Source organism: Zosterops lateralis (genome assembly GCF_965231275.1).
Source record: "Zosterops lateralis genome assembly, contig: HAP1_HAP1_SCAFFOLD_51, whole genome shotgun sequence".
NCBI lineage: Eukaryota > Metazoa > Chordata > Aves > Passeriformes > Zosteropidae > Zosterops > Zosterops lateralis.
The window spans coordinates 793006-865094 of record NW_028154613.1 but is presented as its reverse complement, the minus strand read 5'-3'; the positions used below and the strand labels follow the sequence as shown (position 1 = coordinate 865094).

Here is a 72089-nt window from a genome sequence, read left to right as displayed (position 1 = left end):
CTGCAAGGGAGAGGAAAGCAAAGCAAAACAAAAACCCTGAAAGCATGGATGGAAAAGTAAGGATTTTTCTATCAAGAAATCACTCAGAAATCTCTTTATTATTTCTTTCATTCATAGCATCAAGTTCAGGGTTTGAAATACTTTCATATTTAGAGTAAATATTTGTAGGGTAAGGAACACAGAACTATTTTAAAAAGAAAAAAAAAAAAGAGTAAGAATTAAATTGTGGCAACTTTTCCATTAAAAATGAATATTTCACTAAATACCTAATTAATGCCAGGAACATGCAATACCTATTTCTGTAGTGCTTCACTTCAGAATGTCACTGTAAAAACAGTGTAAATGGTGTTTCTGGAGAGAGAAATCAAAATTATCTTGAAATTAAGTATTTACACTAGAAATTCTCTCACTGACTCACTTTGACTTCTACCAAATGAAGTCAAAGGAAAAATGTACTATAAAATCCCAAAGAGACAGTACTGAATAATAAGGTTGGTCCCTTGATAGCATTTCTCTTTTATTTCTGTCTTTCTCATAGGAATGTTGATCACCCTCAGGGATGTGAGGGCTGGAGCAGGGTCTGGGGCAGGTGCTGACTTTTGCATCCCAACTGAAACCTGTTGCACATTTTGCAGCTCTAGAGAACAGTGTGCCTACCAGAATTACTTAGAAGAGCACTGTAATGATTTCCCTCTAGTGATGAAATATGTCAACTACAGATTATTCTACATATTTTGAGTGCTGGCATAGTACAAGTAGTTGTTTCTTCCTTCTTTTGAACAGACACTTTTGGAGAGGAAGAAAAGGCAATCAGAAGTTTATTGCTGTCTGGAACACTATGAAGTCAAAGTGAAAATAACAGCACTCTCTACTATGAAAGAAAAAACCCCAGCAACCAACCAAACCAACAAATGAAGCAAAAAAAAAACACCCAAAAAAACCCCAAAACCACCCAAACAAAAAACCAGCCAAAACAATTAGAAACAAAATTTTGCACTAAAAGTGCCTCTACATTTAGTTTGGTATTCTGCATAGAAAATGGCTACCTCTTAAATTGAATATCAGTGTATTTTTTGGTTGGAACAAGTAACTCTTTCATCAGTTGTTTTCTCTTAGTACTTGGAAAATACCTTATCTTCTCTGAGCCTGAGACACTACTTTAACAGTTATCATTTCAATGACAGGGCTTGAAAATTATAGCAGAAATAGGAATGAATTCCTCTATTTTTGCTAAGCCAATGAAGAAATTATTTAACTAACATGGGCACAAAATGCTTTAACCAACCTTTTATTATTTTCTAAAGAGCTGTCACTTTCGGCATCAGAAGTCTGTATTATTCCTCCTGAAAAATTATAAAATTATTGCCCATAGCCAAATGAATTTGACAGTGGGAAAAGGGTTTTGGAGATACTAAGTTTGACATTATTTGTAAAAATAACTAGATATTTACAAAGGAAAACTAATTAAAAATGCCCCGAAGGGCATCAGAACACCAGTAAAGTCTGTGTGGACACAGAATGCCTGTGGGAGGCTGACATGGAGAGAACCCAGCCACACCTTCACTGGTGTCTCACACCAGATTAGAGAGCAGGTAATTTACACCTAGCTCGAGGTGTCTCTTACATGGATTTTCTTGGCCACAAGAAGATGTGAGCAGAGGGGAACAAGGTTAGAATTAAAAAAAGTTGAGAATTTTGAGATAGGGATGACTTTCATCACAGTGATAAAAGAAAGATGGTACAGTTGGGCAAGAGTCACTGAGTACTGTCACTGGACAGGGAAAGGATCAGAGGACTTTTGGGGACTGCAGGTCCAACAGTGCTGCAGTAACCTCCCAAGGATATGAAGCTATGGAAGAGCCTGCATGGGTGGTTGTGGAGCTAAAACAGCCAAAGGTTGGGAAGTTTATTTTTACCTGTAGTTCTCCCTGGCCTTGATGCAGGACCTAGACTCACTGACTTCTTTAGGTCTTGTACTGCCTTATGGCTGCACAAATTATCTTTCTTGTGGTTAAATCACAGTTTGCTGCCTGAGGATGAGGTGGTGGCATTGGCATCACAGAGTTTTTCATGTAAATAGTCAATCAAAAATGAAACTTAAGGAAATGGGGCCTCTCTAATCCTGGTTAACTTGACAAATGCAGAGAACTGACTGATTATGTGATTAGATACCAAATTTTTTAATGAGTTAAGTCATGAATTGGTCACAATTTATTAAAATTGAAACACTGGATAGGCAACCTGGCTTGCACAAATGGCTTGTATCTTGATTAAAACCACTTCCTTATATGTTATCCTTAATTTTGCAGGAAACGCTTGATGCAAAATGCTAAAGTGAGGTGAACAGTGGCAAATTTCTGGTTGATCCTGACTTGTACAGTCACTCACCTCTGACAAACCCTGCCCTGTGTCTTTGTCCATCAGATGACCTAAGATATGAGGACAAGGTGGGGCAGAAAGAATAATATACTTTCAAACTGTCATTGGGGACATGCCAAACACAGTTTTGGAGGGTTACATTGCCATAATGTGCAGCTTTGGTAAGGGAGGTCCATGCCCAATGTCTCCAGCTTCTTGGAGGGGGGATGCCCCCCACTGCCTCTAGCCATCTGGGCTGTGGATGCACAGATGAAATTTGGTGTGTGTGGGACCACCAATCATAGTTTAGGCATCCTGGTATTGATGATCCCCAGTTTTTCAAGATTCAATTGGGCAAAGCCAGCAGCAGCTAAGTCTGACCTCGGGGCTGTGAGCAGGAGGTTGGGCTGAGACCTCCTGAATGGTGCTGTGAGCCTGTGGCCAGGTGCTGGGCTGCTCTGCAACTACCTCCAGATAACATTGTTTCTATACCTTATCTTCCACTCTCTTATCCATTCCTTCTTGCTTTCTTGATCGCCTTTTTCATTTCCCTCTCACATCCCTTTTCCCACCTCCCCCTATCTCCACTTAGATAAACAGTCTGCCCCAAATCAGTTTTTCCTCACTGCTCCCAGTTTTGCTGCATCCCACTTCAACTTTGCAATTGGTGACATCCTCAGCCTTGGAGGGCATTACCAAAGTAGATCCCCAGGTCTTGGGAGGTACAATGTGCCCAAAAGTCCCTAGCACAACCTTCAGCTGTCATGTCTGCCCCTTGCTCACACACCTTCTCCTCAGCTCCCTGTGAAACCTAGTTTCTCCCCCTGTCATCTGTCACCACCAGCAATTTCTCCATGTCCTGCTGAGAGAGGTGGCATCAGCTCAGGCCGGGGACCAGCTGTCCACCTGCAGTCATTAGAAATCCTCTCATTTCTTCCCTCCAGCTTACTCCTTAAGATTTCTGCCTCTCTCTCTGCCCCCATCTTCCTCTCCACACATTATACTCTAATTATTTAATGTGGTTTTATTTACGGAATATTCAGCATGTGCAGGAAGACAGTGTTAACAAATATTTAAAGAGGTGGAGGATAGAAGGACATTATAGTTGCTTGATACTCTGCATATCCTGTGTACTGTGGTCATCACAATTGCGAAAAAACCCCACCATCCTGTTAATTTTAAATTTCAGTCTCAGTGGTCATGAGATATCTATGTGAACATGCAAAAATCCAAAGCTGGAAGGCTGCAGAATCTGAAAAATAATCGGCATCACTTTAGCAAGACCTGAAAATCGCTAAATATGTGAACAAGTTTCTCTGAGGATTTTAATTATATTTAAAGAGCAATTCTTCTTTTGCACATGAAAACAAGAATGGTGTCTTCTGTGTCAGTAAATTTGCATCTAGGCTATATTTGCACTCAGTGCCATGGTTTAGTTGAGGTGTGAGAGCATGGGTTGGACTTGTTGATATTGAAGTTCTCTTCCAACCTAGTAATTCTTTGATTATATTTGAAATCAATTATGCATATTTTAAAAATTAAAATAAATTATTTTTGTTTTTTAGAGTTGCTATCATCCCAATACTGATGTAAAAAAACCCATCTATAATTAGATCTTTTACCTTCCCTCTAATGAGTTCACGTCTCCAAAAGTTAATTTTGTATATATTGCAAATACAAAATTTAAGGGCATCTATCTTTTTTTCAGCAGCACATTAACTATGTATCTTTTCAGTTTTATTTGCAGTGACTAGGCATCTTCGTCTTAAAAAATCCCTACTATGGGCAAGACCCATAAACTAACGTGCTCACAGCAAATTATTTTTCCACTGCAAGTGCACTTGGGATGAGAATCAGTGTTATTTTTAATCAGGAAGCCAGTCAAAAACCTTCAAGCCACTTCACAGTTTTCAGTATAGTTTAAATGGCTTAAAAAGAATAGGATACAATTGTTGGTGCTGAAAAATGGAAACCTTTGCTCCTGCGGGAACTTAATTAATGAAGATTAAAAAAAAAATAAAACAAAACAACAAAACCCTCCTAATTTGACAGCTCTCTGGCAGGCTTTGCAGGGCTGACTATGTAAAAACTCTTTGACCTCGTAAACTCATCAGATTCAAAACACATCTGAGAGACAGGGTAGGTACCAAGCTTCATTCTCACACTTGCTTAAAACCTATCTGTTCAAACTTACATCTCCAAGTACATAGAAACCTTTATTAAAAAAAAAAATTGAAGTAGATTTTGGCCAAATTAACTTTTTTACTGAATGGTATCCAAAATACCCATTTTGTGTCAGTATCTTTCTGTAACTACATCTATGTAGTTTAGTTTTCATTTAGATGAAATCATCTATGCATGATTTCAGTTCCTTTAAGGCAAGAATTGTTCTCCTATAGACATTTTGACTTAAGGCATGCAGTAGCCTTCCTTAAACCAGGAAAGTAGGATCAACTCCTAAGTACTTTGTAGCTTTACATTTCAGCAGTGAGATGTCAAAGCAGCTTTGCTTGGCACATCGATTAACTCCTGTGTCAGGGAACAACAAGAACAGACCACAAAAGCTTTAGATAAATACAAGAAGAAAGCTGTTTAATGTGTTCAGTGGATATTTATTTACCTGTGTCAGGGTACTACAAGGCAAGACATACACAACTGTTAAGATCAGCAGCTCTGATAGATAAGTAGCGTGTCACTGCATGTCACAGAATCAGAGATGTTTTGGAGAAGGGTGAACACATCTCATTTATTTTGGAGGAGAGTCTAAAACTGAAATGCTGAAATGTCCCAAAAGCATTAATCATCAGCAAAGGTTTAGGATCCAAAGTGCTTCTCATCTAAACTCATTCTTGCTAATTAAGCTAAGAAAGGGGGCAGAATCCATGAGGCAAGCACCTAATGCTCTTGTGGCAAAAGAAAGGAGTTATTAATTTTCTGCTAGTAATACACAAAGGAATATGTTTCTGTGCTCCAAACTATCAAATCAATCATGTACAAAAAGAGGCCAACAATTCTTTTTCTTTGGGATTTATTCTCTTCTGAGGCTGTCATCCAGGCCTTGGCAGGAACTCAGAGTGAACTAGGACAACCCATCACCTCCCAGGGACATAGATGAGAAAAATACCATCCAACTTTCTTTCCAGTATGGCAGCAGATACTGCAGCAGTTCAGTCACACAAATGGCCCATTTGTAAGCTGCTGATCAATATGAGTTAATGGCAATTATGGGAGAGTGTTTCCTCTAAAACCCAGGGGGAGAACAGTCTGTACCTGCAGATGAAAAATATTTATAGTAAGAGCAATAAAAATACATGGGTTTTGTAGGAAGAATGAGTTGCCCTTATACTGATACCTAATTTTCATACACATAAAGAATTTTTGTATACATTTTTTACCATATCAGAAGTTGACACTGTACATGAAACCAAGCAGTGAGGTTGCTGACATTTGCAGAAGACAGTTTTTTTATGTTTGTTCCACATTATATATGTCCTAGAGAAGGTACAGCGTCACCCCTGCATTTCTTGCTTTCAAGTGTTTGAGTCTTTGCAGCAGCTTCTAATGCTGCTTCATGTAAACAATATGTATTCTTAGAATTTATCTGTATGTTTTGCATTCTTGTTCTCTGAGAGAGAACTTGACTGATGGTCATATTGACCAATGGAGTCAGGAGATTGTAACTTCTTTGGGCCAATCTTGGCTCTCTGTACAAAATGTATATAAGCCTTTGGAGTCAGATAATAAAGAGCCTTCCATGTTTCACCCTGCTACTGCCTGCTGTCCTCTGTGAGGGTCCACACCACGTCGCAACGTGTTGCCCCTCTAAGGGCAGGGGTAACAGTACAGAACAGCACCATTGTGCAGTTTCCTTCAGGTTTCTGCAGAAAATCTCTCTTGCAGCTTCGGAAAGTACTTATTTTACAACATTGCTGTGGCCTTTGCTATTGCAGCTGACGATCTACTGATTAATTTTAAATTAGTAGAATTTTAAAGCAAGAAGTTCTTCTCCTGTTAAACATGGCAGTTAATAATATGGTATGTGATGACAAATATGTAAGGGTAATTTTGGGTGAAAGATAACAACTTTCCCTCTGATGATAAAAATTATTTTTTCTTTGCATTCTAATTGAATAATTTCCAGTGGCATCTTGTGCATAAGAATCCTCCAGTGTTTCTCTGCCCTTGTTTACTAGTTTCTTCAGGAAAAAGACGATCCTGTTTTGCATCTCTGGGAAGTCCCTAACTGTTCCTTATAAACAGTCTGCAAATATTTCACTTACAACACACTTCCCTTTCATTTATTTCCATTTACCATTTGTTGGATATTGGCAGTGCTGGATGTGGGTGTGGGATGTGTTAGCTTCAGACTACTTTCATAAGAGTAGTCTGTCTCTCCCATGACTTCTCAGGTCCAAAAGCAGTTTGCAATATCAAGATACAGTGGAAGCTGAAAGGGTGGGTGTGCATGCATTGGCTTCCTCTAACAAACACTCTGTTGTGCAAGTATAGCAAAAGGTCTCTGGGTTTAAAATTCTTGGCAACCTGTGCAGCTAAATACACACTGAGAACAGCTGTTCAGGAGAGACTGACTAATTGTTGTGGCTGGTGCCTGCAAAGCAGAGGAGAAATGGGATATGGAGATGGGTATGATAACCTGAGCTCTGTGTGGGCAAGTCCCACTCATTTCCAGATTTTGTTGTGGGGCTGTGTATCCCGGTGAGTGCAAAGATGTGCTGGGTAGTTTTCCATATGTTTCTCTGACACAGTTCTCTTGCACTGACCTTGTGCTCTCCTGTGGGTGCTTTACCTGTAAATATGAGTTAAGAAAATGGGAGTCTAGACACTGAGGTCAAAGGTAGCATGAACAAGAGAGAAAAGTCAGCAGTGAAACTATGACAGGTTGTAGCAGTGGCGATTTGAGTCACAGACATTCAGGTTGTCCAGCCCACAGATTTAGGAAAGACTGTAGATTGTCCTCCCTGCACTGTGCAAAAGTGACAGGTCTCACACAGGGTCAGCACGGGCTTTTGGGCAAAGCTGGAGCAAAGCTTGCAAAGAAGCAAGAGTATGGAGCTGTACCCAGAGTGGTAGCCTCCAAGGATCCTGGAGCCAGGGGCAGCATGAACAGAAGCAAGAGACCAAACACTTCACTTTCCTGCACACTCCCTTTTCCCTCTGCCTCCTTTATCACAGATAAAGGCAAGTGGCTGCTGGCTGCATAGCTTCATTGTGGAAACCAATAGCAGTAAAAGTTGGGGGTGAAAAAAATGTGTTTGTGAAAATACTCCAATTAGTAAATACTTTAGGAAAGTATTTACTAATTTAAAAGATGGATGATCGTATTTCAGGAAATTAGCAGGGGAGTCTACAAGACCTAAAAGCTACTACGATTTCCTTTAATAGTCTTAACATTTTCTCCTTGCTGGCTAAGAATTGCATTAAGAACTATTGCAGAGCTTGTATATTCAGTATACGGTAATTTAAACTAGTATACACTTTCTTTTGAATTTTGTGATGATACAGTACAATATTTTGCAGCTACACTAGAAAAAAGGTGCATTTTTTGAACTAATAGGCTACTTCTGCAGTACCAGCAAAATGGAGAAAGATTAAAAGTTGTTAACTCTCAATAGTTACTATGGTTTCATGCGTATGTTCTTTATGGTTATTGTGCAATGTAACACAATTTTATTATTATGCTTGCAGTACACAACATGTAGTCGATATAGCTATCACAAATGCCTCCGTGTTATTCAGGATCAGTGCCTGCAGGCTGACCTGTCAGGATGAACTCTGGGCAAGTCAGCAGTTAAATATCTGGGAACATCTATCCAGTCAGCAGTAGTTCAATCAAATCAGTAGGACTTTTGCCATGTCCTGCTGATTCTTTGGTAATACCCATAGGCTCTGAAAGACATTTCATCAGTTCTGAGAAACCATGAGGCATATCCAACCCAACGGCTCATTCCTCTGCCTGCTGTAGCCCCTTCATTGCTATGTTAATCTAACAAAAAATTGTGTTGAATCTGTTTCCTGGTCACACACAAAGACTTTGAGTTATTTGGCTTCAGCCAGAGTTAATATTATCCTCTTAGGGGCTGTGTGAATTTGGTATGAGTCATAGTTTGCTGACATATGGCATTGGAAAGAAAATCACTAAGCATCTAGCCAGATTTGCTGGTTATCAGGGAAAGTTTGTAAACCTGTGAGCATTGTTTGGAAGTTATCTTCCCATTTTATACTATGTCACTGTAGCTATGTAAAAAGAGATGCATGATGTACACAAAGTACTATGAAATCCTATACCTGCTCTTTGTAAAGATCAGCTGAACAAGTTAAGTTATGAATAGAGAAAAGAATTTTGATATTGTTCAGGAAAAAAACTCAAGAAACTGCATTTCCAGCTACCTTTCATCTATTTTTCATTCAGGGTAAAATGCCTGTCACTGCAACACTGCAATGTAGTGGGAAGCACAAAACATTTTTGAAGCAAAGACATAATTCACAGGACTGTTTTTTATGTGGTGATCAATCCCCCTCAAAATGGAGGATCAGCAGATCTGAGGCAGCAGACATCACTGTGTAGGGTTGATGTGATCCCTTCTGCTGTCATTAAACTCAAGCCTTCTTCTGAATGTCATAAATCCTAAAAAAACAACCAAAGGGAAGAGGTTTTCCCATTTCCAGAGAAGTGAGCTTAGGCTTTCTGTACTTCTATATGAAGTAAGAAGCCTTGCTTTACTTTTTTAGGAATTGTCATTTGTTTTGCCAAATTTTCATTGTCCTATGTGCCCTCCAAGACACTCATGTTCCATGGCCAACACATGTGACTAGGAACTCTCAGTGGAACCACAACAGTGAAGATTAAACAATTAAATTATACTTTCAGTTATAAATAATCCTCATCTTGTCTACCAAGAGTTCTTATGGAAAAAAGAAATACTTAAATTACCTAATCTAGTTTTCCTACTTCGTCTTCTTGTCCTTCAATTTGATTAGAAATAGGTTATAAACTTCTCTTTCCCTTTAGTTTATAGGCTTTTACTTGCAACACTGCATTTTAAAAACAGATCCACATAAATCTTCAATTTCTAGAGTCAAGTGATTTATCCAAGATTCTCAGTTTATGAGTTTGTAGGCTTTGTGACTGTGATGAAAATCAGAGCACATTGACATGTAATTCAAAGCCTAAAGAGATATATAAGTAAAACAAAAGGATTAGAAATGTTTTTCAAGAGCCCTGATCCATGATTAGTGAATAGGCAGTGTTTGGTTGCGATACAACAAAACAATCACATCATAAAAACTGTGGTTGATAAAGCTCCATTTTCCTAAAAGTGTAATGTTTTTTCAAAGTCTTAAATTCTGGGGTTGTTAAATCTAGAAATGTCCTTTGAAATGTAACATTTATTCCTTACGAAGAATCTTCTTTTTTGGAGTTTTCATTGAAACATCTGAAGACAAGAAGAGTTCTTTTATGCATCACGTCTCTAAGAGTCATCAGGGACCCAAGGATGACAGAAAGACATATAGGGACACAAAGATTGTTGGAATAGGTAAGGTTGGACCTAAGAATTCTACTGACACTTTCAAAGTCTCAGGAGAGCAGATAATGAGAGATCCATTTACATTTATTAAAAATATTACTGAATTACTGGTCTTCTAGAGTAGATAGAAAATAGAAACACTTAGTTTTTATATTTCACAGTTCTTCAGTAAGTTCTGAAGTGCTAATCAGAGGTAATAACTTTAGAAGTAATAATGTAAATATTAATAATTTTAATACCTACCAAGAATATTATTTACAGAAGCCTGAAACTAAGTTGTCACAGGCCACAGAAGTTCAGGTAGTAGCAGAAAGACAAATAGTTGTATCACTGAAATAATTAAAAAGCATTTATTTTTATATATGAGTGAGCATGTCAGGTCCTGAGTATTGCCACTGGTCACCCAGGCAAGGAATGCTGGCACTTAGCAGTTCTGCATGGAAGTAATAACAGGGCAAGTCAGAGCAGATGACAGAGAAAAGTGGGGAAAACAGTTACTCAGGGTGTGTGTTAGTCTGTTTCAAATTTTACACTGAAAATGTTCACAGCCTTCAGCATCCATCTTCATCTAATGGATGAAGACTTCATTAACACATACATCATACGTACTGCTGCTGCTCATGAAGGATAATAAATGCTGAATATGGCAGGACCTGTTTCCAGTAAAGCAATAAATTGTATTTTTTGTTGATCACTCTATTGCAGACTGGCACCAGGAAGACCAAAAAGACAGAAGCTGGCAGAATAGGATAAAAATTTAATGAGATAAAACCTCTAATTCTTTACTTTCAAGTCCCTCTAACACCTGTATTTGTACATCTTGACCTAGCTTGAGTGGGGACCTTGGACATGGTGACCTCCAGAGGTCCCTTCCAACCTCAACTGTCATCTCAGAGCTTTTTACTTCAGGGACAAGGGTCAGGCACTTCTACCTCCAGTGAAGCCCTTGGAAGAGCTAAGTTGGGGTGCTCCTTCCATTGGCTCACCAGGGCTCCCCCACTGTAGTGTGGGGTGCCTATTTTCTGGGTCTCCATCTTTAGTACACTGGACCCACATGACACATAGACCCCGAGGTTCAAACCCACTTCCAGCACTTCTTGCTCCTCTATTCAGCTGTGTAGGCCTGTGTAGAATCCTTGTTGCCTGCCCTGGGACCAGACATACCACGAGAGCACCAGGGATTTCAGCCATGCCAAACATTGCCCAGATTTTCTGACCACCTCCTGAAGGCACACGCCCTGTGCTAATCCAGCTGGTGTCTGGTGAAGAGCACGGTGCTCTGGGGGCTTGGAGGCTCCAGCTCTCCCCTCATGTCCCCCCAACAGCTCTCCACAGTTTGCCCCAGGCATCTTGCCTGAGGGGGCTTGAAAGCTGGGGAATTGCTGAGGAGATCCATCTGGGTGTCCTCCACAGCTCTCTGGGCTTTTATCTGCTCCTCTTTTCTCAGCACCAGAAAAGCTCCAGCACTTTGCATGTCTCTCTTGGCAGGACATGACATTGGGCACCATTGAGCCAGACCTGCAGGAGCAAAGAACAGCAGCATGAGGCAGGTGCCACAGGCAGGCCTGGAGGAGCCCATCAATGCCCCCTCTCCCTGGAAGATGTCAAGGACTCGGCCTGTGTGCCCTTCTGCCTCCACGGGCTCTGCTCTGCCTGCATCCAGCACTGGGCCAGACAGAGTGCGATGTGCTCGCTCTGCAGGCAGCTGTTCCAGCTGCTCGTGTGCTCGGTGCCAGCAGATGGCCACTCTAAAGAGTACACGGTCCCCTCACATGACCCCTGCCACAGCACCAGGCCCAGAGGGGAGCCCCAGTGCCCAGCTGGAAGCTGCACTGGCAGAGCACATTGGCAGAGTGCTGCAGCCAGCTTGGCGTTTTGCTGGCTCCCGCCCTCAATAAACACTCAAATGCCTTCCAAGAGTTGTTTTTTGTTTTATTTTCAACACCAGAGACCTACCTATTCTAGGCAATGCTTTCCAACACAGTGAGCTGCCCCAGGGTGTGTATTTTGCAAATGGAGAGCGAGCATTAGGAGCAGAAAGGTTGCACTCCTCCCTGCCACCAGTAGACACATATTAGGGCAGAGCACAGTACATAGGTCTGACTAAACTTATCTGGCTCCTTGAATTCCTGGAAGATGTCATCCCCATAACTGTGGGTGCTCTGGGGCCCTCTGCATCCAAAAAGATATAGCATTCCATTGGGTTCTTCACTTCTTAGCTTAGCTCCACTTTGGGGAATGGACTATTCTTGCAATATATTTTATATTGTGTCTAAATAGCTGTGGACACAGAAAGCCATGGAGCTAAAACTGCCACTAAGACAAGAATCAGATTTATTCAGATATTGTAGAAATACTATGGCATTTTAATTCTATCCTTAGAATCACTCTGAAATGAATGTGTAGTCCAAAGCAGCCACAGTACAACCTCTCTTTCTGCCACCACTCACCATAAGTCAGAAGATGACTATAATGCTTTTTACAGCTTGAAGGAATGACCCAAAGCCACATTTAGATTTTGTTGTGACAGACCAGGAGAGACAAAGAGCATGTCTCCAGCATCTTACTGCAACTGGCTCTTTTCTGATGTCATTTTCTGACACTTGTTTTATAGCTGTTCAGCACTTTTGTTGCCCTCCAGTTCACAGAAAGGCTATTCCCTGTTGCTTGCTCTAAATGCTGTAGGAAAGGGTGAGATGCTGGAGAAAGGCTATTTACAAAGCTCCAGGGGATCTTCTGCTGCCCAGCAGGACATCTACATGGATATGACCCAGCAGCATGGGGCATGGTCACCCAGAGGTGCTTGGGTGCCCCAAGGCATTTGGTCTGTGCAAAGCAGACAAGTGCAATCATCACTTTTTTATTTATTGGAAAAGTTTACCTGGATTTTCATGAGAATAAAAGGGCAGATTTCTGCTGCACAAACTGTCTGCAGGCAAGTCCAAATCCCTACTTCAAATCTGAGGTTGCTGGAGCTGATAGAAGGTCTTGGTACTTTACATCAGGCAGAGGAAAAGCAGTGACATATTTTTTCCTCAGCCTTGGCCCCAAAAATGGGCAAACTATCTTGACTGAAGCTTTTGGAGTACGGGGGAAAATCAACTGATAACAGATGCTCATTGTGTAAAATTTAATTCCAAGTTGTTAAGCAACTGTAAGCACAACTTTTTCAGCTTTTATAGCTGGCGCTATTACTTTGTATTCATCAAACAATAATTGCTAATTCTGTTTGCCTTCTGTTCTCTCTGTATGCTTTTTGTTCTATTCCAATTTCTAACAACACACAATGCCATCAAATTTGAAGTGCAGCAGCTGGAGACAAAGAGAGTGTCGTTAATGGAACGATTTTCATACAAATACCATGCTCAGGAGCTAATTGGGAAGTTCACTTACCTGAAAGATGGAAAACTGCTTGGCAAACAAATGTCTTCACCAGACATATCTCCCTGCTCACAATAGTTTGACTTCCTCATCTGTCACTTACGAGAAGAGATAGACTATACTGAAGAAAAGCATTAAATCAAAGTGACTGAGGTCCATAACTCCTGCTCATGGGCAACCCACAGATCCTTCTCCAGGCTCCTTTTTCACAATACCTCAGAGTCCCCAGGTGCTGCTGGCCTCTGGCACTGCCAGCAATGCTACATGTGAAGGAAGATGGGGAGGAAGAAGAAGCGCTATCGGCCCAGGGCGACTGCCTACTTGGCTGGCTGTGCTTGTGACTTTTGTTGGACCACAGCTGTAAAGGGCTTTTTTGTCCAGTGCTAATACTTCTGAGACACCTGCTGACTCACTTACAGAGCTAATGTTTTACAAAGAGAAGCCAGAGCCTACCAAAATCAGCTTCATGAACAGGAGATATAAATATTGTGACTGGAAAATGCCATGATGCCCTGAGTCCACCCCACGGCTTTTCTGACTAAACTACCTGTCCTACACTGTGGCTGGGCTGCATCTGATACTGGAGAATCTCAGAGAGGTTTTAGAGATAATGATTGGTGTCTGAGAAGGTCTGGACAGCCAGGGAATTACAGACAACTAAAACCAGTTTCCCTGCTGAATAGGAGCTAATCTGTTTACACTTGGCAAGTTTGCATAAAAATGAGTAGCTCCTGTGAAGGTAAATATCATATATGATATTTATATCATATATGATATATGTGTTATATAAGAATACTCTTATATAACACATTTTTCTATGCAAACTCCAGGCACAATTATAGTAAAATTCAAATTTTAACAGAAGCATAAAAAATATGTGCCATATGAACATACAGTTGCATGTGCTCATGCAGTTGCCTCTGTTGAGTAGCAGTGTATGTGGAAATATTTGTAGAATCCATTAAATAGGACAAAAATTAATATATATTTGTTTAGCATTGCACACTATCGTGACACTCTTCCCAGTAATGTATTTGTTATTTGGCTTCTCAGGGCTGCACTGGAAATGCAGCCCCAGGAAATTAAAGATGTGAATTGAAAAGTCAAGAATTAAACCTCATTTAAAAACATAACACAGACGCTCCTACCCAGAATTTCAGTTTCCTTAATACAATCTGCTTTAGTTCTCCTTGGAAATTAAATAAATTAAATTAGGGCCACTTTAGGATTTTTTTTTTTAAATTCTGAATGAGCATATCCAGATAAAAGTGTAAAGAAATTAAACTAATACACCTTAAAAGACTCATTCACATGCATTTTCTTGAGGTTGCTTGAAGCAACCTTACCTGATTCACATGTGGAACTCAGGGAAGATTTTAAAGACTGACACCTACAGCTCCTTTCTTATCATTTATTTTTCTCTGTGTGTTTTTGCCCACAGTCAGCAGATGTTAAATGAGTGCCCATTTCTCAACTCACTGACTTAATTAAAACTGCAATAATTTGCCACTGAGGTACTGATTTTGGGAAAGTGTGATATAAGGCTGGATACCTAGCAGGGAAAATGTTGCTTAATATGTAATATCATGGGGTTTTTTCTTCCCTCAAAGACACAAAAATGAGGTGTTGTTTTATATTCACAGTGTATATATACTCGTGTATATATACACTTGAGTAATTTCACAGGCAAAGAAATGAAGGAACAAAATGCCAAAAAGGTCTCCCCAACAACAGAAGTGTTTTCTAGTTGGTGAATAAAGTAGAGGGAAGCAAAGGCTTAAGAGGGGATGGAGCTTCAGTGTCCAACATGGCAGTGAGCGGCTTAGCCACTGGACTGTCCAGAGAATCATAGGGAGGATTGCTGGAGTCCAGGGCATCCCCTTGGATGACCTGGGATCCGAGGAAAGGAGCTTGAACCCTGGACAGGAGGGTGTGGAGCCAGTCCACAGGGGTTGGAGACCTTGGCACAGAGCCCAGGAAGACACTGGCTTTGATTTTAGTCCATGGGAGAGGCTTCCAACACTGAGAGAGGAATTACAAACCACAAAAGTGTGAAAACAATAATTTAGCACATCACAAGATGAAAAATTTAGTAGTTTTGGGGTTCTTAGAATAGAGGTAAGTGGAGGGACAAAATGGAGGAATTAGGGTGGTTCCTTGAGTTCCTCTCCTTCTTCCTCTTCCTCCATCTTCTGAGGTGATGATGACAAAAAGTAGTCTGAGACGATTGGGTCAAAGTAGAAATGACCCTTCTAGTATAGGCACTAGGCATTGGTATGAAATTGTAAATAACCAACATGTAGTTATCTGTATAAAAGCAAAGCGACACTCCATCAGCAGTCAGTCGCCTGGTGTCCCAGTCACTGTTCAGATCTTGGCTGGTGTGGAGAAAAATTTTGAGATATCAAATAATAAACAACACGAGAAACCTGAAAACGAGACCTTGAAGACTCCGCTTTTTTCCTTGTGACGCGACTCGGGGCTTTTAGAGGGCCAAGGACTTTTAATCATTTAATCACCTGAATCACCCAAACTGAGAGAGGATGGTGATGTGCCACCCAGAATTTTGTGACAACGTACTAGGGAGCACCTTCTGGGACTTCCTCATACAGTGCTGATGGGAAGCACCAAGCCAATTACCAAGCACACAGACCTCTAGCTTGTTTTCAGGGATCAATATGTGAGAATTTTGCAAAACAGGTCATGTCATGGTGGGTATTTGCAGCTTCTGGGTCACAAGATAAGGAGCTCAGTGTAGAAGGAGGTTTTGCAGGGGGTGACTGTAAGGTAATTTTGTGATTAAGCTTATTCTTGGGTAGCTGATCCTGGTCATACCCCATGCAAGTGAGGACATGCTGGGGAAACACACAGAAAGGGAAAATTGAATAATGAATTTTTAAAAAAATCTGCATGCTTTGCATGAATGTTCTTTGAGGTATGGGTTTGTCTTTGACACCACAGCAGGTCAGTTACCCATGTGTCTGTCACCTTTACCATTTTTCTTACCAACTCCTCGGATTATGGAAGAAAATATTTATATTTTGTACTATGAGGCTACAGACTACCATTGTCAATCCTGTTTTTCAATGAGACATCAAAACTCTCTCCTTAACAGCTATTTATCATGAACTGCAGAAAAGAAGTTGAAATTTGTTGTCTGTGAATGTTGAGTGAAAATACCATGTTCACATCAAGCATTCACAAGCTCATTTTTAAACGTTAAAACACACTATATTCAGCATAAAATACAGTTTACATTAGAAACTTCAGTTTTCATTACTTGGAAACAAAAGCGATGGGCCCTGAAATTATGACAGCATAGAGCCGCAGCTATAGGGCCATAAATGAAGTGCTACAGGGAGCACTGGTCTGTGGGATGGTTTCTGAAAACTGATGAACTGCAAAAGTTGATGAGGACAGAGGATGCTATCTTGTTAAAAAGGTCTAATAATTAAAACAGATATGGAAATAACCACTGTGGGTTTGCCTCACACTCTGAGGGTCCAGCCTGGCAGAAAAGTGCCTGTAATTAATTTCAGTGAGACTGCTTCTCGAAGGTGTTTTGTAAACCAAAAGGTTTAATAAAGAAAAAATAACAAAATAACAAACTTTGCAGAAAACAAATAATAAGTTGTGCATAGGCACCTGAGAAACCTCAGACACCCTGCTAACACACCTTGAAAAGCCTAGAGTTCCCTTTTGTGCTCTTTCTTAAATTCTTAATATTTTAGGAGGGATAACCTGGCTTAGAGCCAATAGAGAGGGATAGAGGGTTTGAAGAACAGTGACAAGATCCAATAGATGCTTCTTTCTTGGCCCTCAGCCAACCCTTGTCAGAAGGGTAGGGAACAATCTGGGCTCTTTACCTTAAGGGGTGAGCCTTAAACTTTCCCTGTATGGAAAACACTTGCTGGGTGTGAGAAATGCTTTACTACAAACTACCTTTCTTTGCACTTTCCTTTTTGTTCTAAGGCTTTCAAGCCAAATGTTCTGGCAGTGCAAAGCTGCAATTCTTTGGTGTCTAGGAAGGTGGTGCTAAACTACAAATTATGGAAAAAGCTGAGGGAGCTGCATACCCTGCAGCTAAAGGACTTAGTGATGGTTGTTGCCGTTTCTTAAAATCCAGAAAGATTGCAGAAGGAATGCTGTAGGAAGTAAAAAAAAAAAAAAAAAAAAAAAAAGGAGAAGGTGAATAAGCTTAGGATACTATTATTTATTATCTCCTGATAAGTTCCCAGTCCAGTGTCAGGAAAGCTCAATCCTTCCTGCAGCATCTCTTACTTTTATTATGTGAGAATCAAGATCTGCTTTCAACTTTGTGGCTTTTAGGCTGTTTATAATGTAGAGTGATGTATGTGCACATAGGACTGTGCCTGCTGTTTGCATCATAAGCAAGCTGCATCCAGCTCAGGATAAAATATATTTTATTCTTCATATGCATAAAGAATTTCATTCTGTCCTCAAGTGATGAGTTTTGTTCTGCTATGCATAAAATTCTTCTGTTTGCTGTTTTTAACCTGAGTTTAAAACTGAGCTTCTGCTTCTGGTCACGTTCTTTTTCAAGTCTGAAGATGTTTTCACTAAAACCAGAGATTAATTGCAGTGCAGGCATGTGGGATGTCCAGGAATACCAGGCTTGGGCTACTGGACACTTCCACCCTTCATCATCAGTGCTAATATTCTCAGTTTACTATGAAACTTCCTACATAACAATGGATTTTTTGGAGGAATGGCTTGAGATAAAGGTCAATAGTGTTTGTTTCCCTAATGTTGTGACACGTTATCAAACAATTTCTTTACTCATCATTTTGATAGACAGAAGTGATGAAATCTTCTTCCTGGAAAAATGGTTTCAGGTACTGACTTGAAATGTGTTTAGAAATCAAGGGTTTCTGAAAATTGATCCTTCTGGGGTCCTCAGACTCATTGTTTTCTCCTGCTTACCTGACCAGGCTGTCTGCAGCTTCAGTTCCTTACCTGATTCTCACAACATTTGCAAGAAGTGATTATTATAGCAGAGAAAAAGACAACAATACTCACTCCTGGTCCACAGAAGAGAAGGGTGATAGAATTTATCATACAATCAGTATTTTCTGAGTGCCATCTGTGCTCACTACCTATCTGTGTGACGAAAAAAAAATAAATCTGTATCATTACTAATATGTCCTTATTTCTACTAAGTAAATTATTTCAGTGTGAAAGTGTGATTTGCACATAACCCTGTATGAAGCAGTGGTAATGTACAGGCTGTTCCAAAAATACCCATGTTATTTCTGGTCTTTAAAATCCAGTGACATCTGCATGGAATTGCTTCAGAAAGCATGGCCTGAGGGACATGTGTGGTATGCAGAGGTCTGAAAGACCTGCCTGCAGTTGGTCGCTTAATAAGAGGCCAACCAGCAAACGGCTTCTTATTCCTTAAGAAGAGATGAATTAGAGAAGAATTAGACAAGAACCATTCCTGGGGCTCCAAGGGTGAGGAGAATGTATTTTTAGAAAGCATCAGATGTCTGCCATTTGAAAGCTGGAGACTCCCATGAGCAGGACACCAGCTGGCACAGCAGCAAAACCCTTTATAAAAACCATCACAATCACCTCAACATGGATATGTATGTGCTGGTTGCTCCTGAACTCTGTGACAAGGGACAGCAATGTAACCACATCCAAATGGGCACATAGCAGAGTATTTAATCCTCTCACAGAGCAAGATTGCTCACTGATTACAGCATTACCTGGTAATGTTCACAGAAGTGTGCTAAATGTAAAAACATTGATTTCAGTCCATGGAATCCATCTTGTTTTCTTCATGTTTCATTTTTTAAAGCATTAGTTTTCCCTTGATTTTGTGTATGCATTGGTATTTATGTTGAGGTGTACAGTTATTTTAGAGGCATTATGCAGGAACACTGTTTAGGACGCACAGAGCTTGTCCTCTGGGAAAAGGAAGTCCCTATGTCACATCCCTTGTGGGAGCAGTACAGCATGACAGCTATAGCCTGTGGATAAATGGGGCTGACTGTGACATTGATGGTTGCTTTAGGATACTTCCCACACGAAAAATGCATGTTTTTACAAAAGCACAAAAGCCATGTTCACATACTTCCACTTCTAATCCCATCCCAAAGGCTGACAAGCTGACAACTACCAGCAAGGCAGGACAACTTTACTGGCCTTTACCATTATAATGCAGGATGGCTTATCAAGAAGGAATTGCCATCATGATCCACTCAGTACAGAAGAGATTAGAATTGACTGGCTCTAATCTTAGCACAACTCACATCCTTTTGCTTATCTAATTTCTTCATAACTCACCTTGAAGTATTTGCCACTGAGAGATACCTGGAGCTTTTGTAGCTGTCAGTCATCCAACGCTTGGATGGGGTGCGGGATATCAGCTAAAAATGAAGGTGTCAATCGGACCCACCACCCAGAATTCAAGAGTTGTTTGTTCCATTCCTATGAGGATCACAGTGCTCTCAGGACCATCTCTGGAGACCAGCTCTGCAACATGACTTGGTCAGTAATGGGAAGCGTCTGTTTTGGAATGGCCCTAGAAGCTGGTTTATTTTGATGTTACCTGAAAAGCTTTCAAGATGAAGTCAGGAACATAAATATATACATATATGGAGATATGTATTTTTTTAAATCTGTGTAATATATATTATGCAACATATATGCTCTACATTATATATTTATAATGTTTTTATGCATGGGTCTATATATGTATAAGGGCAATGAAGCTGACAAAGGGTCTAGAAAATATCTTACAATGAGAAGTTGAGGGAGATTAGCTTTTATTCTGCTAAATTAAATATAGGTAAAGGAGAGACATGCAGACACACAAGTTAAACACAGTAATTTGAAGGAAAAGAGAAATACATGCAGATGCTGGAAGGAGTCCCCACAAAAAAAGGTGTTAAAAGAGAAATTCAAGGAAAATAAGTGTGAAAAATACAAAAAAGTTAGCACAGCAGGACACTTTGCATAGATGTTTTCAGGGAAAAATAGTTGTAGATTATGAGGCTTTTATGCTCAAGGCAGTTGATAGAAAGCTGCTGTTTTAAATCTTGAGATGTCTCAGTTATTTCTCCCCAACACTATTATCCTAACTCCAGTGTCAGACCCCTGAATGTGGTTCTTTGCAGCCACACAGAGGAGACAAGGGCATCTGTACCTCACCAGGTATCACACCAAAGAGCAACTGGTGGCATTTTGCAAATCTGCACTCCGACACTGGGATTTGTCTCTGTTTTATTAAAACACAGGAAAATGCATGGTCCCAGACAGCATACAAGATAGCAATTCACTTCCAGCTCCTCTACAGAGGTTGTAGCACTAATGAAGCAAATCACATCTCAGGGAATATAGCCATGATTTAGTACGTGTATAACTGTAATAAAATGTTGTTATGGCTGAGATTGTTATGTTTTTAATGGAAAAAAAGAAGAATTAGGATTGAAATTGAAAAACAACCCAGTTCCCATAAAGGGTAAAAATGTGCTTGGATAAAAGGTTAATAGAGTTAATTGTGGGGAGTAATACAAGACAGCAACTCGTGCTAGAGAAGATAATTGTGATTCTGATAAAGGGGAATTGTAATTAAATAGAGGTTGGATAAACACGATTATCCTGAAAAGGTTTCCCAGCACAGTACGGGAAGGTTTTAAGATGTGGAGGCAGACGCCTGTACGTGATCTGGAAGTCGAGACACCACTGCTGCCAGCCCTGCTAAGTGCTCACCTCTGTGGCACACTGCCCACGCTGCTGCTCTGGCCAGCAAAAGGCAATAAATTGAGCTCATTTTGAAGTTTAGTTCACCTGCAACACTTAACTGGCAAGTGATGTCCCTGTCTTGCTCACAACCCCCAAGATTTCTCATTTCTGCTGGTCCCCATTTCCACCCCCATCCTGCTGTGGGGGGAGCAGCTCTGGGTGCTGGCCAAGGTTGATCTGCTGCAGGGTGGCTGCGGGCTGGAGCAGGTGAGGGCATCCCTCCCATACTACGCTTTTTCCAGAACTGACAGAATTTTTTTACATGGATATTAAAACGAAATGCAGTAGTTTGATACTGAACCCTGAGAGGCAAACAGAGGCTTTCCACACTGATCTCTTTTACTGAAATGGGTATTTGTGATAAATATTTTTGATTAGCTGAGTTACAAATGTTCTACAATAACCTATATAGAGGAAGGGAATCAAATACAGCATATTTCTCCCAAGAAGAACAAAATTCCAAAAAGCTTTTTTGTTTCCTTTGTTTCCTTTAAATTGCAAAACATTTTCGCTACATTTTCAACTTTTAAGTATATATCATTAAAAAATATAAATAGACTGAATTTGAATACAGGATGGTATTAATTCACATTTTTCTAGAATTCCTATACATTATTTTACAGAACACATACACAATAAAAAACCCTGAGAATTTACTAAGAAAAACTATCAAATACTTCTGCTGTTCAATTATTTATTGTACTGTTTGGAATCACTGTATACCATAACAACATACATTCCCAGATGCCTAAGGAAAATTTCTACTGGAGTTCTATTATTTCCTATTTGGAGCAAGTGAACATCTCTCTAGGGACTCTCTAGGGCCTTTTTTCCCCCCTCTCAAAAAAAGAGGGTGAAGATCTTTTTGCTTTCAAATTTTTTGGCTTTGCTTTCAAACTTCTGTTTTTCCAGTGCCAACTGTACCCCAGATCTTCAGACAGACTTCACAACCCCATATGCAGAGACCAGTTGTGAGCCCTGTCACCTTTAAGCTTGACTTCTGTCAGTTTACAAGCTGGAGTGAATCATAAAAGTGGGCTTGGGTTCAAAATGTGTCCTTGATGATTTTTGGGCATAATCTGCAATGTTTGGTTGCTGACAATATACACAGTGGAATAATCCTGTAAGTATTAGGGTGGATAGCATCTGTTGTGATAGTGAATGAGACTGAGAGCAAAGTGAAAGCTGAAAGCAAACTCCCAGCACATTTTCTTTGGCTTTTTATCTCTGCATCTGGCACGTGATACAGTAATTGTCTTACTCACATTCCTGTCTTGTTTGTTTCTTCGCTTGTTAAATGAGTTTGTTGAAGTTTCTTGTATCAGATATGCATTTATTCACAACCATTTCTAAGATCATGACTCCATTGCCTAAATCAGTTGCTGAAACTTGAATTCTGTGCAAGAAATATTTAGGTAACAAGGTTATTTTTAAACTCAGTCATGCACAACAACACCTTTGCTTCCCAATCTACATTCATCTTTTTTTACAAGAGCTTCTGTTTATCAAAGCTTATTGAGTGGTTTTTTTTGTTATTGGTTTTTTAAATTCATTTATTTATTTAATTTTCTTATTTATTTATTTATTTATTTATTGTTTGCTGCTGTTGTTGCTGTTTGGATTTTTTTTAATATATATATTTTAAAGTTTCCACTCAGTTCATTTCCTAGAGGGATTTTCTTTTTGTTGCTATACAGCAAGTATACACAGGATCTAGAATCAAACACAGGTCATAGAGATGACACAGTAACATTATTCCCATAAACCACCTCTAAGGATATTGGCTGCCTATGAAGCATACATAGGGTTTGGCATCCACAAAAATGAATGTAGAGATGGGAAACTTAAGACCAAGTTGTACACCTACTTAAAACACATTTTGAATAGTCTGCCACACAGTGTTTCTGGAAAAACAACCTTTCACTGGTGAGTAACATATTTCCGATTCCTAAAGGAGGGGTTTTAAGAATACTACTTTTATTTATTCTGCAACAATCAAAACTGAACTCTGAAAAATGTGTTTAATTTCTATGAAAACTTAATTTCTTTGGCTCTGACTTGCTAGCAGTGATTTTTTCCCCCAATACTTGAGTAACAATAACATGACACATTTACTTCAGAAAGTAACTGGCAGATGCTGTAATTTTGTTTTCCCAAGGGAAAAAGAAGTGAGAGCTTTAAAAAGGAAATAGTGAAATGGTTACTGCTTGTGTTTACCGACAACTGAAGGTGAATCTTTCAGTTATTTTGCTGTCTCCCCAGCCTAACAGCCTCCAGTGAGAGGATGGAACACTGAGCTCTGCCATGGAGAAGGATCTCTGCACGACTTTCTGGTAGTACAATGATCCAGTGAGGCAGGGGCAGCTCCATATGGAAAACTGAGGCTAACACTCTTTGGAATTACCAAAGCGGTGTTCTAAAACATTGTTTAAACTCAGTGAACACAGCTATTCCCCTCCAGTGCAAACTACCACCAGGAAAGATGATACTGCACAAGAGATCAATGTTCAGTATTCCAAATGTCTTGTTCAACTAATCTTCACCTAATTTTGATTACAGTGTCTCCATAGATGCATTTGTATGAAACAGAATTTAAGAAAGCTTTGTAAGCATGGGTGCCAGCCAAGTCCACAAAGAGAACTTCAGCCTCAGGAGAAATATGGAAAGAAGTAATCAGTTCACATAAGACTTCTGTTAGCAAAAAATGTTTGACTTTTATTTCTGCAGACAATCTATATTTCTAAAAAGCTTTAACACTCCTGAAGTTTCAAGAGGCTTAAATAATCTTGCTGGTGATAGGTATCCAGCTAGTAGAAAGTTGACAAACAAAGCTATGAAGTGTTTTTTTTTTTTCTTCACTGATGAGATGTTCCTAGAAAAAAGATTACAAAAAGCTTCCTGCAATGAGATTGGAAAGCATTTGAGCCTTGTATTTGTAATTCATTCAAATTAAGAACATTAAGGTCAGATAAAGGTGGATTTCTTCTGCTACTTTTTCTGTCTTAATTTTATCAAGAATATTCTCAGCTTTTTCACAACACAGGAGAAATTATGTCCTTCACAGCTGTGTCCCTCATTCATGAAATATAAAGAAGCATCCTGGTAAATCTCAGCTAGCAAGGTGATGCAGGCAGTAAAAGAAAATAATGTGGAACATTTTACGGATCAAAGATGCCATGATAAACACCACAGGTGTTTATCAGATGTAGATACAGACAAGGTGGCAAAGAGAAGTTTAAATTAAATATTGTGGTTTTCAAAACATTTTGAAGGTGATGTCCAACCCAAATCTCCCCTGACAGAGGTTGAGGCCATGTCCTCTTGTCCTGTCACTAGTTGCCTGGGAGAAAAGGCCAACCCCCACCTTGCTACAACCATGCAGAGCAGCATGGCAAACACCGGAAAGAGCAGATGGTAGTGATGTTCTGCTTGCTGGTAATTTATTTAGAAGACACCAATATTAAAGTGTTTATCTTCAGTTGTTTGCCATGGGTGTGTGTGCCTCCACCATTCCTACCCTTACATGCCTAGATCTCTTTTGCATCACTAACATTCTTACTTTACCTTTTTACTACAAAGGTATCCAAAATGAAAACAGTAGAGTTCTGTCTACAGTTAAACTACCTCTTTCTTTATTGCAGTGGTAGTGGGAAATCCAAGCCAAGGAAGACAAAAAACTCCCCATCCAAACCTAAATCCTTGAAAAACTCAGGTTTTGGGTGTGCAGAAGTATTATCGATCATTAGACTGTTCATTAGGAGGCATTATTTTCCTATGTCAAGAATATCTTCCATGATAGTTCTGCTATATTTCATTGGTTTCACTTTAAATCCCTTATCTGTTAGTGGAGGTCCTGAGAGGCTACTTCCCATAACACAGCCCTGAAGCTGTGAGACACAATTGGCAACACCACACAATTCATGTGTAGCCTGGCTACAACATCATTATCCAATGTGAGATAAGGCAGCAGCTTTGATCGTTGGCTATCTGTTGTCTTCTATAACAATGGTTCTTCTTGGATAGGTCTCAACGTCCACAATAATATAGTGAACCTTGAATTTTCCTGTTTCAAGATTCTGCAAAGAAAAAAATTCAGAGTGTTTTTTTCTCTTTGGTAGTTTAAATTCATGACTTGTCAGGTTGTCAGGTGTATCAAGCAATTGTACATACCTCTTTGACTTCCACATGGACCGTTCCCTGTTTCCCTGATTCAATGCCCTCAATATAGAACTTCAAACGCATATGTTTCAGTCCGTCCTTTACGTATTCAATGTGACTAAAAACAGCAACAGAAAACAAAAACCCAACCACCCAGCAAGAATACAGATTATATGCTAGTTAAGACTTCAAATTTAAACTTACTTAGAGGAGTTGCTTACTTATTTTGTAAGAAAGTGTATTCCAGTGGTGTCCTTACTCTACCTTGGGTTCCTTCTCTACTGCTCCTCTCAAGCTTTACTGTCAGTGCCTAAGGACTAGTGGAGTTAGAAGAGCTAATTAGCTGCTGAGGATTAAGAGATGAAATGCTTAAATGTCCTCACCCCAGTCCTCCCCTCAAAACTGAAAAGCAATCCAGTGCTGAAGACTATGGAAATGCCTTGTATTAATTCTAAAAAACCCCAGATTTGAAGCCTGACATCTAGAAAGGGACCCCACATCACCAAGAATTCCAGAGTTATTTTAGGCACCTAAACTAAGTTATCAAACCGAAACACACACAGCATATTTTTTCAAATTAATTATTAGGTTGGTTAAACCACATCAAAACAAACAGTTTACTATGTGCAAAGTTACTTTGGCAATAATTTTGTTCTGCTGAAATTGTGTAACTTTGGCACTGATATGAGATCTCCAACCTAAATGCTGGTATTCAGACTGGAGTTGGGTTGCGCTCAAGTATTAAATAAATAGCACATCACTTTCAAAGTGACCACTTTGGGAAACTAATGACCCCATTAGAGTTCTGGTTTATGTTTCCTACTGAAAATATTAACTGCTGCTTAGCACCAATCTCTTATGTCCATCAGTCATGCCCAGGTACACACTGTGAAATAAACTTCCAATATAGTTTAAAGTGACATGATGGTAGAGAGAACAAATATGAAAGAAGAGCCTTACTGCAGTAAATTTACATTCAGGGTATTCATACACAAAAAAAACCTGTAGATTTTTGAGACATTTAAGGTCATTCTTATACTGCAGATGCAAACTCTACAATCTTACACAGTTCTCATCTCAAAAATTTATTTAAGATACTAGTCATTCAAAATAATGGAAATTAAATACTAGGAAAGCTGATTCATAGTACATTTACTTATTTACAGACAGGTGCTCAAGATGTTTGTGCACGTTGATTTCATTTAGCAGCTTTACTTTAAACATTTTTTCACTGAGTCTGGTGAAGAGATAGAGCTTCAATGATTAAAAGCCACTTTCCTCAGACCTAACAAGGAATCTCAATTTCATGGTTCAACCTCTGTCTGGGCTTATGTGTCTCATCCTATATGAAACCTCACTGAATATATTCCTGCCAAATAACCCAATAAAGGCAAAGCAGGGAGGACTTACGTTTTGTAAGAAATAGTTTTCTTGTTTCTTTTAAAAGGAAAGTAATAAAAAGACACACTCATGAGAGGTTAAGGTGATAGACGTTCTGTTAAATATGCAGTAGAGATGCTGCTTCAAGTACCAAAAAGCATCCTGTGTATCAGCTCAGTATAGTTTCAGACTGTAAACTTCTGTCAGATTACTGCTCTCCTCATGCAAGCCTAGGCCTCTGCACTACTGTTTTCAGGCTCATCCCATTTTCTGGAGAGCTCTATGTTTACCATGATGACCATTGCTTGTTCTGAGGCATTCAGAATTGGCATTTTATATTATATGTACACTGTACTTAGTGATATATGGCACACAAGAGGCACTGCAAAAAAACTTCTATGTTTGATCAAAAGTGACAGGATATGTTACGTACAGTTCATCACTCTAGAACTAACTTGTGATCCAAAAATATCTTTGCTGTGCAGAAACTGATGTCTTTATGGGGCAAACACCAAGGGGTATCTGACATGCTGTCGTCTTCCTCTTCTTGTTGCCTCTCCGTAACCTTTGATAGGTTCACCAAAAACACCAATTACCTACAAGAGAAAAGAGGTTTGAGCTGTCAGAAGGGATAACATACAAACAGGTATTCCAGTATCAGCTCATGCCTCTGCTGTGAATACACCCTCTTTTAACAAAATGCCCCTGGAGAATCTAACATGTCAAGAATAGGAGTGTTTATGAAAAAAAAAGAATTTAAGAAAAATGCCTCTGTATTCCAGTCTTTTTTTTACAGTTCTGTATTAAATGCCTAAAATAAATCCTATTGATATCTTCTATTTGTACTGTTCTCTGAGATGAAGATGTGGAAATTGACATTTTGTGTAAAAAGAAAAAAAAAAAAAGCACAAAATATTTGCCTATGTCTCCTCCAAGAGAATGTTTCAAAGTTTAAAATGCAAATGCATTCCCCTTCCTATTATCTAAAAACCACGACTGAATAAGAAATTCAGTAATTTTTTTTTTTCAGATCTATAAAATCAGAGTAGATCAACATAGTCTTAAACTTACTTTAAATTTGGTTAGAAGAAGAGAAGTTTTACTGTGCAAGTACTGCAAAGAAGTATTAATTCTACAAACTTGTTCCAAAGCAGTCTTTTTATTGTTACTAGAGCAACGACTTGTCACTTCATTTCTAGGTTACCTTCAAAGGCATCTGCTACAATCTTTTCTGAAGGATGTTTTGTCTGAAGTAGTGTTTTTTAAAATCTAGTTTCACACTGATTTTTTTGTTTACACCTAGCTATGATGACTGTGTGATCCCATGACTGTTCTCTGCCTGTTTTCCTGTTAGCCAAAGGAATGCTAACTGTGCTTCAAATGAAGAATTTCAATTCCTGGGTATCAGTGCAGTGCTTCACAGAATGACAGAACCATAGGGAAGTGTCACAATAGAGTAAGAGTGTTGAGAAAAGGCAGCAGGTTAGATCTACACAACTTAGTGGGACTAGTTGCCTCTCTGACATGGAGAATTCAAGTTCTATATTTAGCAGGCACTTAGGTAAGTCCCTAAGAGTTTCTGTATGGTGACACAAGCCCAGGCTCTGAAAGACAGACTGTATTTCCATCAGTTTTTATGCTGTGGCACACTCACTTGGCTTCTAGCAGGCTAGTTCAATGCTTGCACTGACCTGTCCTGATGAAGGCTCTGCTCTGGAGCTGACCCACCCCATCCCAGCTACAAGCACTGGCAGAACTGCTAAAGCACCACACGGGTCTTCAAGTAGCTTGTGAGATTCCTAGTGTGAAGTTTTGACTTGAAGAAAGGCAGTAACTACTGAGAAACACAAACTGATGACTGAAGTTCAAAAACCAACCTCGGGGTGAGATCTGCATTTCTCCAAGGCATCTCCATAGATCTTATTTGGACTAGAAGAAGAGAATAGCTCTTTAAAAATCACATAGAACAAGCCACCTGTAACAGAGACAACAGCAGATGAAATGAAAACTTATGAAACCAGATGGAATTAACGAGAAGTGTCTTCTGATAAAGAATGTAATTTAAAAAAAATAACCTGTAACACCAATTCCAACAAGCACCACAATAAAATAGGTAAAGTCTCTTCCAGCTTCTTTCACTGAAATAAAAAAGATAATAACACATAAGTTGCAGCCTTGGATAACACTTGTATGCCTTTCTTACATAAATGCTCTTCTGTTAGTCTGTAGTTCAAACAACGTTTTACCAGAAGAAAAAATTCCAGTAACAGTTTCCATAATGCCACATTGCTGTAAAACAGGCCAAGGAACATCTCTTACATTGTACAGGTCATGTTTACATGTCAGTGTTAAGCCTTATTACTTTCGGTTTGCCAGATGTTTGCAAGATCCAAAGTAGCAATGACTGCTACTTCTTGGGTACATGAGAGCTAGATTTTTTAGGAACTAATGAGGCATTTAGCACTGCAGTATTCACACTACCACCTAAACGCACAATCACTGCAATCCTTATGCAAAGAAAAGAAGTAAAAATAAAAAAGTGAAAGCTTAAAAGTCACACACACTGAAAATAACCGGTTTTATGAATTAGCAATCAATAGAACAGTAAAAGGGGCAATATTAGCCCCAAAACAATATTTTATTTATTAACAAAACTAACTGCTGTTTGATTAGTTTTTATCTTTCAATTTTGATCTAAAGTACAAGTGTCAGTATATACTTCAAAGTAAGTCATATGAGAGTCTCTCTTTCAAAATATTTGAGTATTTGGAAAGAGACTACTATCTTTTAGTGGCAGTGTGCATTTTAGTGGAGTACAAGTTAAGGAGGAAACGTTAGTAACTATTTCTCCTGCAGTCTTCTAATTAGTTGAAGGCGTTTTTTGTAAATCATTTCAAAGTACTTAAACTTTCTGAGGCTAATTATGCAGTAATCACTTTTCACTGAAGTGAATGAGTGAAGGCAATCCATCACGTGTAGTGACGATTTGGTTGGAGGTGAATTTATCCCAACAGCCCTACAGTCAGGCTGCATGTGATAGGTTTTCCTTCTGAAAAGGAAAATGAGAGTCTGCTACACCTTGTGCCTGATAATTACTTAAATCCACAGATTATTTAGAAGAAATCACATAATTTGTTCTGATTGTGCAACGCATACATAGAAATGTAATAGCTGCTCCAAACAATATGATGCGAAAAGAAACCGGCTCGGTGTGCTGAGATTTTTTTTTTTTTTCCTAGATACTTGATGTTTGGAACTACAAAACTTTAGCTGAGCAGCGTACAGCATCCTGCGCCTTACCTTTCTGAGCCGCCGACACCAGCGTCTCCTCGTTCAGTGCCCTTTGCACGGACACATCTTTGCTATCGCCGCCAGGCTTTGCAGCTTTCAGCCCTCCTGCCTGGGTCCCGATTCCCCGACGGGCGGCCCTGAGCAGCAGCTGTCCAGGAGGTCCAAGGTGGGCGGCGCCTTCCCGTCTCGGTCCTCTTCTGGGCGTGGCCAATCCCGGACGAGCCCCAGTTGTTATGAATAAAAATGGGCGGAGAAAATACTAATCTCCATAAACGCCTTTATTAATCAGCTCTTATTGATATTTGCCCGAGGGGTTTGGTCGCCGTGGAGGAGGAGGGCTTTATCAGCTCTGCTGCATGCAATTCAACAGAGCTGGAGGACTGGCCCTCGCCTGGGGAGCAACCCCAGAGTCCTGACAGTTCTTTGTTTTCTCCTGTGGTCTCATCTCCGGTTTGGTCTTTTTAACTTACGGCTAGTAAGCAAAACCGGAGAAATTAGCTCTTCTGATTCCTCAGGGTCCACACGGCTGAGTATTAGTTCTTATCTGTTTTAATTTTACTTGGTTTTTATTTGATAAGGGTTTTTTTATGTCAGATTTCATCCCGAGACTCTTTTGGAGTCTTTAATTTGCATGCGGGATCACCGGGGCGGGCACTTGAAGCTCTTTGCGGCCACGTGGTAGTCTTTGCCGCAGCAATGGCGTTTCGGTCTCACGCTGCTTCACAGCGGCGGCAACGTTGTGGGGGTTTGGACCGGGGCTTGTGCGGTGGGAGGTGGAACGTGGCGGGTGTGGGGTTTTTCTCTTGAAGCGGGGCAGCGGTCCGGCCAGCTCGGGGACGCTTCATCTGGCCGAGGCGGCTGACCGCGTGGCGGCTGCGGGCGGCTCGTACGGGGAGCATGGCAACTGCGGGCAGACGGGGCGGCCGGGGCTCTTTTCTCCGCTCCGGCACGGGGAGCGGCTGCAGTCAGGCTGCTCTTCGGCTGGAACTCTTTGTGCTGAGCCTGGGGGGGGGAAAGCGGCCGGCTCCTTTCCGCTCCGGCGGCGGCGGCGGGGGTCGGAACCTCCCCGTGCCAGACGGCCGACTGCTCCGCGGCTGGAGCTCCACTGAGGCGGGCGGCTCCGCTGCGGCTCCCTCGCCCCATCTCTGACCCGGGGTGGGGGCGCGGCGCCTGAGAGTTCCTTGATGGGAACGGGTTCTCCGTTTTTAAGGTGGTCTGGGAGGAAAGGTGCCACGTGCCACTGAGGTGGCTTTCCACTGTTACATTGTAGGATAAACATTTTATTTTTATCAGGCACTGTTGAGGCCACACCACTGAGAGTACTGTGTTCGGTTTTGACACCCTCGATTTAAGAAGGACATTGAGTTGCTGGAGTGTGTCCAGGGAAAGGCAGTGGAGCTGGTGAAGAGTCTGGAGCACAAGTCTGAGGAGTGGCCGAGGGAGCTGGGGATGTTTAGCCTGGAGAACAGGAGGCTCAGGGGGACTTGATCACTCTGCACAAATGCCTGAAGGTGGGACTCGGCCTGTTCTCCAAGAGGAAATGGCCTCAAGCTGTACTAGGGAGGTCTGGGTTGGATATTAGGAAGAATTTCTTCACAGAAAAGGCAATTAGACATTGGAATGGGCTGCTCAGGGAGGTGGTGGAGCCACCGGGTCTGGAGGTGTTTAAGGAAAGACTGGAATCTGCACTTAGTGCTGTGGTCTAACTGCCGTGGTGGTGTTTGGTCATAAATTGTAAAGTAATCTCAGAGGTATTTTCCAGCCTAATTAATTATGTGATTCTGAGACCCGAGCCCACAGTGCCCGAGAGCTCGGAGCTCGCCGTGGAGCCGGGGCGAGGCTCAGGCACCTCCGCCGTCCCCGTTACCGCCTCCCCCGTGCCCGCCCGGCCCCGCTCCAGCCCCGCCCGCCCTCAGCCAGCGCTCCCGGCCCCGCTCGGCCCCGCCTCGGCCCCGCCCGCCCTCAGCCAGCGCTCCGGGCGCCGCCGTTCCGGCCCACCCCGCCCCAGGGCGTGCCCCGGGGGGTGGCTGCCCTTGTTCCTTCCCTGCCCTCCCCGCGGGCGGTGCGAGGCCGGCGCTGTCCCATGCTGGAGCGGCCATGGCGACGGGCCGGGGCAGGTAACCGTGGGCTCTGCCGGCCCGGGGCCGCCCGCTCGGCCTTCTTCACCTTTAACGGGGAGGGGGGTTTAATTGTTTTCCCTCAGCTCCCATTGCTCCTCTGAAAAACTTATTTCACGTGTTGCACGGCTCTGGTTTCCAGCTCTCGAGTCTTCGTGGCGAGGGCTGTGGGCATGGTACTCTCCTCTCCTGGCCCAGTGGACGCCTTGCAGTGGAGAACGCTGGTGTTGCCAGGTGCACAGAGGCCTGGGGTTAACACTTTTTTTCCTGCCTGGGGAGCCTAAACTTCTGTGTCCTTCAACTTGGAGGAGATGCTGTAATGGGTACCCACAAAGTTAGTTTAGTGGCTGCTTTATACGTCCAGGGTAGTTTGGGTTTTGTGATAAATAGGAGGGTTTCGCTGTGGAAGGTGTGATTACCATAATTCTTACAGTACAGGGTAGGCTTTCAAAATTTTAAAGCATCAGTCTTAGAGGCAAAGTTGAGAAAACAGATTTTTCTGCTAACCCATTTCTACAGCCTTAGGTTTCATAGCAGTTTCATTCCCCCTGCTGTTTTTTGGGTGGGTTTTTTTGCCTTTTTTCAACCTGCTAATGGATTGGGGTAATATCCACCCTTTAAAAATTAAATTGAAATAGACAGCTGAAGGAAAAAAAAAAACCCACAACCAACCCATCCAAAACATCATTGTAATTTTTCTTTTTCCCTGCATACGCTTACAGAGGTGGAGGAGACACGTTTTTTCACTACTTAAAACTTTGTGTACATCATTTGAAATGTTTCTCAGAAGACAATTGTTTGCTGACCATCAAAAAACCAAGGCACATTGCAAGTATTATAGGGTATGAAAATGAAAATACTGGAAAAGTGAGCCCCACAGGTTGAAAGCTAATGAAAAAGCAATTGAAGTTGTGCCTCTTGAGTAAGATCATCTCAGTTCTAGAAGTCTCTAAAGAGGGGGTGTAACAGCTGTCATTGACTTTCATCTTAGGCTAATCTGCCCAAACTGTGTCAATGCAACCTAAAAGCATTTTGTTAATGCTAATTTAAAATCTTAGCACACGCAGTACTTGAAAAGTAATTTATGGATTCGGTTGCTGTTTGTTTCTTCACACCTTGAGAATATTTTTGTTTTGGCGAATACAAAAGTTCAGCAGATTTTTTTTAAAATTGAAGCTTACAAAAACAATAGCTATTACATTAAAGTTTTCAAGGCACCCATGGGCAAAGTGTTTCTTCCCTCAGATATTTCTCCCTGGAGTGAAGAAGGGAGAGGTTAGTGGTTAAAATGAGCAAGAAGGACAGTCTGTGCAGTTTATGCTTGTCCAAGGTAGCTTATTTTAAAATCCAGAATCCAGCTTCGTATCTGAATTATTTCTGTGCCTGGAGTTTGTGAAATTGCATCCCTAGAGAGTATGCCCAAACTCTCTGCTTTCAGCATGGATTTAGGGCAGAATAGCCTGGGATGTGCTGCCCTGGAACATACAGAAGTGATGGCTCTGCTGCTGTTGAACACAACTTGTGTCTCTAAATCCCTTTAACAGCAGTTTGTTACTGCTTCATCATCTAAGTGTTTAGGGCCTCATCATCTAAGTGTTTTTGATAATGATACATTAGTAAAACCCTTTGTTTGATCTCCAGATTGTATTTATTACAAGACTACTTTTTTGTAGTTGTTAATGTAGTTGGTTAGCACCCAAGCTCAAATGTGCATGTCTTTTTGTTAAGCTTGTAACAATTCTTAGTAAAGTGTCTTGGATATTTTTGTTTTGTTTTACATAGCACAGTTGACAATGTAGGCCAGCGCTGTTAATTTATTTTGATTTTTTTTTTCTTTAAGCATAAATCAATCTTAAATCAAGAACTTATTAAATGTATATGATAACCATATACTTCAAAATTAGCTATTTCCCCCCCATATGGATTGGTTGCCTAGAAACCCCGAGCTGGTTTGACCAGGTGTTGGAAATCTGCTGGCAATTTAAAGCGTCAGTAATGCAGTGAATGGGGAGCTCTGCTTGTTCAGTGGCATCCGAGGGTATGAAGTGTAAGGATTTGGTTTAAGATTGAAACTCTGTCCCCATCTTTCTCTGTGGATTAATGATAGGATTTGTTTGCAATTACAGCTGACAAAGACCTTTCTATCAGAAAACTTGGAAAAATCTGTGAGCAGTTGGATTGTAAGAATTTGTGTTAGAAATATGCAAAGTTTCTTCCTTTTCTATCCCAACTGTGATGTGGAAATGTTGCCAGAGCAGGTTCTTTCACCATGGTGTGCAAGAGACCAATCCAGACATGGAGTTATTTGATGTATTTACAGTTCTGCACAGTGCTGGGTGGCATTTAGCAAAGGAAGGAATTAGTTCCTTGGCTACAAGCTACATAATTCTCTTATTAATTAATTTTCTATCTTCTGTTGGTTAACAATTCTCTTGCTTCTCATGCTGATTAGTTTGCATGCTCAGTCTTTCTCTTTTTTGAGTCAGTGGTGGCAGTCTCACATTTCTGGAAGCTGTAGCTGATTTCAGCACAATTGCTGAGTTGGCTTTAATAGTTTCTTCCTTATCTTGGGAGTTGTTCCAGGTATCCCTCTGGCCTGTAAATTCTGCATTCTTTGTGTCCACTCTCAGTGGTCATCCTTCTTCCCAAGCTTTGTTAACCTCTCACTACATCTGAAATCTTTGAAGCGTGTCAAACCATAAACCTTACTAAAGCAATTCTACCGACAAGTAATTTGTCTGTCTAACACCTAGACATCCCTTAGACCTTGTTAGCTGCTCTCTGTTTCATGGGTTAAATCTCCTTTCTTTTTGTTTATGCTTGAAAGGATACAAATTCTTTTTGAACCTCAGCAGTTTCTGAGGAAGTTTCAACGTATTGTTTTTATCTGGTATCTTTTAATCGCTTAGCAAAGTTGAGTGGCTCAAAAATGTCTCTGGAGTAATGTTGTGAAACAGAAGAATAATCAGTGAGTTTGACTTGCTGCAGGGGCCTCAGTGGAGCTTGGCTGTAGTGGCCACAGGGGTGCAGCTGTCTAAGGGTAATAAACCTCTACCAGATTCAAACTGATTTGGGGGAGCAGCAACACTATTATTGCCTTTGCCTGCTGTGAGAGATCAATCACAGGGTTGACAGCTGTGAGTTTAAATCTGAATCTTCCTGATGCCAGGTATTTTAACTTGGGTGTAATTGTTCAAATCATAATGATTGCCACGTGGTGTATTCCCTGCATCCTGCCTTGGTTGAAGTGTTGTGTCTAGGTGTGCGCAATATGCGTATTTCTTCATTTTGTGAATATGTGTTAACAGCTTTTCCTTCTTACAAGTAGGTTAAGGACCTTTGCTGCCAGGCCTGGGGAATGTTCTGAAAGTGTAAATGCTGGCATTGAAAGTCTGTATTTGACACCTCCCAGAAAACTGAAACGAAACATGAGCTTTGAGAGGTGAGTATGTCTGTGAGTAAGTCACCCTGTAAACTGCCTTTTGACTGCTTGCAGTAATTGTATTCATATCTTGGAGATTTCTATGTCAAATATTCTGAGTTGAAAAGATTTTCTTTCCTGGCCTGCTTTGGGATCCTGTGTTCACCTTCTAATGTTTTCTGGCATGGTTCTCCTTTGTGTTATTTGCTAGGTTCATAAGGATTATGTAGGTTTTCCAAGCCATGTGAAGCCTTCAGCAACTTCTTTGGAAGTCATGGGCAGTGTTGTTCCTTGAGAATAAAAATTGTTATTTTATTACTTCAATAAAAGCCAGATTGGAATTAAACTTCATGTGTTTCTCTTGGTTATTGGTTGTCATCAAGTGTATCTTAGTGTATGGAGAGGCTGAGAATGGTGGATTGGGATAAAAGGAGGGAGGAATTACTGGCTGCTGCATATTTACTGCAAGGTAAATGTTTCTCTTCCTGCTTGGCAGTGAAAGAGTAGTTTCAATATAATTATGAGTTGTTTTCTTTTTGAAAATTAGTTACATTTTTACAAAAAATATTCTAAGACTATGTTACCTGAAAAAGCAATTAGTTTTATACATTTGATCACTACTGTGTAGTGATTTCTCTGTTTTGCATTGGATGGCCAGTTCAGCACCTCTATGCTGTCTGACTGGTGTGATAGTGAGAGAAAAAAGAAAAAAAAATCAGCTTCCTTCAAAGGAGAAAGAATACAGCTGTAAAAACTGCTGTTGAAAATTCTGGATCAAGTATATTATTTTAGCTAATTTGCAGCTTTTTAAGGTATCACTTCTAAATTGTCTCTGGAATGAGTGCACTAATTGCTTTGGACTTAGAGTTTATGAGTTATTTCACATAATAACAGTGCAAGTTTTTGCATGTTATTTCTATGTCAATGTAACTAAGATTGTGAGTTTAATACAAACATTGAGGTATTGGCATTGTTGTGCTACCCTTTAAAGCTCTCTGCTTCTGAAACAGTGTCATAAATCAACAAGTGTTGCAAATAACCCCTTAGTAAAAGGACAAGAGGCACAGATGGGGTGTTGACTTTCACAGCACCTTTTATTTTCAGCAGTGATTTTGATGTGGCCATACTCAATGCTCAAAAAAATTAAGAGTATAAAATGCGTGTATTTTAAACTCTGCAGCTATGAGCTACTGCTCAAATTGTATGAGGTTCATGTCTGCTAATGCAAAAATCACTTTGGCTCAATCCCAGGGTATGTTCTGCTTGTCATGCCTAGACTGGCTCCTGCATTTCAGGCAGCCTTCCAGATGCAGAGACATTGGCATTTTCAGGATATCACTTGGCTCTTACTTTGAAGTTCACATCTTTCTGCTGACATAAATGAAAACTGCACAAGACCCCTGAGCACGTACAGTTTGGAGATGATGATGAGGTAGAGCATGATCTTGCTGTTAGACTAGGACATTTCTGTCCTGGTGCGTTCTCAGGCCAGACGCGGCAGTCAAAAGGGAGAGTGAATGTATCTGCAGTTTTGCAAATGCTGGTGATTGTGGAATAAACGTTAAAATCATGGTACAAGCAGTAAGGAACTGAAGCTAAATGAGATAGTTTCATATCAAACATAGTTAAAGTTAACAAAGTCTAATAAAACCTCAAACTTACAACTTTTTGTGTAATCGTGCTGTGCCACTGGAATAAGTTGTGATTAATTATTTTAGGCAAATGCCACATACCAAAGAGTGAAGTTACAGCCCAAACTCCACAATTTAACTCTTTAGGTGATTTTTTGTTTCATCTGTTTACAACCTGCTGCTTTCCACCTCTTCTGTTTTTGTCTGGTTTGAAATTAAAATTCTCTGCCATTGTAATTTCTGGAGTTTGCAGGCAAGTCTAACAGAATTCCTCTTTCTCTTCTTTTCTAGCATGCCATCAGAAATGCTGCTGAAGATATTTTCCTATTTAGATGCTGTGTCCCTACTGTCTCTTGGTTGTGTGAATAGACGCTTCTATGAGTTGGCCAATGACAAGTAAGGAAGAGAGAAGGTCTCAGTTTGTGCCCTAGTTGTGTTTACCTGAATTATGAGTCTTTCCAGTTCAGTTTCTCTGATGCCAGAGCACCTCTGGGCAGTTACTCTGCTGAAATTGCCCTGCACAGCGTACAGTACATGTTGCATGCAATTCTAGCTGTGCAGGGCCTGTTGTTTATTGGGGGTTATGAGGCAAAAACTAAATCCAGTGCTTTGAAATGTTGGTGTTAGCACTTTTTTAATTTTAAAATTTCTATATATTTATTTGTATTCACATGGACCTGCAGAAACTTTTCGGTTCAGGTGATCCTTAATGGTGTGTTGCCAGTAGCTTTATGGAATTGTAGCTTTGACAATTTTGAAGTCCTGCATACTTTATTCTTTCATTAGATTTTTGAAGAGGAATTGATTCAATCAAATGATCCACTAGTGGTTTTTATCTGTTGCTCTGTTTGTGAATCTTTGGTGACGTCTAAATGAGAACAAAAGAGACAAAGATAAATACCGACACGTTTTTTAATAAGGATTGCTTATACAGAGTTCATAAATTGCTCCAACCAATATCATGATAATTTTGTGAAAGGGTGAAGAGGAGAGACTTGGGTTGGTGTGTGATAACTAGGATCTGGGCATCCTTTTCTTTGTAGGATTCTACTGCATTAGTGTTGTTTGAATGAGAAAATGTCTTCCTCTATAGGAAGTTGCTGTACCAGGTATGAATCTATTTCTCCCTTATTTACTAAAAATTGTGTGGTGAATTAGTTAGTTTACCTTGGCATTAATACCTTTAGAACTGATGAGTTTAAAGGGAAGATCTGTAATCCAGATTTAGGTTTTGAGGGTAGATAAAAATTGCATAGTTGACACAAATTACCAATCTTGGTATGTGTTTTCCACTTCAGGATGGTGAAGCAGGATAAAATCACTGTGGCTGTCCAGGGGAAGATGATTCATCTGTCTCCATCTCGACAATGTCTGTTTCCATTTTCTAATCTCAATAGAGATTAGTGTGCGTGCACAAATGAGACTTTGGAAAGAGTTAGTTTCTCTTATCTAGGAGCCTGACTGGTTCAGGGGGGACCAGGTAATTTCTTCCTGATGGATTTTCCTGGACCTTCTCAAGACCCTGAATCTTGCAGTGAATGAACAGAAGTTTTAATGGGAGTCACTGCATATTTCTGTGACAAATCTGACTGTGGTTTTTAGGATATTTCTGGTGTCCTGGATGTACAGGGAGCTGTCCTTGTTGCAACAGGACCATCAGTCTTTCATTGTGCTATGTCTGTGCTGCCTAATGCAGTGATTTGTCTTTGGGCTGTTCACTTGAACAGTTCTTGGCACTGATGTCTCTCCAGTGTAACTATTGAGGACAAGGAAATGTTTATGACCCTCCCTTTCTGTACCCTCCTTGTCACAGCATGGGATATTCCAGCCTTCCTACCATGCAGTGTGGGAAGTTCATGGGTATGGTCTGCCTGTGAAGGCCTGAGGATTCTGATCACCAGCAGAACGTGCTTGTGTGAGAGGAAGTGAGAGCACAGGGCAAAGTCTTTGCCACTGTGGTCAAGTGATGACTGATGATGATGTGTCTGATTCTGGCATCTGAGTTAGCAGTAGAAGATTTGTTTGGTTTGTTGTAGTCATGTTCAGTAAGAGACCTTGAGATGAGTATTAACAATTTGAGGCAAGAAGGGCAGGGCATGTATTCTGCTGTGAAAGAGGCAAACTTGTGCTTCCCTGTTGGATGCCTTTTTGATTTATCTGCCCTGACTTCTTCAGAAGTTGAGGATGAAGGGGAAGTGATACCTTCCTAAACACTTGTGATTCCAAGTCCTCCTTCATCTTCTTCTCTGTCTCCCTGCCCTAGCTGAATTTTTGAGTTTCTTGAACTAATTTCTTTGCTTGCCCAACACTGTTTTGGGAAAGGAAGATGCAATATGTTTCTGAGAGTGAGGATGAACATGGTAGGTATTTGTCCTTAGTCTATCTTCAGTCAACTAAATTGCCTGAGCCTGCAACTTCAAAATGCAGGAAATGCCTAGTACTAAGCCCTGTCTTTTCAGCATCATACAGTAAGGTGCAGAGTATCTCTCTCCATCAAAGGATATCTTTTTTTGGGAAGGAGTTTCTAGTTATCAGGAAAGTTTTATAGGAGGTTATTTTACTGGGTGTTTTAGGCTGGTGAAGACCAATTGGATGATACACAGCTCAAATTCCCCATGTGATGTTATGTTAAGGACATCTCTCCTTTTTTCATGACTGGACAGTTCTAAACTGCTTTGGAGTTAAAAAAAGAACTTTCCCCCTCCATCAGAAATGTTTTTATACTGTCTGGTAACTTGGCTACCCTTTATGGTCTTAAAGTAGAAGGATTTTAAAACTTTGTTTCAGTTATGGGGATTGTTCTTTATGTTACCCTTCCCACTCTGCTTTTGGTGAATGGAAGGTTGAAAACTCATGTTGACTGTGAACCCACCTTTACCAGTTATGGTAACTTATTGGTCTGTGTGTTTTAGACACTTTTGTCTTAAAAAATGGCAGTGGGGAATTCTGTCTATATCTGCAGAGCAGCAGGCTGGAAGGTTTTTGCGAAATTCCTGGGTCTGCTTGCATCAATAACCAGAGCTGGCTCTCAATATGTGGGGAGTTATTCTCAGTAGCTAATGAATTGAGAATGCTTTTGATGGGTAGGAGGCAGTGTGGGATGGATCTAGTCCTTGAATACTTTAAGGAGAAGGGAAGATGCCATACCATACATGCTAGTGTAAGTTTGCCTGAGGATAAGTGAGAACTGGTAGCCTTGCTGATAAATGGTAGAAAATGTCTCAACTATTTGTTGCCCTCACTAGTAATTTTCTTCAGTGCAGTTATGTACACTGTGTGTCTAGCATTTCAAAATTAGAAAACTTATTGGCAACCTATATTCACAGATTATTGATTGAATTTTTGTAGGTTCCTGGACTCAACTCTGTGAATTGTCCTAGAGATACTGGGGTGTGCTAGAGATACTGGGGTGTGAGGGGCTGAAATGTGAACTAATAGTTTTCCTGGCATGAAAGAGATGAACCCATCGTTACAGTCACATATTTCTTTGACTTCAGAAAGTCATGTCTTCTCTGGGCTTTTCCAAAGAGAGTGCAGAAAGGATTGAAATTACATTAGTACCACCAAACAAAGGTGATTCTAATTGTCCTCCTCAGCTGAACTGAGAAACTTGAAGTCTACAGATGGTCTTTGTTGAATAGGAGATATTAAACCACTTTTTCCACTAGCTGATTTTCTATGAGGAGGACACATCATTGTTTTAGGGTGGAATTTTCAAAAATTTCTGCTTAACCTTTATCAGTTTTCACTTACTTGCTGACTGACTGTGCTGTCACAGAGCTTCATCCTGGATCCCATATTTTTGAGAAGACAGACAAGACTGGTTTTTTGCTAACACTGTGCTCAGTGGTAGCTGAGATGTGCATGTAAAAATGAAGTGACTATTCTTGAAATTTACTCCTCTTTATTCTATTTTTATTTTCAGTGGAATTTGGCTGAAACTTTATTCCAATTATTTGCAACCAAAATGGAAAATGAAGTCTAAACAAACAGAAGCTGTTTCTTTGGGCCGTGCTGCTCTACATGATAAAAAGCCTGGGTACTGGAAGAAAGAATACATCTTCGAACAAACGTGTGCCTTCAAGACTAGAGTAATGCGACTCGTTAAATTTCTAGATCCTTACACAGGTCTTCCATGTAAAAACAAAGAAGCTATGAAGTAAGCAATGCCTTGTCACAAAGATTTACTTCAGAACAATGTACAAAACATTAATGGCTTGGAGTAGTATAGAATTAGAGCTATAAAATGTATATCATAATGGAATGATACAATGATAATCTATAAATGACTGAAACTGAGTCGCAGTTAGTAGAAATGTAAAAATTCTGTTGAAAGCATAGTTTAAATTTTATCACTTTGAGAATTTGTTTTTAAACACTCCTCTCCCCTCTCAATTCCTAAATAACAGAGTCTCTGGCTTGAGTTGGATAATTGTTCTAAAGGACAAAAATGGAAAAGAACATGTAGTAGAGAATCCAAAACTATCATTTAAGGACACATCTGTTACCATACTTTGGTATGGTACAGACTGGCCATGCTTGGACATCCTGTCAACCCTAAAACTGTTTGGAGTTACACTATTGCTTCCTGACCAAAACAGACCTCCCAGCAAGAATGGGTGAGTTTTAATATAGGATTTTTGAGGATTTTTTGGGTGTAACTGATTGATAATATGTCTGTAGGACCTATCTGACATTTGTTTGATTCAGTAAGTTAACCCTTCATTTGAAAGCCTCCCCGCAGTAGTTCTTTCTATGTTCTTCTCTTTGGTAGAGCTTTTTAGAGAGGAATAGTAGAAATAGTATAATCCAGCAAGCTATGGCATTAATTCATAGGTTAATTGGCATGTGATATGCAGGCTGATAGGTCCTGACTTGGAAAGCTGAATCTAAGCCCTAGAGCATGAAAGAAAAATGTAAATCTAGAAGACTTTATTGTGAGAAATTTAGCTTGGAAGAGTTAATCAGTATTTATGTGGCTACAGTCAGGTATTCTATGTTGTTAAAATTTATTTTCTGTCTGGTAGGTGTGTATATGAATTTAGGGAACTTGATGTTTAACTATGTGTGCAGTCTTCAGTACATGCATATGAAGTCACACAGTCCACAGCATGTCCCTTGTTTTTTAATTTACATGTGTACAGTGGTTTTTGTCATTATATTCTAAAAAATAAATGAAAAGTGTTTATTTGAGGTATTTGGTTGCTGTCAAGGAGTTTTGCCCACATCTGAGCCTGTGTGTATAGTAGGTACAGAGTCAGCTGCCTGCTTCTTACACAAAGCCCCTGGCCATAGAGCTCTGAAAAGAGGGAATTGGTCACCTACAAAACATCTGGTTCTTCAACCATGAGCAGAGTATATACTTATAAAACAAATAAATCAAGAGAAGCCTTTTGTATAAAGTTAACTGAACAAGTCTTGCAGTCAAATTATGTGGGAAATGTAGTTGTTTTACCGAGATGATGATTCATATGTAGAAAATAAAAAAGCTTGCAGGCAGTTGATGTGTTTATTTCACAGAGTTACAAGTTTTAGAAATTGTGACTAGAGATGAAGTCAGTGGTTTCACCAATTTCAGTATGTCATTGTTTAGACTATAAGGCAGTAGTGCAGGGACAGGCCTGATTGACTTAAAGATGGAAAAGGTTGATGTTGATCAAGAAGAAATGTTTTACTGTAAGGGTGGTGTGACACTGGAATGGGTTGTCCAGGGAGGTTGTGGATGCCCCATCCCAGACAGTGTTCAGTGTTTGATTGTAGGTGGTATTACAGTGATACTATGTGGAAGTCTAGGAACTGTTTTGAATATAGTAAGAGCCTGAGTCTGAAAAGGATTTGAGGAAGACTTCTTCATTCTGAGTAGGTAATGCAAACTCTTACTTACTGCCCTTTTTAAAAATGCATCATTAGTTAATAAGAGTGTTCATGAACTTATATTTAAGATTTTTTTGGAGCTAATGGCTTTAATTATAGGTAAAATATAGAAAAAAAATCTAAAAAAGGAACGCTTCCTGTAGCACATACTTTTAATTTATTATATGTACAGTTTGATACTTTCCTTTGAATTTTGCTTCTCAGTGATTTCATCTAGTATCAATAGAGTATGAAAAACAAGTTATAAAGTAATTCTGTATCTTGAAAAATTGGGCAAGTACGTAAGTTCTTTTTTTAAGCATGTTTTAGAAGATCATAGTGTTTTTTATTTCTTTTCTTGTTAGGGGTTGAGATCCTGCTAGTACACTGTGGTTGTTCAAATGTATGGTTTATGATTCTGCATGGCAAATGCTTTCAAAACCATTTTCATCATGTGCTGCTGGTCAGACTTTACAGTTAAAAATGAAATTAAACTGAACTTTTACATGAATAAGGAGACACAGCCTTTTTACTTCATTCTGTATGTTCTTTTCAAAGACCTCGTCGATTTTCCTTGATTGCTGAATACCCTCTTGGCAACCTGACTGAAAGTAGTGTCGCAGTTGGTGCTGATGAGCTTGTCCAGCTCTTCAGTCTGAGTCCAGGACTCTTAGTAGGAATTTGGAAGGTAAGATAACATTTTGTTTCTGTATTTTATTATGATTTGAATGAAAAAAAAAAAAAAATTGGCTTGTAGTTTGGGTTTGAGGAGGGCTTTTTTTTTTTTAATCTTCCTTTTTTTTCCCCTTTGGATTTTGAAAGATCTTGTCTAAACTAGTAACCACAAAACACATGTAGGGACAGTAAGTGGAAGATTTATTGTATCCTGAAGAGCTGTCACAGGAGTATATATACTTTTTTTAAAAATCCACTTCTAATTAAGAGATCAGTTATCTATCATTCCATATTAGATGCTGTGTTCAATTTTATTTATTTTACAGTCTTCACATGCCCAAGTTTGATATGCTAGAATAATTTTAAATGGAATGGTTTGAGAAAAGAAGTGCTTCTTCCTCTGATTCGTGCCATTACCTGCCCATGCCACTCAAAGTGATGAGTTCCCACATAGCAACTTAATTTTAATCTACATCACCAGGTAGCTGTATCCTGCTCCAGCAGCAGGAATGCTGTAAATGGTGCCCTTTTGGAGGTATTAAATTCTTGGTATTAAGAGTCTAGGTTAAGCAGTTAGCCTCTGTAGGGTAAGTGTAGACGTGAATGTCTTTAGAGGGCAGTGCCGAACATCTGAAGTCGACTTCAGAAGGAATCTGCATCTTTGCATGGGATGCACTGGCACCTCTGTGTCTGCCTGTGGCTATGTAGCTCTGGGTGCTATGGAGGCCTGTTTCAGGTGTTCTGCTCTTGGTCTGAATTGAGAGGTGGTAGCCCTTTTTTCCTCCCCTCAGCCATGCTCTTGATGTAGACTTAGGTTATTTGGAACTTTCCTAAGGGAGGCTGTGAGCAGTTCCTCAAAGTTGTGTCTAATCTCCAGCTGCAAACATGCTGCCTCAAATGTACACAATCGCCAGAGGCAATGTTTAAAAGTGCAGAAGGACTATTTCTTTCACTCCTACTTAAAGGTAAGAGTGAAAATCCATTTCCTGGAAAACTTGAAAACCTGACTGGCATAAACCCATTATTGGTTGTTTCAGTCTGTGAAAATCTCTGCTAAGTGAACAGCCATTTCTCTCTTATCTTCAGACGTTTTGTAGATGGGTGCCCCTGTATTGTTGGCTCTCTGGTCTTGCTCATGCATTGGCCCCATCCATGCTCAGAAAGAGAGATCTTTCAGCACCTGGAAATGGTTCAGTCATAACCAAGTTTCACATCATTGTTAAGAATCGAGTGCCTCACTCCAGTATATTTTCCCTGCTTGCTTTTCTGAACAGCAGTTCTTATTCTCTGTGTAGGCAGAGTAATATGAGGTAGTTAAGTGTCAGTGGGTGTAATAATTGTAAATGCCACACGTCTTGTTTTTTGCACATATCTGCATAACAGAAACCAAGGGCAGGTTACGTGGGCCTTCTGGTATTTGGACAGAGAAAGACTGAGAAATTATGAGATTGATAGATCTCCCTAGTTAAATCTTTTATAGCTGTAATTTTGCACTTTGAAAATACAGGAGCAGTTAAAAAGCCAAAAGTCTGAATAGAGGATGTCATTTTCTGGTAACCCAGAGAGATGAAAACAGTAGTTGCCCACATTTCAGGAGAGTAATAGACTTCTGGCAGGGAATTATTTTCCTATTGACTTCTGTGTTTGGAAATGCAGGATTTAAAAAAATGCATTTAAAGAGAAAAAAAACTTGATATCCTAGTATTGTGTTCTTGAAGTAAATATATACCTCTGTCTCTAGTTTTCGCATTGATGTTTTCTCTGTATAGACATCTGTAGAAGGTTATGTTTTTAATGTTTTCCTAGGACTAAATAGTCTGGTGAAGACATGTTTTTTACTTTGAAATTCACAGTTTCTATTGAATAATTCTGTATTCCTCACTGATGTTAGCCCTCTTTGGAAATAGTTCTTTACATGGGAAAATAATCTTGATGTTTCAGCAGTTGGGAGTAAGTGCAGTTTGATTTTGTTTAGGTATCTTTTTAAAAGTGGTTATTAGAAGCTAGGGGCAATTCTTGGAGCTCTCATAATTTTTGCCTAGACATAGGTAGTTTCCCTCTCTTTCCCTGTAATACAGAAATTCTGTAATCTTTTATGTATATTCTGTACTCTTGTGAAAAAACAGTAAAGGTTTTAGGAGTCCAAGTATTAAAGCAAGCCATTACTAACAGTATTACAGTAACTGGCAGAGTAATAAGCGGCAGCATTTATCTATGAATTTTAATGCTCAGAAAGACCTTGTGAAAAAAAGAATTTCCAGATAAAAATACATATACTTTAATTAACTTTTCAGGAGAAAAATGAAATTGCTTTTGTTATGGTGAATCTTCATTATAATCAACTTCTTGAGAGAAGCATTTTGGGTTCTGCTACTGTGTAAGTTTGGTTTTCCTTTGTGGGAAGTAAAGATAACCTTTTGAATAAAGCTTTGAGTTTTACAATTAAAATTGCCTGCTGGTAAGATGCTTATGTTTAGGCAGTAATTAACTATTCTTGTGTAATATAAACAACAGTTACAGTAAATACAAAAATGTAGAAGCATTTTCATACTAAAATATTGCCATCATTATGCTATTGTGGAGATAATTTAGTTAAAAAAGTGTACTAGTACTGGCTGTATTGAGAAAGTTAGAAATACACTGCCCATACTTTCTCCCTTTTCATAAGCAGTCTTTTTATTTCCTCTTCCTATCTGAAACAGTGATAGAAAAGAGGAAGACATTTCAGGAAGTAGAGAAGTAATCTTTGGCTGTGTAAGAGGGGAGAAAAATTCTGGTAAACTGGTGAGGTGCTTGCAATTATCTTTTAGTCCTATTCAGAGAGTAGCAGGGTTTCCTATTAAGTGTTTGTATATGTGTATATTGCAGTGTATAATGCAATACCTGTTTATACATTATAAACTGTTTAAAAATACAATTTTTTTTTTTTTAGCTTTAGAACAGTATTTGGGGAATTTATTTGCCACTCCGCTTTCTAGTCAGATACTTTTGTATCTACCAGTAGTCTTAAATGCCCACTATAACTCAGTGTGGCTCTTCTCTCACAGAATGTAAGATTTAACACCTTCTCTCTTAGTACCAGATTGGATCCTGTGTAGAAGTTGCTCAGTTGCCTCTGGCATGTGGTCACTTCAGGTCATTTATGTGCAGTAGTTATTTAGTTAGGCACAGGCAAAATAATTTCAATATTTGCTATTTCAGAGAAGTCTCTAGAGCTAGTGGGCTTTTAGATTTGTAGTTAAGCTGATGCTTTTTTCTTTGTTGAAGACAAATCCGTGTTTTGAAGTTTAACAGATGTACCTTTTAAAGTTGACTGCCATATTTTCTCCCTTTGGCTGGGCTGAACAGCTGATCAGCAGTTTTAGACACTGTATTAGTTTAAAAGAAGTGTGATGAACTAGAGATGTTTGATTTCAAAACTGTCTTAAGATGACAGTCTCAGTGTAGGGCTGTATGTTACATCTCTATTAAGTCATGTTCCCCCTTGCTAAATTCTATTATTTTTCTTTTTTTCAAGTCAATATACTCCTCCACCTAATCAACCTTTACTGGATGATATTGACTCAGAGTATGGACTGCATGAGTACAACCTGCATCTTGACCTTCATGGCAGAACCTGCATGTACCTGTGTGGATCATTCAAGTGCCTCTTCTGCAGAAAACGTAAAGTTGACAGAACAATAATGTTTGTTTTAGAAATGATCCCTGTCTTTCCTTCTTGTATCCAGTTTCTCTCTTTTAAGGGGTGAAACTGAAATGGAATTTTAAGAGTAAGATGTCTGTTAGTTGTGTGGTTTCTTTATATCTGCATGGTGCTTTGTGTGGCATCCTAAGGCTGCTCTGTAAGAAGTCTGCCCATTGTTACATTTTTATAGTGTCAGGCCTGGGACTGAATTCTTCAGATTGTCAGGGTCTTTTCTTTTAGTTCTCTGCTGCATTAATAATGCGGTGGCATAGCTCTTGGTGCAGGCTGATGTTTCTTTCAGTTGTATTTTATAAAGGAGAGACAGTTTGTCCTCGTACAATTTGGAAGCTTATTTCTGTAGAATTCGCCTTGAGTATACTTTGGATGCACAGACAGATTGAAAATATAGATAAATTTGTAGAAGTTACTGTGAACTTTAAGATCTATAGTTTTTTTTTTGGTGAGCTTGAGGTTGCCTGTTCTGGCATCTCGTCATTGTGTGGTAAACAATTTCAGTCATTTTTTTTAACTGCTGCTTCATTCTGTTTTCAGCACTTCTTTCCATGAGACGTGATTGACCATCCCTGTTATTCTCATACAGCCCAAATTCATAATTGTACTGAGGTTTTGAAAAATACATGTGTGATCTCTCTTTTGACATAACTTCAGCATAAATTCCTACAGCTACATAGCTGTCTTTCTGTAAGCAGAGACAGATTAAAATATTAAAATTAGACATTGTCATGAATTTAATTTAGAATTAAGTACTGTAAATTAATTATTGCTCCCAAATAATTTTTTTTTGTATCGGCAGTAATTTTTTTTATCCACACTCCTGAGCAGTGCGGATTGCAGAACATGTTGTTTTTCGGTCAGTAGAGGGCACTGTTGTCAGACGTGAGCGCTTTTACCGGGCTACAGAATTTCCCCGTGATTTGGTTTGGTTTTTCTCGTTGGTGTTTGGTGATTCCAAGAGCTGTCATTTAGATGGCAGCCTTGTGCAGTGTGGAGTGTAGTAGTCCTTGAACCTGAAATATACCTGAAATACATTTTTCAGATTCCAGAAAAGTTGCAAGCTTAAACTAAATGAATAATTCTACGGCTAAAACTTCAGTGAAAGTCTACGCATGTAGCAAGAAATCTTACCTGAAGTGTTGTGTAGTACAAGAATCCTCTTTATATTATCAGAAAAAACCCCAAAACGTCTCAAAATTGGCAAGAGGATTGAGTTTTTGGAATTGTGTTGGTTGTTCTGGTTTAGCTGAATGTCATATTTTGTTTTCTAAAATGAAAATGTTATGCTCCTAGCAATACAGTTGCACAAGAAAAAGTATTATGTGGCATACTTCCTTTCTTGATACCACTTTCTTGCTGCTTAGAAGCTACTTCCACAAAAGATTAAGCTGATAAGCTGATCTTTATGCAAATTTTAGGAAATGTCCCTGAGCTACAGTTGTGATGCCATCTCACTTTGCAAGTTACAGAATCTGTTTTATGCTCACGAGTGTTTTCTGAATTACTGGTTTTGTGACCTTCAGCAGTGTGACAGCCACCAGATTCTGGTCTCACAGGACATCAGGCAGCTGAAGCCATGGTTCTGCAGACAATAAGCTCATTTGTCAACTTGTCCCTTCCATGTGCTCACACAATAATTCCTTGTGGAAAATGCTTGACTTCCTCCTGAAATGGTGTAGTGATGCAGCATATGGTTGTCTGCTCTCACATTTTTCATTCTAAGTTGTTGTTCATTTTTCTCATTTTGGTGAACATGGTGTTGCTGAATGTGGTGGCCAGGTTTGTCCAGACTGGTTGTGTTTGCTGGTTTGTGTTTTGGTTTTAGGCTCCCTTCTAATAATATTCTTTGTCCCTTCCTCTGGGAGGACTCTGAAGCATGGAAGTCTGCAATGTTCTTGTCTTGCTATTTTTGAAAATTCTCTACTGAGTCCAGTTTTATTTTAAATTATAGACATGCCCATGGCAATTTCTACAACTTGAGGCACAGATCAGTTGTCAGCTATTATACTGTTCTTTTACTTATTTATTGGTTTTCGTTAGGGAGCTCTAGGCCTTCCTAGGTTACCAGAGAATGCCCATTTGTATTTTGCAGAATAACTGATTTATTTGTTCAATATTAATATTTATCTGCTTTTTGTTAGTGTCTATTAGTATTGAGCTTCATTTTGCTACTCTGTTTGCAATTCTTTTTGCAGAATTCTTAATATTAAATTAAAAAAGTTATGTCACACTTCATTGAACCAAGTAGATGGAGTGTATATGGCTTCAGATTTTTTTTCTGTTATTAATACTTACATTACAGTAATTAGCTGGTTTGCCACTGTTTGGGCTGGGGTTTAGCATTTTGTTTTATTCTCCTTTTCATGTAAACAGAATTGGCAATATGGTCTCACTGGCAGATAGTGTAGGGTGAATATGCTAAATACTTTGTAACTGAATTGAAAATATTTAGAAAACTTTCCTTGTTTTCAGGAAGGTATGACAGGCTTTTCTCCCAGAAGACTCCCAGAAGCTATGAATCCAGCTTCTTAATAAATACTTTTGAAGTGTATTTTTACCCAGGTTTTCAACTTTTTAAGCACAGCTTTGTACCCACATGGTAGTTTAAGCTTTGACTTTTCAATGTCATTTCTTGTTGATGTAAACTGATGTGATGTGCTTGCAAAATGTGAGAGTTGATTTTTGTGTATTTAGAGAGCTTTTAAGATTTGTTTGTAAAATTTCATATCAGGCTTTTGAAATGTTTTGCTTGACCTTGAAGATTGATTTGCAAGTTTAAATAACCGTTTCAGTGTCTTAAGGCTGGTTGTTGGCACCAGAATTAGTGTTAAGCACAGCTTTTCCTCTGAAAATACCAATCAAATGACAATTTGCAACAAAGGCTTGGTTAGCAAAACAAACTTCCTTGGCTTTTAGCTAAAATAAGTACTCCGGAACTATTGGTCTATTTGTTTCTTTCCCCTGAAGTTTGTCTACATGATATATGTTCTTTATTACCTTTACTTGGAAATATTTGTTCCCTATAACTTACTCTGCTGCTTTGCTGCTATGCGTGTCTTGCATAAACCAAGGACTAGAGATGTTATAAGGGGACAATGAAACAAAGTCTGGATCAGGCTGAAGAAAGCCCTGTCCAATTTGCTTTCTCTGTGTTTCTCTTCATATGTTTAACATAGCTTGTTCTGTCCTTTAATTTCATTTTCTTATGTGACTGGGGTGAGGAAGGGAAGACTTCAGTACTTAGCCTGCAGTTCCTTGCTTGTTTCTAGGCAGACTTTTCCCTCCTCTGGAATATAAAGACTGCAATGGAGCTTTTATATTAAAAAAACCCATATATAAAGACTGGATTAACCAGCCCATGAATAATTAGCCTTCAGATTCTTGATCTGTTGCCTATTTCCATTCTGGCTAAAGTTAAGAAGTAACTATAATACACCTTAGCCAGCTGATCTATCTAGCAGTGGTGTATTAATGTCATGCAGTGGCAGTGATGTCCTGGGCTTCATTAATTTATTAGCAGAATGCTTTTTTCAATCCATTTTTAATCCATTCAAACTTCATTTGATTTGAATGAGTAAGAGAAATGGCCACTTCCATTCAGACTGGAATTGTGGATAACCAAATAGTCATCTTAGAAAAAAATGCTTGTTGACTGATGTTTTCAAATCTTGTTCAAAAACTCAACTTTAAATGTGGTCTTTCAGTGGTTAGTTAGTAAACTAAGTAAAATATTTTTACCTTGAATGACATTTTGTCATTGAATTTGATTTACTGAGGTTTTGGAACTGAACCATTTGGACAGGTATCAAGTTAATGCCCTTTTTCTACTTTGAGCTGGGTCCTGGAAACGAATTCTGCTTACATTTTTCTCACTGATTTCTTTTGCACTTCACTGCAAAGACAGTGGGTATCATGGTCCGGACGATTGCATTTTCCTTCAACCATACAAAGTATTTCCTACAAAATATTTCCTGGGCATGGTCACGTTGGTTACTGTATTCACACTCCTATTCCAGACAGTGTCTGTATTGAAAAACCTGCAGCTGCTGTTCTCTGTCATGTGCTGGGCTGCTTCCTCTCCAGAGTAAGTATTCTCTGGACTCCCCACTGGTGAGTGATGCCTTTCCAGCATTGGTTTGTGCCTTGGCTCTACAGCACCAGTTCAGAGAAGTTTTTGGCCTCTGTGTTGAAGTGTGGGCTTTCTTTCTCCTTCACTGCCTCTAACGATCTGCTTCAAGCAGCCACCAAGCAGAGGTTTTGCTGGCACTGCCTGCTGGATGCAGCCATTTAACTCACAGCCAGCCTTTCTGATGTTGCTTCTTCTGTCTGTGGCCTCATGCTGCTACTTCAGCTTGATCGAAGGAGAATCACAGGCAAAACACTTCCTTTTTCACTCTGTCACTTCCATCTTAAACCTCTGCAAGCCCCTTAGCTTGTTACCTTACCATCCAGGACCTGCTACTGGATCCTGACAGGCATTATATTCCTGGGAATTCCTTCTCGCCCTTCTCATTTGTCTCCTGCAAGTCCTAGATATTTTCTTTTTTGCACTGAGGTCTCTAGTGCTTTTGTTTTGCTCTTTTGAGAGAGAATCTCTTGTTCAAGGAAACTTGTCTAAGGGATGTCCTACCAAGAAATCTGCTTGTGTCATGTGATGCTTTTATTTTCACTTTTCTTTGTAGTCAGATTGTGTTCATTATAATGTTCCCAAACTTATAATTAGAATGTTGGAGTCCCTGGTTCCTCCTCTGATAGCAAAGGAAAAAAAAAAAAAAAAAAGTCAATCTCTTCTGAGAGAAGAGATACCAAAGAAATATGGATATACGTAGTAATAAAAAAATCACAAATCATAGTAGTTCTGCCAAAAAAACCCCAAGAACCAGGAGTTTTGGAAAGCTACTTTAAAAAAAATTAAATTCATAATTTAAAAACTTGATTCAAATCAAATCATAATGCATGTCAATTTAAATGATGCAATATCCTTTCTAAGGAGAAATTGTTACCTGTATACCCTTTTTATTGGGTTGAGTTTCCAGTTAGAGATGGAAGTGTTGAATATGAAATTTACTCCTTGCATCCTTGTGTAAGTTCTTTAGGTGCCATTCCTATTTTTATGCTAAAAAATACAAAAGAGTTTTTAGCTGCTATTTCTGCTGTGGATCACAGAATCAAACTTCGAACTGCAACTTAATTCCTCTATGAAGTGCTTGATATTTAGCTGTTGGTGTATGGCAGGGTTTCTTATTGGTGAGTGAGATGAAAAAGACATGAAAAGGAGAACATTTACAGCGTACTTGGACTGAATTTGATTTATACTGCTGTAATGTTGTATATTGTTTATATTTTCAGGTGACATTGAAAATGGATACCTGAGGCTCAGAGTTGTAAACTTGAAGGATAATAGGAAGCACTTTCCTATTACTGGGACACTTGGCATATGCTGGGAAACAGATGTGTTTAAAGGCAATGTAAAGGTCAGAAATATTTTTTTGTTTGTGGAAATGCTTATCTCAAAACAGAATTATGTTTGTGCATCTTAAATATGCTAATTTTAAAACAATTTTTTGATATGTAGAAGGTGTCTGTTACTAGACAAGGACCTGTGTTCCAATATTTTAAAAAATAAGTGAATTTTGAGGAAAAACATTTTCTGCTTTCTCTCATAGTGTGTGGATTGCATGCTAGACTCATTCATGTAATGTGTGTTATCACTCCAGTGCTTTCCACTCAGCAAAGATGCTGTGGCTGACCAGCCTTGCTTGTAAATGCTGGACAAAAAAAAAAAAAAAAAAAAAAAAAAAAAAGAAAAAATACTGCAGATGTACTTTTTGTGAGGGCTTTTTTTGGGTTTGATGTGAGGGTGGGTTGGTTTTTTTTGTTTTGTTTTGTGGTTTTTTGTTTGTTTTGGGTTGGTTGGTTGGTTGGGGTTTGTTTGTGAGCAATAAGCCTTGAACCTCTGGGGAAATACTCTGCAGTTCTGTGGTGTGTATGCAGTGAAAGTTAGGAACTGCTGGGGAATGTTAAAATGCCAGTGGCCACAGGGAGAAACTACAGACCACATCCACACAGTCAGCACCTAGCTCCAGTCAGGTACATCAGTCAGCTGGATTAACTTTTTATTTTTTTAGAGGAATGCTCACACATTCTGTTGGATAAAATTCCTGAAAGAGTTACTTCAAACAAAGCTTCAGATTATTTCTGTACCTTTTGCAATAGTGGTGAAGGCACATATTTTTAAATGTACTTTATCGGCGTGAATGTTTCAGAAGTTGTAAAAATTCTGATGAATGTAGTTTAAGCACTACTGAAAAATCACTTAGTTCAACACTTGATTTCAAATTTGGCACGTCTTTTGAAAAGACCCTCAAAATTAATAAAACTGCTGTTTCTGCCAATCATGTATAGATGTGGAATGAAATATTGTTTGATAAGGTGAGACTTTTTTACTGAGGCATGTGTTGACAAAACAAGGGACAATATTTTTAAACTGAAAGAGGGTAGATTTAAATTGGACATTGACAAAAAAAGGCAAAAAAATTCTTTCGCCCATGATGAGCATGGTGAGGCAGGAGAGTTGGAATTAGATGACTTATGTAAGTCCCTTCTAACCCAAATCATTCTGTGATTTTAACCCGAGTCTAATCTGTGATTCAGCTGCTTGGCAGGATTTTTTTTTTCCATGAAAATACTCCTGAGTAGTATATAAGAATTTAGGAAGTTATCTGACAGAGGAAACAGCTGTGGCTGTAGTCTTTAGTTTTTCAGTTTTAGTCTCCCTCCTATGTGCATACGGCATAAATTATATTGAGTGTTTGTTTCTACGACAAAATAAAGAATACAATTTTTTTAAATGCCTCATTTTGGGGTGACAGATAGAATTTGTCAGCATATAGCCATGGGTTGAATTCACTGTGGTCTTTACCATAAGTGTCTAAAATTCTTAAAATGTGTGGAGGCCGAATAACATCAGCCACAGAAGTAGGACATTCCAGTACTTGGAATTTATTTGAATTTTGTTTAATACTCTTAAGGAAAACCAAAAAACCCAAAAGCTTTCTTGGCACTTCTGGGTTTTTTAGTAAAAAATTTAATTGCTGAAGTACAGATAGTTGGAAATTGTCATGGCTTAGGAATGGTATTCTCCAATTTAATGTTCTCACTGTAACCACTCCAAATCACACTCTCTACTGGCTCTCTCCCCTTCCTCTGCCCTGTGCTGAGCTGGAGGGGAGAACTGGAGGCACAAAGGTAAAGGTCAAGGTTGAGATAAGAGCAGTTTACTGGAAACAGCAATGGGAGAAGAAAATGGAGAGTAGCAGCAACAAAATTAATAATAAGAAGGTACAAGAGAGGCGAGTGATTAACATGCAAACATGCATGTGAAGGGAGGAACTCAACCTGACCATGCCACAATAGCCTGACTGAGAAGAAAACCTTTTCCTTGCTCCTGGAAATGAGATGAGGTGGTATAGAACAATGTCACTGTGTTAGCCATGCTACCTCCTGGCTGCTGCAAAAATTAACCTGATCCTGACTAGAACCAGGAAGGAAATGCATGGAAACCTCACCATCCCACCACCCAACACCATCCCACTTTACATTTTGTAATTGGCCTTATATATGCAAGTTGTCAGACCAGAAAATTGTAATTCTTTCTGGTTTCCAGTGATTCTGTAGCTCATATAAGTTTATGATACCATCATTATCAGGTTTGGTTTGAATTTTGTATTTTCAGCATAGTCTGCATTAAAAGGCTTAGGGAAACTGTGTGTATCATACTGCCTCATGTTTGTGCCATCTGCCCTTATGTTGTTTGATTGAAGTAAAGTAATAGTGAAAGCAATGTTAGAGCAACAGAAACACAACTATGTAGTACAGAGAAATAAAGCATTCCAAATGAATTTTTTTGGCATGGAATGTGTTGGTTTTGGTTTATTTCTGCTTTTGGACCACAGATACAACATAATTAAGATAATTTGATTCATTTAGTGATTCAGAACTCAAGAGAATAAGGAACAGCTGATACTAACCATGACAGACAACTCCTGTGCTTCTAAGGGATATGGGAAACTATCAGTTTGCAAAGACAAAAGAATTGGCATTAACATTTTTAAATTATCTAGTTGTGTAATCTTGTAAAGAAATATTTTCAAGAATTTGTAAGAGGAGGAATTACATCAGGATTATTACTATTACCTTTTTGGGAACTGAAGCTGTGAGCCTTTCAAAAAGTACTGTATACAGCTGGCTTGGAAGGGTAATTTTGCGTGCTCTGCCTTGAGTGGTCCCTGAGTATCTTTGCAAACATTGCTACATTCACACAAGTTTAGCAACTGACATTAAGCTTAGGTTGCTTACTCATATTGAAGGGACTATAATCATTTGAATGGTAAAGTAACTAATAATTGAGAAAAACAGATGTTAAGGGCTGAAAAATGTTCAAGAAATAATGTCTGATTTGGTTTGGCAGTGGTACCTTCTGTACTGCAGTGTTTCATGTCTGTGGGTTGCAATTTTGATTTCTGTAGAAAACCTCTAAGTAAGTATTTCTTGCAATAGGTCAGTGAACCATTATCAATTTTATTTTGAGGTTTTAACCTTTGTACAAAACCCTCTGAACCCTTTATATTTCTTCTAACATCAGGGACAGATCTACTTACTGGGCCATGGGGAAATAATCTCTTCTGCTTGTGTTTGTAGGACTGCTTTGTGATGGATCTGACTCTCTTGGATGAAACTGGAAAGCCCTTCTGGTGTTTTAGTGCTCCAGTCCACATGGGATTGTCTACCAAGTCATCTGGCCTTTATGACTACATGGGTCATATTTATACTGCAGACTATGCAGATTCAGAGGGTAAAGTCTGTGTTGAGTTTGTGTGGTTGGAAGAAACCAAGGAATATATTGTGGTCAGTTTGGTGCTTTATGTAAGCACCAAAAAGGTAAATAGCTGGTATGGAACAAATTACTGACTTAATTAGGTCACTAATTTCCTTGCTTTAAAAACCAAACAAACAACTCTCCCACAATAAAAAAACCACAAACTGATATTTAAGATTGACACCAACGAGCAAGACTGCAAATTTTCCAGTAATAAGCGCAATTGCCTAAATTTTTTTAATAGGCAACTGAGGGATCAAAGAGACATATTGATTTATGTGAGAGGCTTTCTTCTCTGTTGAACATTAGTCTGTTTCTCGCTGGCTATATTTAAATTATTTTTAGGAAGTTTTTTTCTTTATAGACACATGTTACTGTCATTAAGGAATTGCTTCTTTTGAGAGCCATACGGTGGAGATGCCTTACCTTACATAAGCTGCACTGGTTTTGAGAACGTTGACTTTTAATGCTTAGTAATAAAACAGCATGTGTGCTGTTTGCTCCAGGTTTGTTGGAGTATTACTGGTAAATTACAGGCTTTGTTAAATGCTTTTTCCAGAAAAACGTCACTTAAATATATTTTAGTAAAAGATTGAAAGGGTAGATGGGAAGTCAGGTTTGAAAAATATGTCAGTCAAGGCATTTGTTAAGGAAGTAATGTGTAAAACCTATTTATGACGTTTCTTTAAATTCCTGTTTGTTCTGTTTTCCCATGTTCTAACCTTGTCTGATTTGAGCCTAGATACTTGCCTCACATATTGGCCTCTGAGTAAGTGTCCCAATTATAAGCTAACCTCAGCTGGTGTTTGTTCATACTGAATTTATGTAACATCCAGTTGTTTTGGAAACAATGTATATCTGATAGTTTATCTAACAATATGAATACAATTGAAAATTGAATATATGTGCCTGGTGTTTCCAGTTCCTTGGAGTAAGTTTAGGATCAAATTTTCTACTTCCTGTATTTAAAAAACAAAAAAACCAAAAAAACAAACAAACAAACAAAAAAACAAACAAAAAACCCCAAAACAAAACAACAAAAAAAATTACACGATACTGAGAGTCCAATGTCATTACCTGTCAGGGACAATTACATAGCTGACTGCTCTGACTTTATTATGGTAATGATTTCCTTAAAAATAAATACTCTTTATTTGTTTACATACGTTAATTGGTTTGTACAATGTTTATATGTAAGCATGTCTTCCATGCTACAGAGGTAGACAGATGTTACAGCCACAGAGTTGTATTTTAATTTGACTTTCAAAGGCAATAAGCTGAGGCTGTTACTGTTCTAGTTCACCTTGTTAACTTTACCCAAAGAGACAGTGGAAATGTTTCTACCTTTGGTCGTTAGCCAGAACAAGAATGATCAGCTGCGTTTTGTCGTCTTTCTTACTGGATGCTGATGGGAACAGGGATCCCTTGAAGTGATATAAAGGTTTTAACATGTGGGCTGGGTGTGATGAATGCCAGAACGACGGACACTGAAAGTGATCTGCACAGACAAGCAGCCAGTCTGGATATTTGGTTTTGCCCAAATTTAACGTTTGAGATACCAGTTTTAGCAAGGAAATGGTAGCTCAGTCCTAAAGTTTTCTTAGGCATTGGCCTTCCTGCTAAGCTTGTAAACAAAAATGTAGAATTATTCTGGCTATATTGTTCCTTTGAAATGTGCAAGTATGTTCTCTTCCCTGCTGTGAAGCTATCAAAGTCAATGGGCACCCAGCAGCCATCAAATGGTGAGAGGTCTGTCACTGTTCATTCCAGCTGAATTTTTATTGTATTGCCAATGTTTCTGGGTTTAGAGGTTTTTTAATAAAAGTAAAATACTTCCTTTAATAAGCAATTTCAATTTATAAAGTATTTGAGTATTTTATACAATTGAATGTTTTATAGAAAATTCTGGCATCACTATTGGAAGTGAAAAAAGAGAATGTGCTGTCCCTACCCCTGACAGGCTAATCTAGTAGCCTGAAAGCTTACTAACTGAATTGATTGGGATGAGAATAAGTCTTTAGCAGCTCTGTCAACCTAAAAGGTGATACAAGGCAGAGCAGTTTCCTCAGGTTATTGCTGGGCTGGCTTATTTCTGCTGTTCAACAACGTGTATTCAGCAAAACCCAGGCAAACTGTTCCAAGATCTTAAAAAATGGACCCAACTGTTGCAGAGCTATTCTCCTGTATCTTCACTGACTATAATTATATGAAGGATGAAGGATGTGTCCTGAAACAGGCCTCAGATGGACCTAAACTTGATACCATATTTATGCCACTTCTTTGATTTCAGTTGGTTTTAACTTGCACAAATTCAGTAGGTACCACCTGTATGATCAAACCTAGTAAGTTACATATGCCTTAACTGAAGCTTCCATTTCTTCAATTTGCATCTTCTTTTCATTATATATGTAAGGATATACACTCCACAACCTCCACAAAGGATAAGAACCTCCACAGAGGAAAGGGTTTACATTAGGTCAACTGCAGTGGTCCGTTTCGTGAAAGAAAGCATCTCTTCCAAAAACTGATGCTTTGATAAAATCATCTAGTCTTCTAAGTTCCTTTTTATATACCTGGTACAAAAGGTGATAAGAGTGAGTTGCACTCTACAGTAAAAGATTCTTGTTGTATCAAAGACAATTATTAGAACAAGCAGGAAAGATGGAAACACCAGTTGAAATCTGGTCATGTCACAACTGGTTGTGACAATAAGCCTTATAGCACGTTTTTTCTTTAATGCCTCAGGATTTCTTGCAGCTGCTTTTAATAATTTTGTGTTACGTACTGAAGACGGAACAATGTGTTTGTTGTAGTTTTATCCTTTATACAAGTAGTAAGACAATTTCTGTGAGAGGAAGTATGAACACCTGCAGTTAAAGATTTTACTTGTATCTGTACACTTCAGGTACCAACTCATCCAATTAAAAATAGAGCAGCCCCTACCAACATCTAAATGTGTATGTTTAAGTACTCTGCAACAGATAGAAATGTGATATTTTTAGAAGGTGATTTGCATGGTAGGCAAGCATATAAACAGTACTTATGTTTATTTTAGTGCAAATATAATAGTGCTCATTTAACATAAGGAGTTTAAATTGCATTGAAAAGGAATCAGTGTGAAAGAGTGATTTAGTGAAAGGGCTTTCATTAGATTATTGTAACAGTAAAGGAGTTGTCATTTAATAGAGTTACATCTAAATGTTAATCCTGCCATTTATCCTTGTTTTGCCAGATGTCTACTGTGTACCTAAATGCTTTTGTATTCTTTTTTTTTACAAAAATATTTTTAGGAGGTGTTTCTAAAGAGAAAATGTCTTCAATGAGCAATTCATTAATATTTTTTGGCATTTAATGTGATCTTCCATTGATACAAGCTGGAACTGTTGGTTTATATCATCTGAACAATTGTCTTTAATTTTAAGAGTGCCACTCTGGAATCAGAGTGTTCTTTACTGCAGTTGGCTTACTATAGTGGGAAGCTAATGGCAGCTGTATATTCTGAAGTCTTTGTAGCATAGGCAAGTAATCGCAGTATTTTTCTTCCAACTGGCCTTTCAGTTGCTTTGTTTTTTCTTCCCTTTTTTTGCAATTGCTTTTATAATACATTTCAGTTCCAATGTGCTTTTTGGTACCTTTGATTTAATGTGGAAAGCAACTGTATGGTGGATAGTTGCATTGACTTTGCTTTTCTCTGCTTGGCCTCTCTCCCTCTTTAGCAAGTGTGTTTTGATTTGCATTCATCTCACTTCGTGTTTAGGTATAGTCTTGATTTTGTTGAAATCAACACCATGTTTTGTTCTCATTGTCAGTTCTTGCCTCAAAAAGCAAGTACATATCTTCCTTTTTTTTTTTTTTTTTTTTTTTAATTTATTTATTTATTTATTTATTTTTATTATTATTATTTTTTTCCTTTTATTTTTTTTCCCCCAGGTACATGGCTACCTGATACTAGGGATTGGGTGCTCAACAGAAATTCTGGAACAGGATACCATCGGCTGAAATGCTTTAATTCTGTTTCACATTAAGAACCTAGGCAAGTGATCAAGTTTTATATGTTAGGTATATTTGAATGATTTACTGCCTGGCAACAGTTATGTAGTAGCCTACCTTGTATTTACCAGACTGTTCAATGTATTCAAACAGTTGGAAGGAGATTTAGGTAAAAGCATTTGGTCTTTTGCCTTTGTTGTGTATTATTATGGCTCAGTTGATCTGCTGTATCTAAGTTTTGATAACTGGATCTGAGCTCAAAAGTAATTGCATTAGAAACTGTACAGAAAAATAGTGTTTCAAGAAGTTAAAATGAGAACAAGTGATGTGTTTTAATGTCTGTTTGTGTGTAGTGAGTTGGAAGGACATTAGTATGAAAAGTTAATTCCTGTCTCTTGCATCCATCATAAATTAGAGGGAGAAATGGTGGCAACAAGGATGACTAGGGAGTTGAGTGTGGTGAGGAATTTAGCATTCTGAATGTCAAAGCACTGCTTATTCTATTCTTTCTCAGACTCTAAAATGGCTTAAATTTTTTTTCTCAGTCTGTGCCTCTAAAAATGTTAGTGAAAAAGGAGTAATGACACTTTGCATTAATGCCACTCCAGTTGTAGAAGGGTTTGTAATGAAGTTTAAAACTGTAAGGCTTTTAAATATATTGAAGAAAATTAAAATGGAAGTTATTTTTCTGGGTTTAAGTTGAAGAGAGATGAACCTATTGAAGGGAAATGTGCTTCTGAGTCAGACACTGATCATCTCTTGATAGGTGGAATTACTTTTGTTCTGCATATAAGCCACTTAGAATATGTGTTTACAATTATTTCCATCCTGAATGAGTCATAAAGTTAAATTCAGCTGTCTTGATGAAATGTTACCCTAAAAATGCAAGGTAGAGAAAAATATGTAATCATCCTGTTATGCCCTGTTTATTCACTGAAATACTATAAAACAGTTTAATCTGCAGGGATTGGAAAGTATTTAACCATTGAACAAAAGATACCACCATTAAACCCCTCAAGCTAATGCAAATGCTTAGCATATCAGAGCTCAGAATCATCAATATCTCCTCTGTACCAAAGAAACAATATACTTAGAAATAGGGCAGAAAACCCCCTCTTGATTATTGTAATAAGTTAGCTGAGACTCCATTTTCTTCATGTGGGAAAGGACAATTCTTTATTCACATCACTTATTTCATACAGTTTTCACAGACCTCGTGTGCAACACCTGTTGGCTGGTTGTTTTCTTACTACATTTCTTGGTCAGAAGGTGATTTGTGTGTACATGCTAAGATTCAGGTTGTTTACTTTTTTCCTTTATCTGTTTCCTCATGGAACAGATCTTATTGCTTACACAGATGCACTTACTTTGCAACCCAATAATACGTAGTCGTGTTAAAGAACTTTTCATACCAAGATTGTTTTCTAGTGGGAACTTGAAAATTGCCTAATTACGATTAGAAGAGATGACAGGCTAGCTATTAATTTAATAGAGCAGGCCTGATTTTATGAAGCCTTTCTTTTATAGTTCTTCTACCTCTCAGAACACTTGATGTTTGGAAGAATCTGAAAATAAAGATTATAGATTAAAACAAAACAAAACAAAACAAACCACCAAAAAAACCAAAACAAACCAAAACAAAAAAACCCCCAAAGCCTTAGTATACTGAAAACTCTCCATGTTTGGAAAAACCTGGAAATAATGAAGTTAGCTATTCTTATTTGTGATTGTCAGTGCTGCTTTGTTTGTTGTTTTCTCATTTGTTTTTGATACCTTGGTTTACAAATTCACCTTTTCTGATAGAAATGTGCAAAGACAGGTGCACATGTGTACCTGGTGAAAATGTTCAAGAAAAACTTTGAAAGAATAGTAAAGTACTCTGTAACTAAAAAAAATTTATTCTGGGCTTGCTACCTGGATGAGATGGTAAATAAAACAAATTTTTTGAGAAAAAACCCTCATCAGCGCAACTATACCACATGTCCACCATGCTTTGTTCTAATGACATGTATATAAGGATCTTAAAATTTCAGTTTTAATTCTACTGCAGCGTAATTAATGGAATACTTGTGTGTGAGGAAAGGCAGAACTTTGTAAGACTAGTCTTCTGCCATCCTGAAGAGACATGTAATGAACAAGTAATGGTGTAATACAATTACTTAGTAATTTTTTAATTTCAAGTTTTGCACCTGCTTTCACATATTTTAGGACACATGGTAAAGACTGAATTGGAAATAAGACTATCTTTAAAAAACAGTAGAAGTAATTGATAGTGTGCTCTTTTTTAGAAACTCAGAATTTCGTGTTTACAACTTACATACTCAAAGCATAAGCAGAAGGCAGTTATTTTAGCCTTCAATTTTCACTAGTTTTTGTAACTATGTAGGAATTTGTGGAGCACACGGATTCTTACCCATATTCCTCAGTATTTCTGAAGGATCATAACTGGAGTCCCAATCATAAGGACTGGGACTCCAGTTTCATGCAGCTGGAGACTTCTGTCTGTGGGTTGGTTACCTCTGTCTGTGGGTTGGTTTAGGGTATTCTTTTTGATTGAGGTGGTAGTTAACCTATTTGTTGTTAAACAGTATGTGATCAAGTTTGCTGCATTATTTTATGCAGCTCTGTTCTGTTAAGAGCCAACCTGCAGTGAATTCTTTCTAAAAAACATGGATTCAGAATGTATCCATTACTGATAAGTACATTGCCTCATTCTCATTAGCCAGCAAGCAGAACTGGAAAAAAACTGTCACAAAGTTTATCACTTTCGAGAGGCAGAAGCTTTTTTCTGGCGTCTCCCCACAATCACTGTTTGCAAGTAGAGCATAATTGCTGATGTATGTGGGGCTTTCCATTTTAGCTACTCGGTGCACTTATATGTGGAATTTAAATTTACAGTCACAGAGCTCTCCTTTATTTCTTCTGTTATGCCTTGGTCCCTCATTTTGCACCTGCAGTGATTTTGTGCAAATTGTGTACTGTGATATTACAGTGCAAAGAGGAAAATGTCTGCAAATTTTGAAATCCAAAGAGAGTCCCATCTGCAAGTCAGACTGCACATCCATATTTGTGTTACATGGGACATTTATTCCAGGATTTATTAAAACTGGAGTCTTGGTTGGAGCTTTAGCTTAGCTCTTTATGTTTATTCCTACTAATTCAGCAGTAAGGATTTCCAGTGTAGATGCCCTTTATAATGGCCTATCTCTGTGAGAGCTCAAATAAATTGTCTTGAAGTGAAGCTGGAAAAATTACATTCAGGAAGAAGAAGCTTAAAATTTTTGATTTCTGTTGATAGTTTTGTCTTGACTGTTGAAAATTCTATTTAAGCAAATGGTTTGTTTCCAAATAATACATGGATAGCCAAATAAAAACAGTCTTGATTTTTGCTTTTTTTTTTTTTGCCCAGAATCTCTGTAGAAACTTACTAGACTACCTCAAATTTATTACTTAGTCTACTGAAAGCATTGTATACCATCCAAATGTTGTAGCAGCTACTGTAGCTTTCTTTGAGATTCCTCTTCAAAAAAGTAATTTATTCTGTTCTAAAAAGAATAATAACAGAAGTTGATTTATCCCTAATGAATAATTATAAAGTATTTCTGTCAAGCACTTGTTAGATTAATATTCTCATAGTGTAGACATTCTTATTTAGGTAGAGCATAGATGTGTGTATCTGTTTGTGAAAACTGATGAACAGGTAATATTAACTTTTTCTCTCTGTAAATAATTTGCTGCCTCCTTTAAATCTTCAATTTGAATCTTTTTCTAAGGACCGAGTTTTTGGAAGTTGTTTTTTTTTTTTTCAAAACCCCAATGTGATTTTAAGCTACAAGATGTCTATGTCTCCTGCCTACTTCCCACATTTTCTCTCTCTCTTTTGTTTCGTTTGTTTGTTTGGTGGGGTTTTTTTTGGTGTGTTTTTTTTCGTTGTTTGTTTGTTTGTTTGTTGGGTTTTTTGGGGGTTTTTTCGTTCTCTCTCTGGAGGCCTATGTCACATCATTGTAGCAAACAATTCTTAGTTTATTCCCTTTGTGATTTTTTATTCTAGCCCTGTGGAAGCACCAAGCATTAGACATTCCCGGCATGTCAGTGTAGAGCAATCTAATCCTTTCATTCCCCTTTTCTTGTTTCAATGTGGTGCAGAACATACACTGGTGTGCACACAAAGCCTTGCTCATAGAAAATGGCCCATGACGGTTCACTCTATTTCTGTCACAGGCAGCAGCTGGCACCTGTATAAGGTCACCTGCAGGTTAAGCATTCATTTTTTCTACTATTAGGGTGCTTCGTAAGACACCTAAATAGCTGGTCTAAGATAAGATGGTCTGGCCATCTGTAATCTCTTTCTGTTGAATGACTTTGTCTTGCAGATGCTTGCTTGCTACTTTCATTTCCTCCTATTTCCTGTAAAGATGGTGTGAGAATGCAAAGACCTTCTTTGTAACTAAGGGGTTATAGTGTAGGCAAAACCTAAGAACTTTTAGACACAGGTTACCAATGTTTCCTGTGGTATGCTGAGACTTACTTCATCTGAAGAGCTCAAGTTCCAAAGTTTTGCTCTTGGAGGAAAAGGAATGTTTCCCCCCGCCTTGGCTTCCTTCAGGTATCTCTTTCCCATGAAGGTGGCAAACGACTGTAGTAACAGGGAACTCCGCTAAGGTTCATGGCAGCAGGTGAGATACATCTAAGGTTTTTGAGCCTTAGACATGAACTTTCTTGGATCAAGGTAGAGTAAAGAGCTTGTTGTGGGACAAGTCCCAAAAGAGTGAAGGAGTTTGAGTAGAAGCAGAAAGTAATTTTGGATAGCCCATGGAACACACTGGTCTGTTGTAATCCTTATGGAGGGGTGAATTTCTTTTATTTCCAGCATATCTCTCAGAATGCAAAGTTTGCCGAGAAGCAGTTTACTGAGCAGTAATTTGATGGATTTTTTTGACAAGCCTTTCTGTGATTTGTGTTGCTAACAACCCATCTCCTTTGCTGTGAGCCACTCATAAGAATTCAGGGAATGTGATGTAGGACTGGTACAACAAATGTAGCCAACATATGCTACTCTTTGCAGCTTGGAAACCGCAGCAGGACTCTGCAAGATACAGATCACTGTATGTAACAACATGGATAAGGGCTGCAGCTGAAGGTGGAAAAAAGTTCTGCACTTCAATCCCTACCTCTTCTCTCTTATTTTGTTCTACTACTTTTGCTTCTTTACCTGTTTCTTCCTACACTTACATCAGATTCTGCCTTTGTCTTATCATAATCCTGGTGGTATTCATAGAGGGGATTCATGGAGGGGTTAGTTTATCTGCTGAATTATTTGGCAGGTTTGCTGCTGGGAGCTGCCTTATCTTTTTTAGCCTCATCAGTGTCAGGCAAATTGTCTTGCCATATAGCAACTACCATAAATCTTGTTTGATCTCTTCCCACAAGCGTGGAGCTGTCTTAAGCAGTTGTGGGGGCAATTCCAGATGTCCTTGATGAAAACAACGGTAGCTGCCCAGTAGATTACAGCAACTGAGAGACGGAAGATTGCAGTATAATATAAACTTTTAAAACAGTAAAATTTATACAGGGTATGTCACTTGGGTAGCATCTTCTTACTACTGGCGGAATTGGACAGGTTATGGAACAGATTTCAACCATTTGTAAGGAACATGTGAACTGAAACATTAATTTAATATATAGCTGCAATCTGGCAACAGTGACACAGTGAACTTTCTAGTCATCTGTTCTCTAAAGAAAATAAATCATAAACCATCACTTTTCCCCTGAAACTTCAACTAATGCTCATTTTCACATTGTACTCCATAACTTTGAGAGGCAGCAAGAGAAGTCACACAGGCATGTGAGATTTATCTCATCTAGCAGAACAGGGGAGAGAGAGAAATAGGGAAGGAATAAAAGATGGGATGCTTTTGTGAAGAAGTTCTATTTAGCTTCTGTGGCACCTTCCTGATTGTCATGGAGGTACACAAAAGCAGTAACATTCCCCCTTCTGTTCCCCAAGCCCCTCTCACTCGGGGGTGCCTGGGTTTGCTTTGCCCAAAGGATCACTAAAAGGTATCCAGTAGGAAAATCATTTCCACAAGAGGAATGTCAAAGACACTCAGTCCCGGGAAAGTGACCTTGTCTGGCATCCCAGCCAGGATGGGTTTCCTCTCACAGACCCACTACTCCCAGGAAAAACCACACTCTGGGTGGGTTTCTGGCAGGGTGTATATAACCTGGTCAGACTGAAGCTTGTCATGCATGGTAACAGTCAAGAAACTTCTCTGAGACTCTCTGTGTCTGTGTCTGTGTGTTCCTGCCACTAAAAAAGGTTCGCATGAAGGGGAATTTAATGGGAGCACATAAGTGAGTTTAATGAGTTAGCTTAAAAGGAATTTTGTAATTGACACTGAAATTGGGTAATTTTATTCATTGGATTTAGAAAACTCCTGTTGATATTATAGGTGATGCTTTTCTTAGTTTGCATTTTGAGTGAATGTAAGGCTGTGGAAAGTACTTCCTTTAGGCAGAGATACTCTAAGTGGGTCAAGAATGGTGTGGGGTGTATCAGCAACTTCACCCTGGGAGTGTCACCTTCAGACACAGGCAAGTAGCTGCCCAGTGATGTCCTTTCAGCTTTGCTTTTAGAGATAGGAAGGATGATGAATCAAATTAGATCATCATCCAGAAATTCCACTCCACAGTAGTAGAAACCTGCAGGTTCATTACTTTCTTCAGTTAACTGTGGGGAGAGAGGTTTTGGCATGCAAGCAGTTCATGCCTGTGTTGCCTGCTTTTCAGTTATGTGGCCTATCTTATTCTGCTGCCTTGAAATTTTAGAAGTATTTTATATATATTTTAGCATATTTTATCTGATAATGAAAGAAATCTATATTGAATTTCTTTGACTAAATTTTAAACAGTGAATTGAAAGGTGTTTTCTACAAAATCTCTTTGAGTATCTATGCATACATCTCGTTTAGATTTTTGTGAATGAATTCACCATCTGCTTTTCCTCAGGACCCAGGGGTTTTTTCAGTGAGAATATTGACAGAAGCATATCTGTGGGAAAGGGTTTGATCCCAGCAGGGCTTAAGTGATAAGCATAGTTAAATATGTGAGCGTACATTTGAAATGTCTGAAGTTCAGTCAATACATAACTTACTTTCTGTGTTCACGTTTCCCTCATTGAGTTTTTGAGAAGGTGTATCCTTGTGTTCGTTGGAAATTTTTTTTATCTTTGTAGCATTACGTAGGATGCATTGATCTTGTCTTAAAGCACCTGCAGTTCATGTAATACAATGAATGGTAAAATACATCTCCTTGTAATGGTTACCTTCTCAGATTATTATGAGAAGGGTAATTTTGTGGAGTATCTCTGAAAAACACTTCTTTTCCCCTGAGCAGTGAAGTTTAATGATTGGAAATTGATGCTGAGAGGAATTCTAAAAGTAGCTGAACTGCTGCTCCAATTTTTCTGGGTTAGCTGGGCAAAGCAAAGTGTTAATGTCCTTTTCCATTTTCTTTTTTTCAGCCAATGTATCCTGAAACTGCAGCAGTAAACCCAGGGGTAGTCAGGCAAATGTCCTTTCTGCTCTCCCCATGTGGTTACGTAAATGCTCTCCCCGTAGGGTTGCACTGGTGAACAATCTTTAGTTTGTAGGTCAGGATTATTTGGTGATATGTGCTTGGTTATCACTGCCCTAGAGTCACTCATTGAAGAGCCACTTACTGAGTGTGCAGTTCTAGTGCACACTCATTGTTGACTCTGGGGATTTTGCATTTTTGTCTTGAATAATGTTTTCACAGATTTCAGTAAATATTCTGAGTTGGAAGGGACTCACAATGATCATCAAGTCCAACTCAAGTGAATGGCCTCTATTGGAATTGAACCTGTGATTGAGCCTGTGACTTTGGTGTTACTCAGCGCCATGCTCTAAACAGCTTTTTTCTAGCAATCCATCTATCCTCTGGCAGTTCCTCTCTATTCCAGGCTCCCTATTTTCATTATACCTGAGTCAATGCCAGTGTTTCTATATCCTGCTGCATTAATTTTTATGGGATATATAATGAAACTTTCTTTGGGTGGAAGAGTTGAGGTGGTTCCACTGTAAAATGTTTAAGAGAGGTCAGAGTTGAACTTTGCTTCTAGGTATTGCATAGAAAGTGTTTTGTATTTCACTTCCTATTGTTTCATTATTATGGTTGCTCAGCTAATTTGAAGCAAGCGATTGCTTTGAAATGTTTCTTTTGCCAGCAGATCTTCATCTGAAGTGAACCAACAATTTGTATAAATTTTAAAACTCTTCATCATCCATGCTCTGCAAATGACTTAGATATTTGTCTTTGATATCATAACATTTTTTTTGTCTCGTTCACCCTTAGAACTGCTCAGTTTTCTGTACCACGTGAAGCTGGATAGATTCAGGAATTGTTCTGCTTCACTTAAAAATCTCAAAAAGGCAAAGTTTTGGGGGAGTAATCCCAAGTGTTATTTTTATTATGGATTTGGAAAATCTCATAATTTGTATTAAACTTTTGGCAGTGCAACCTTTGGCAAAGTGGTTCCTTAGTATGGATTTGTAGAACTGTGTGCAGCCTCGAGGAAAAGTATAGCTGTGGCAACACAGGGCTAATGTGTTGGTATAGGACTGTGTTGATACAATTCAGGAACTGGAAACAAAATGTTAATTTGGGTATTCTTCTAATGGATCTGCACAGTGCACAATGAAATGTTAAATAATTGGATTAAAAGAAAAAGCAGCCCCAAGGCTGAAAATTTGTAAACATTCTGAGATGTTATTAAAAAGTCCTCCTCCAGAATTAAAAAAAAAAAAAAAAAAAAAAAAAGGAATTAAATCTACAGGCTACACTGATTCTGAAATTGATATGCAGCATCTGAAGGTAGCCAAGGGACAGGGTATTATGTATGTGATGAGGTTAAATGAGGCACAGCAGTAATGTGACAGAATTATACAATATTTCATATATGTGATGGACAAGAATAGTCCAGTTTATGTTGAAGCCCAATAATATGGCATAATGGATGTAACTTGCAGTAAGCAGATTAACCTTAAGTAGTATGCAATGCTTGTGATAGCTTAAAGATGATTCTAACAGGTAGTAAGAAATAAATTATTTTCTGAAATAAAAAGCGAGATGTGCACTGCAGCAGCAAATTTCTGATAAGATGGAAACGTCATAAATCATTATGGTGCTAGAGAAAATGCTCAAGAATAGATTATAAATATTACTGTAAATAGTAGTAGTAGTAGTCATAGTTGTAGTAGCAGTACTGAATTATGATAGTTGTTTGGCTGCACTGCTTCCAAAAAGTGACATACTCAGTGTTCCAGTGTTAGGGAGTCTCTCCATGCTGTATACTTCACTCAATCAGGCATTTGCATGGCTTGATTTGTTTCAGATGTTCTCTGTTGTGCATATAAGAGTAATTTATTTTGGCAGCTGGAAAATACACTGAAATCTGTGGTGTACATTGATTTGTAATTTTCTATTTTCTCACATGCTGATGGCATTTAAAGACTTTGAATTGTTCACAGCAGTAGATGTTTATTCTAGGGGAATTATAATAACATTCTTACACACTCAGTTGGATCTCGTTAGTGCACCCTACTGCTTTTGGTATGTGTTTGAATAAATGGATAGATATGGACAACATAGACTTGTGCAAACTCATAATTACTGCGCTACGTGAGACGTTTTAAACAATATTGTCTCAAAAACCCATTGTCAGGCACTGCAGGGAATAAAGATAAAACTGCAACACAAAAGAGACTGCTTTTGGCCAGCAGGAAAAAGGTGCATTTGTAGAAAACAAAAAAACTGCATCAGAGTTAGGGGGATGACTCAATGAAAATACAGTCATCTGTCAGCCAAAAATCACAGCTCTAAAGGAGATAATCTAATAATGTCTCTTATGCAGTCATTGTGTTTCAGAATGTGACTGCGTAGTGCATCTTTCTCAGTTTACTTTGTAATCTTTTCCCTGTCTGGCAAAATCTAGAGAGGGGAAGAAGAATTGCTTTCTTGTTTTATATTAATAATATCCCATTTCCACTGTCTGGACAGCTTTATTTACCTAGGTAGCTGTGTTTAGTCATGTTTACCTCTAAAAGCATAGGGAATATGCTGTTACATCACACATTGAGTACAGATGATTATTTTGCCACTTCCTGAGGTATATCTCTGTTCTGGGATCCACAGGACAAAACCACCCCTTTAAGAGGAATGATGAAGCTGGAGGTGACTGGAAATTGTTTTATAAAAGCTGATCTGAAGTTAACTCCAAGAAAGTAGTTATAAGCATGGTTCAAGGCTGTGATAACTGCAGTGTTTACATCCAGTCACCCTATCAAGTGACCAGGCTCTGTTGTAAGCTAACTTTTCCTGTGTCACTGTGCTTCTGATGCTCATGCCTTCAAGATGTTATGGAGTCCTCACAGAAAATACTTGAGTTATCCTGAATCTTTAAAATAAGTAGCTTTGTAAGGAGTAGTTGAGGGTGATGGTTGTCACGTCTTAAAATTTGCCATTTTCTGAAATGTCAAGACAGAATTTTATCTTGCAGAGTTTCATTTAACATTTTTCAACCCTACCTTTTTGTTTTTGCAAGGTACTGCTTTACACTAAAATGGCTAACATAATTGCTCCTTTGCCTATCCAAAAAAAAAAAAAGCCATTGTCATGCAGGTGCTTTTGACATTTTAAAAATATAGGTGGTCAGAATGAAAAAATACTTTGATGTAAGTAGATCAACTTAATTTAACCTGTTCAGCTATTCAATTCTGCCTTGTTAAGATAAATAGATTCTGAGAAGTCTGACTTGGAGGAGAAAAAAAAAGATATTGATGTCTAGTACAATGTACATGACATCAGTGCAACTAATCTTTTCTTGGCGCTTGTATTTGTCACCCTCTATTTGCATTGGCAACAATTCTCTCCAATTAAAATGAGTATTTTAGCATGGGCAAAGAAAAAAACATCTTTGTATTGAGGTAGATTTCTCATAGTGCTTAATACCTTGTGGTTTTAGAACCTAATTGCAGGAGTTGTGCAGTGACAGGCAGATGACATGTATTTTTCTGTTTGTCATTCTTATGTTATGATAGTTGAGGAAAAAGAGTGAACTTGTGGAAATGTTTGTTGATAAGAGGTACATATTTTAGTCCAGTATTTTGTGCAGAGCCTTTTAGAATGTAAATATATTAAAAGTAGCTGCAATGATTAAAAGTAGTTCTTCCTCTTTATGGCAATTACTCACCTTTTCAGAATGACTTCTATGACTTTCACCTCAGCATTAATACTTTAGCTGGAGGATATTTTATACTACATTTCCCAGAACACTTATGTGGGTCACATCTGAATATTCTCCAAATAAATGATAATCCCTCATTTTGATGCCAGATTGATGGCTTACGACTTTCTCATGTAGTGTCATGATCAATTCTTCTACAAAGTGCCTTGTTGTACAAAGCTGCATAATAATGTATAAAATTGTGTATTATTTATTATTTCCATCCTGAGGCTCTATTATTTTATTAGCTCTTTGACCTTTCCTGTCAGATCTTATTGTTTAAGCAGAATATTTCTGCAGAATTAGAATTTTGATCTCAATATTGATATGTGTTCCTACATTATCCTATTTTTATGCAAATGGAGTTTCTTTAGTGTTTTTAGTAGGAACTACTTTTTTTTTTCAGTTCTTTCAATTTCTGGTACTATTCCCTTGCTCACACCACTGAGACTGACAGAAGCTTTGATGTTTAACAAATAAAAGTTCTTGATAAGCAAGGAGTGAAGGTCTGCTTAAAGTTTGTCTTTAACAAAACAAGCAAAATAAAATTGTTGTAGTTTAGGACTTAAAATCTTCTAGCACAAACCAGTATTTTAGTCTCAAAAATGCTGTGCTAATTCTAGAAGTTTTGATT

General features: G+C 38.7%; 1 protein-coding gene and 2 long non-coding RNA genes across 3 annotated transcripts; 1 reads left to right on the top strand and 2 right to left on the bottom strand.

Annotated features, from left to right (window-relative positions):
- Positions 1-22582: 22582 nt before the first annotated feature.
- Positions 22583-26044, bottom strand: LOC310923390. Its single transcript, XR_014592584.1, has 2 exons — positions 25230-26044; positions 22583-25135 (listed from the first exon to the last, which is right to left on the bottom strand). It is a non-coding gene; the product is annotated as an uncharacterized lncRNA (long non-coding RNA).
- Positions 26045-28469: 2425 nt separating this feature from the next.
- On the bottom strand, positions 28470-30040 carry LOC310923391. Its single transcript, XR_014592585.1, has 3 exons — positions 29898-30040; positions 28673-28735; positions 28470-28572 (listed from the first exon to the last, which is right to left on the bottom strand). It is a non-coding gene; the product is annotated as an uncharacterized lncRNA (long non-coding RNA).
- A 1945-nt stretch (positions 30041-31985) lies between these two features.
- On the top strand, positions 31986-56255 carry LOC310923400 (F-box only protein 15-like; the record flags this gene model as incomplete). The annotated part of the gene is made up of 10 exons (XM_083885420.1): positions 31986-32005; positions 35334-35447; positions 37349-37453; positions 40983-41216; positions 41467-41676; positions 43469-43598; positions 45880-45962; positions 47103-47248; positions 52635-52759; positions 55986-56255. The coding sequence occupies 10 exons, from the start codon at positions 31986-31988 to the stop codon at positions 56253-56255; spliced, it is 1437 nt and encodes a 478-aa protein (XP_083741546.1).
- Between the last annotated feature and the right edge of the window lie 15834 nt (positions 56256-72089).